General features: G+C 46.3%; 1 pseudogene; it reads left to right on the forward strand.

The window, feature by feature from the left end:
* The first annotated feature begins 4,747 nt into the window (after positions 1-4,747).
* Positions 4,748-27,731, forward strand: LOC132581954 (uncharacterized protein K02A2.6-like; annotated as a pseudogene).
* Positions 27,732-72,089: the final 44,358 nt, after the last annotated feature.

The following is a 72,089-nucleotide window of genomic DNA, read 5'->3' on the forward strand; positions in this document are numbered from 1 at the left end:
CAGGCCCACCATATCCTACTCATTGAGGGCCTCCCCAACTGGCTCTTGCAAGCTGCTGACATTGCTCACCACACGGGTAAGGATCGCATCTTATCCCATGTCCTCAACTGGGTGGAGAGGGGGTGGCCTACCGGCTGGGTAGGCCCAGAATTTACAGCCTTTTCCTCGCGCTGGAATGAACTTTCTTTCCACAAGGGATACCTACTCTGAGGCAGTCAGGTGGTAGTTCCTGCTTCTTTGAGCCAGCGAGTTCTGGAAGACCTGCATGAGACACACCCAGGCATCATTAAAATGAAAGCACTCACCCACAGCTATGTGTGGTGGCCGGGAATGGACAGTGAGATTGAGGCCTGGGTCAAGCAATGCCAGGCCTGCCAGGAAACCCGGCCAGAACCACCCCACGGTCTGGGCAACACTGGGAGTCCACCCGCAACCCATGGTATTCTTTATTTTGGTGGACTCATACACCAAGTGGTTGGAGGTAGTCCCAGTCACTTCCACCTCCTCCCAAGTGGCAATCCTAGCGCTCCATAGGATTTTCTGCACACATGGCATCCTGGACACGGTGGTCACAGACAACAGAACAGCTTTTACTTCAGAAGAGTTCCAAGAGTTCCTGGACTGCTACCTCATCAGGCACATCCGCTCTGCCCCGTTTCACTCAGCCACCAACGGACAGATGGAAAGAATGGTGCACACCATGAAAGAGTCTCTCCGGCGACTAATTCAAGGGGATTGGGACCACCGCTTAGCTGAGTTCCTTTTTGGCCATCAAGTGACCCCCAGTGCTACCACAGGTTGCAGCCCAGCAGAGCTCCTCATGGGCTGCTGCCTGACAACCAGACTGAACCATCTCCACCCAGATAGAGCCCTCAACCTTGGCCATCACCAGAGTGCCAGGAGGCACCTCGAGGATTTTTTCCAGGAGACTCCGTGTATGCCCAGAACTTTGGCAGCAGCCCCGCCTGGATCCTTGCTTGAGTCATCCGAGTCACGGGCCCAGTTTTGTACGAAGTATCTACCAAATGGGGGCCAAGTCCTGCGCAGACATGTGGATCAACTTCACTGCTGCACGCGCCCTCCTAAGCCAGACATTACGCTGGACACCATGGAGCAACACCAGTCGGCACCGCTGCAGGAGCCAGCGAGAGTTAGCCGCCAGCCAGACTGCTAGGAATCGGAGGGAACCCCACCAAGCACCTCCAACATTCAACCGCTCCACTGCCACAGCCTTCCACTAGCATGGCATCAGCAACCCCGACAAGGGAACCCGACTCATTGGCTGCCTCCGTTGTGCTTCGCAGGTCCAACCGGGAGTGGCGGAAACTAGTACATCTCAAAGACTATGTTTGTTAAGTGTTGGGAAACTTTGGGGAGAGGAGTGTTATGTATTGGGACTGGAGTTTGACCTTAGGGCCGGCAGAGACTTGGCTGAGCTTGAGACCCCAGAACAATAGCCACCTGAATGCAGGAAGGAGGACTATCAGGGATCATTGAGCCAGCTGTTAGCCTATAGTTGTTTGTAATGGGTTTTGTAGTGTATGGCGTTCGCAGAACGCAACCAGTTCATAAGGGCCACAACAGCAGAATGACATCAGCCGCGGAGGCAACTGAGAAACATCCAGGTGCCTCCGCGCTGGGCGCAACGATCCGCCAATCACAGCTCGTGGCGGGAAATACGGCTGGCCGGCATTGGACCGGCCAGCAGGGAGAATAGTCCGGCAACTGTATATATGCGGGATCCGGCCCGCGTGCTCGCTCTCTCCATCTTGTATAGCACCATGGAATAAACTATGTTGCCCTACGCTCGTCTCCAAGTCTGGTACTTTACAGTGGCGACGAGGATGGGATCCTAGCCTCATCGGCTACGACGGAGATCTTGGGCAACGAACGACCGGACACGACCGCCGCCGCCACCATGGCCAACCAGGGCGGGATCACCGGCTACCTCGAGCCCTTCGACCCCGCAAATCCAGAGGGCTGGGAGTCCTACTCGGAACGGGTCGAGTTCTACCTCCGGGCCAACAAGATCACCGACGCCGGAGCAAAGAGGGATGTTCTCCTGAGCGTTTGCGGGCCAGCCACGTTCGAGATCGCGAAGGGTCTCTCGGCGCCCGCCCGCCTGGCGGAGAAATCCTACGAGGAGATCATCCGGCTCCTCACGGGCCATTTCTTGCCGCAGCCCTCATGGGTGGCTCGCAGATTCCTGTTCCACAGAAGGGACCAGACCGCAGGAGAGTCAGCAGCGGACTACTTGGCGGCCCTCCGCAAACTCGCCGGGAACTGCAACTTTCCCCAGCTGGAGGAAACCCTGGCCGACCGATTCACGTGGGGCCTCCGCGATGAAAGGCTCCAGCAGAAGCTCTTCGCCAAAGAAGAGCTCACCCTTCAGGGCGCCTTCAGCGAGGCGGTAGCGTGGGAGAGGACCGCCAGGACGTTTCCCCGGGCCAAGACCGAGACCGCTCACCACGAGGAGCTGGACCCCGAGCACCAGGATGAGGGAGAAGCCTTCCAGACGCGACGCGACGCAGGACCCGCCGCCCGAGCTCCACAGCGCCCCCGAGCCCACGAACGGCAGAGTCAGCGCACCAGCGAAAGGGCTAAATGCGCCAGCTGCGGCGACCCCCACGATCGGCGGGACTGCCAGTACCGGACCTGGGACTGCAGGAGCTGCGGGAAGACCGGCCATATCGCGCGAGCTTGCCGAGCCAAGCCCAACCGCCCGCGGCCGACCGCGCACCACGAGGCCGCCGAGTCCCACTCCACAGCCTCCACCTCACTTCAGGTACTGAATTTACCCCTGACCACCCCCAACAAGATAACGATGGCGGTCCTCATAGACGGGCCCCCCTGCACCATGGAAGTGGACTCAGGCTCCTCCATCTCCATAATTGCGGAGGAGACCCTGAGAAGGCTACGCCCCGGCCAGGGGCTGCAGCTGCGACCGGCAAATTTCATATTGCGGGACTTCCAGCAAAACCCGGTCCAAATAGCGGGGTGGGCACGGGTGCTGGTGGAGCGGGGGTCCTTCAGAGGGCCCCTAGACATCCTGGTAGTCAAGCGGCCGCTTACCACCCTGTTGGGTCTTGCATGGTTTGGCCCCTTGGGAATCCGAGTAGAGGTGGCGCGCACAGCCACAGCAGGAGGGTTCGGGGAGGTGTGCGGAGAGTTCCCCGACGTATTCGATGGGTCGCTGGGTAGTTACAAGGGCCCGGCCATCTCCCTACCGCTCGACCCGACGGTCAGACCGATCCGGCTCAAGGCAAGGAGGGTCCCCTTCGCCTTGAAGCCCAAGATCGAGGCAGAGTTGGACCGCCTAGTAGCCCAAGGGGTCCTGGAGCCAGTTGATTACGCCATGTGGGAGACCCCCATAGTGACCCCGGTCAAACCAAATGGGGACGTGCGGATATGTGCCGATTACAAGTGCACAATTAACAAAGCGCTCCAAGACAACCCATACCCGGTGCCAGTAGTCAGCCACGTCCTGGCAGCCCTGGCGGGGTCAAAGATTTTTGGGAAGCTGGACCTGGCACAAGCCTACCAGCAGCTCCCAGTGGACGCTAAAACGGCCGAGGCGCAGACGATAGTTACCCACAGGGGGGCGTTCAGGGTTAACCGGTTGCAGTTTGGGGTCAGCGTGGCTCCGGGGATCTTCCAGAGTATAATGGATGCTCTCCTTAAAGGGATCCCCGGAGTCCAGCCGTTTTTCGACGATGTTTTAATCGCCGCCCCGGACCCTGAGGAATTCCGCAACCGCCTGCGAGAGGTGCTCCGCCGTTTCCAAGCCGCTGGACTAAAAGTTAAGAGGGAGAAGTGTATGCTGGGGGTGCCACGGGTGGAGTTCCTGGGTTTTGCAGTGGACGCGGAGGGAATCCACCCGACCGAGGAAAAGACCAGGGCCATTGTTCAAGCCCCAGCCGCCACGTGTAAAGCGGAGCTACAGAGCTTCCTGGGGGTCCTCAATTTCTACCACACGTTCATACCCCACAAGGCGGCTCTCGCCGAACCCTTACACCGATTACTGGACAAAAAAGCTCCATGGGTGTGGGGGAAGAAGCAAGCCGCCGCCTTCCAGGCAGTTAAAGACGTTCTGGTTTCCAACGGGGTGCTGCACCACTTCGACGAGCGCCTTCCGGTCATCTTGGCTTGCGATGCATCGCCGTACGGGGTGGGCGCAGTCCTGGGGCACCAGTTACCAGATGGCCGGGAGGTTCCGGTCGCATACTACTCACGCACCCTGACCTCGACAGAACGGAACTACGCACAAATCGACAAGGAGGCCCTGGCCATAGTAGCGGGGGTCCATAAATTCAACGATTATTTGTATGGGTGCCGGTTCACGATAGCGACGGACCATAAGCCGCTTTTGGGTCTGTTGGCCCCAGACCGACAAACTCCCCAAATCCTGTCCCAGAGGGTGTTGAGGTGGAATCAATTCCTCAACTCGTACACCTACACGCTGGTACACAGGGCGGGCAAGGCAATGGGTCACGCGGACGCTCTCAGCCGGTTGCCGCTCCCTGACACAGGCCCCGATCCAGCCCCAGCACACCAGGTCATGTCGATCGAGTCGCTTCCGGAGCAGCCCCTCCACGCGGCGGAGGTGGCTAGAGCCACCGGGAAAAACAAAACCCTAGCACGGGTGCTCGACTGGGTGGTGAGGGGGTGGCCAGAGGGGAACATGGGGGAAGAGTTCAAACCCTACAAAATGCGAAGGGAGGAACTCACAGCCCACAAGGGGTGCCTACTATGGGGGAGCAGGGTAGTGGTCCCCCCCCTCTACAGAAACGGGTCTTAGAATCACTCCACGAAACACACCCAGGCATAGTGAGAATGAAGGCCCTGGCCAGGAGCTACGTATGGTGGCCGGGGATGGACGGGGAGATAGAGAACTGGGTCCGGAGATGCAGCACATGCCAGGAGTCGCGGCCGGACCCACCCAGCGCCCCGGCTACACGGTGGGAGACCACAAGGAAACCGTGGTCCCGGCTCCACATTGATTTTGCCGGGCCGTTCCAGGGACAGATCTTCCTAATCATTGTGGATGCATACACAAAATGGTTAGAGGTCGTTCCCGTAGGGTCTACCTCATCATCAGCAGCCATTAGAGCATTACGCAGGGTCCTGTGCACCCACGGTATTCCGGACACCATAGTCTCGGACAACGGGGCAGCGTTCACCTCGGGGGACTTCCAGGCGTTCCTCCAGAGGTACCTCATTAGACACATCCGGTCAGCCCCCTTCCACCCGGCCACCAACGGCCAGGCCGAGCGGATGGTCCGAACAACAAAAGAGGCCCTGGGAAGGATAGTGCAAGGCGATTGGGACCACCGGCTAGCCGCGTTCCTCTTCGACAACCGGGTCATCCCAAACCCAGTCACCGGGGTCAGCCCAGCCGAGCTCCTCATGGGGCGCAAGCTCACCACAAGACTAGATCGGCTAAACCCCGACAGAGCCCCCGACGTGCGAGGGTCACCGGAGGTCAGAGAAGCGGCTAGGGGGTTCTTCGCAGGGGACCCAGTGTATGCCCGCAACTACGCTTCAGGCCCCGAGTGGGTAGCCGGGCGGGTACTACGGGTCGTGGGTTCCCGCCACTATGAGGTATCCACCGAGGGGGGCCAGATCCTACACCGGCACATCGACCAGTTACGCCACCGGACTCTCCCAGAGGTACCCACGGAAACGAGGGAGGGGACAGGGTCCGAGGGGCACCCAATGACACCTGCACCGACACCACGGCCACACACACCAGCAGAGGCGGACCAACCCTCGGACCCCGACCCACAACCCAACAACGCTCAAACCCCCGGGGAAACCCCAGAGGTGGAAGTAGCCCCGGCACCACAAGCCACTCCCAGGCGTTCAACACGGGAGCGCCGACCTCCCGCCTACCTCCAGGACTATGTCACTAACTAAGGGGGGAGGAGTGTAGTGTATGGCGTTCGCAGAACGCAACCAGTTCATAAGGGCCACAACAGCAGAATGACATCAGCTGCGGAGGCAACTGAGAAACATCCAGGTGCCTCCGCGCTGGGCGCAACGATCCGCCAATCACAGCTCGTGGCGGGAAATACGGCTGGCCGGCATTGGACCGGCCAGCAGGGAGAATAGTCCGGCAACTGTATATATGCGGGATCCGGCCCGCGTGCTCGCTCTCTCCATCTTGTATAGTACCATGGAATAAACTATGTTGCCCTACGCTCGTCTCCAAGTCTGGTACTTTACAGGTTTCTGGGTGGGGTCATTTGCATGCATATAAGGAGGGCCGTTGGCCCTGCGAGCCAGTTCTGCTTTTACCTTACTATGCGGAATCACTGAATAAAGAGCTGAATTCACTATCTCCTGGCATCTTCATGCTTCGAACTCAGTACATTTTATCAATCAAGGACAGAGTGAGAGGAGGCAACACAATCCGTCCAGGAGAAAAAAACAACAACCCTGTTGGCTACTCAGCCAACAAACACCGCCAGACCAGGTCAGTCATAGCTTCCAACCCCTGCCATTATATCAGCAGCCTTGTGAGGCCTGGGAGGCACACCAGTGACAGCCACCCCACCACTGACCACCACAGCCCTAAACTATGGGCAGCATGGGGCAAAAAGGCAGCAGCAGCTGTATCCACTGGCCTCTGGGCATCACATGGCCACTTGCAATGCAAGAATGGCCAGAGAAGAAGGTCCCACTGGCAGGCTCCTTTGAATGAACAGGCAGGCATGGGGGGTCCAGGCAGATGTTGGCTACTGTAAACTGACCTCCTGACATTCAGCCACTCACCTGCTATTCCTTCACCACTCCATTTTAAACAAAACATTGCAAGAGTTTTAAGTATGTTTGTATTTTAAGTAAAAAATAATATATTTAATTGTGTTTCTCTGTATCCTTTGTAAAGTTTATGTCTCTACTACCTGGTATTACGTTTTATGACACACATGGCCTGGCTGCACAAAGTCCCATTTATTTCAGATCTGGCCCGCATAATAAATGAGTTTAATGCCCGTGATATAGAAGGGAAATTTATTAAATTTGCAGATTATACAAAATTGGAAGGGTAGCAAATGCAGCTGCAGACAGAGTCCAGATACAGGATGATCTCTATAGGTTAGGAGGAGGAAGAGGAGGAGGAGATTGTTTTTATACCCTGCCTGTCAATCAGAGTCTCAGAGCAGCTTACAATCTCCTTCCCTTACTCTCCCTAAAACAGATACCCTGTGATGAAGAGAAGGTTGAGAGAACTGCTCTTGAGAGAACAACTCTGCAAGAACAGTAGCTGACCCAAGGTCACCCAGCAGGTGCATGTGGTGAAGTAGGGAGTCAAACCCAGCTCTCGCAGATTAGAGTCTGCGCACTTACCCACTACACCAAACTGGCTAAAACAAATAAAATGAATTTCAATTGAGATAAATGTAAAGATCTACATTTAGGCAGGCAGGATCAAATGCATAATTATATAATGTCTTTGCAGTAGTATGTGCCAAAAGGATCTAGTGGTCTTAGTAGACAGTACACTGAACATGCAGTAGCTAAAAAGGCAAATACAATTTTGGACTGTATCAACAGAAGTCTAGTGTCCAGATCACGTAAAATGATGGTATCACTTTACTCTGCTCTGGTATCACAGATCCTTCTCCAGAAGCACTCTGGGAACACCTAAAAACTACCATCCTGTTGACCTCTGAAGAAGTCCTAGGGTTCTCCACAAGGAAGAACAAGGACTGGTTTGACGAGAACAATCAAGAGATCCAAGAATTACTGGCGAAAAAGAGATCTGCCTACCAAACACATCTTGCTCAGCCCTCCTGTCCCGGGAAAAAAGAAACCTTTCGCGCTGTATGTAGCAACCTCCAGCGCAAGCTTCGAGACATTCAGAACGAGTGGTGGACCAAGCTTGCAGAGAGAACCCAGCTGTGTGCAGACACTGGTGATTTAAGAGGGTTCTACGAAGCCCTGAAGGTAGTATATGGTCCATCATATCAGGCTCAGAGTCCCTTGCATAGTGCAGACGGCCAAGTGCTCCTCACAGACAAAGCATCCATATTGAACCCGTGGTCAGAGTATTTTCAGGTTCTCTTCAGTGCCAATCGCGTAGTTCAAGATTCAGCAATCCACCTCACCCCACTTCAACCAGTGAAAACAGAGTTGGATGAGATCCCCACCCTAGAAGAGACTGTTAAAGCCATCAAGCAACTGAAAAGTGGCAAGGCAGCGGGAGTTGATGGAATCCCACCAGAGATCTGGAAGTATGGGGGCATAGTACTACATAGCATACTTCACAAAGTACTTGTCACCTGCTGGGAACAAGGCAAACTACCACGGGACTTTCGCGATGCAATAATCATTACTCTACATAAGAACAAAGGGGAAAAGTCAGACTGCTCCAACTACCGGGGGATAACCCTGCTCTCCATCGCAGGCAAAATCCTTGCTAGAATACTCCTGAACAGACTGGTGCCCACCATTGCAGAAGAACTCCTCCCAGAGAGCCAGTGTGGCTTCAGAGCTAACAGGAGCACTACCGACATGGTATTTGTTCTCAGGCAGCTCCAAGAGAAATACAGGGAACAGAACAAGGGTCTATATGTGACTTTTGTCGACCTTACCAAAGCTTTTGATACCGTTAGCAGGAAAGGCCTGTGGCAAATCTTGGAATGTTTAGGATGTCCCCCAAGGTTCCTCAGTATGGTCATCCAGCTACATGAAGACCAGCGAGGCCAAGTCAGACACTGCAACGATCTCTTGGAGCCCTTCCCAATAGGCGCAGGCGTAAAGCAAGGCTGTGTTCTCGCGCCAACTCTCTTTACGATCTTTTTTAGCATGATGCTTCAAAGATCCGCAGTAGATTTAGATGATGACGATGGTGTCTACATCTGCTATTGCACCGATGGCAGCCTGTTCAACCTGAGGCGACTAAAGGCCCACTCCAAGACAATGGAAAAACTTATCCGAGAGCTACTGTTTGCTGATGATGCTGCACTTGTCTCCCACTCGGTATCAGCTCTGCAGCATATGACGTCCTGCTTTGCAGAGGCTGCCAAGCTATTCGGCCTAGAAGTTAGTCTTAAGAAGACAGAAGTTCTCCACCAGCCTGCACCCCAGGAAGATTATCACCCTCCTTGCATCACTGTGGGTGAATCAGTTTTGAAGACAGTCCAGCAGTTCAGCTACCTGGGGTGCATCATCTCCTCAGACGCCAAGATCGACAAGGAGATTGACAATAGACTGACAAAGGCAAACCGTGCATTTGGCCGACTGCATAAAAGAGTGTGGAGCAACAAGCATCTGAAAAAAGGCACAAAGATCAATGTTTACAAAGCAGTTGTGATGACAACCCTCATCTACGGCTCCGAATCGTGGGTATTATACCGTAATCATCTGCGACTCCTTGAGCGCTTTCATCAGCGCTGCCTTTGCACCATCCTCAACATCCACTGGAGTGACTTTGTGACCAACACTGAAGTCCTCAAGCGGGCGGAGGTTACAAGCATCGAGGCATTGCTGTTGAAGACACAGCTGCGCTGGGCAGGGCATATCTCCAGGATGGAAAATCACCGCCTTCTTAAGATTGCCTTGTATGGCGAACTTTCCACCGGCCATCGAAATAGAGGGGCACCAAAGAAGAGGTTCAAGGACTCCTTGAAGAAATCCCTTGGTACCTGTTGCATTAACCATCACCAGTGGTCTGACCTAGCCTCAGATCGCAAAGCATGGAGGCACACCATCCACCAGGCTGTCTCTTCCTTTGAGAACGCACGCATAGCTGGTCTTGAGGACAAAAGGAGATTGAGGAAGAATCGTCCTGCTACAGCACCAACCCCAAATCAGACATTTCCCTGCAGCCACTGTGGCCGGACCTGCCTGTCCCGCATTGGCCTTGTCAGCCACCAGCGAGCCTGCAGCAGACATGGACTACTGCACCTTTCTTAAATCTTCGTTCGCGAAGTCAAGCCGAGAGAGAGAGAGAGATAGGGTATTGTGTTCAGTTTTGGGCACCACAATTTAAGAAGGATATAGAATATAGATAATCTGGAACATGTCCAGAGGAGGGCAACAAAGATGGTGAGGGGTCTGGAGACCAAGTCCAACAAGGAAAGGCTGAAGGAGATGGGTAAGTTTAGCCTGAAGAGGAGACAACTGAGAGGTGATATGATCACCATCTTCAAGTAATCCTCGCCATCATATAGAAGATGGTATGGAGTTGTTTTCTGTTGCCCCAGAAAGTTGGACCAGAACCAACGAGTTGAAATTAAATATAATTAAAACTTAGAGTTTTTGACTAAATATTAGGAAGAACTTCCTGACAGAGTGACTGCTCAGTGGAACAGGCTCAGCTACTGCAAGTTTGAAATTGTGGAGTGGAACCTCAATAAGTAATTAAATTATTTTTGAAATTGATCTAAAGAGTTTTCTGAAGAAGGAATCTGAAACACTATACTTAAGAACTGCGTCCTTGAACTGATGATTCTTAACTGACTTCAGTGATTCTCAGCTTCAGTGACTTGTGATTGGGACTGTTCCTCCTTTGAATTCTACTGTTTAGGAGTGTCAGATTTTTTCTGGTGGTACAGTTTGGAAGTTTTATCTATACCTCTTTGGTTACCTCTATTAGACTTTAGCCTGGGAATGTGAGAATACTAAAGAATGTTTCTAGAGACTTATTTTGTTGTATTTTTCTATTTTTGGAAGCTGCACTTACAATTATTTTAAGAAGATACACATTTATTGTTGTAAATTGTTTATTTAATGGAATAACATTGTAGTTACAGATTTGTTCTATTCTATTGTCTCACTGACCAACTGGCATGTAAGATATAATCAAAACTGGACAGTAAAGTGAATGAGCAATCTCCAAAGAATGGGGGAAGAAGAATATGTAGAGGTTGAGGAAGTATGGTTGCCAGCGCTGGGATGAGAAATTCCTGGATTTTGGGGGGTGGAGTTTGAGGAAGGTGTTGTTTGGGAGGGGAGGGACTTCAATGGGCTATAAAGTGGTCATATTCTCCAGGTGAACTGATCTCTGCCACTTGGAGAACAGTTGTAACCCCAGGAGACCTCCATTTTTATCCAGGTGGGCAGCCATGTTGGTCTGAAGCAGTAGAACAAAATAGGAGTCAAGTAGCACCTTTAAGATCAACAAAGTTTTATTCACAATGTAAATTTTCGTATGCATGCATACTTCTTAAGACTAGGGATTGGGGTACAGTGAGCAGAATTTACGTATAGCTGGTGGGTAGTGGTTAAGAATCTAAAGTGATACAAAGTTAGGATCAAATGGCAAAATAGTGTAATAAACAAATTGAAAGATTATTTGGTCTGGATAGCATTTGCATAGGAAACCAATAAAAGGTAATAAAAGTTGTCTGTTAATTGCTCTTGCTACAAGTTTAGGTAAAACAAAAGCACATGTATTTCCTAGTGATATTCTTGTCCACCTAATTTACTTTTTAACATGTAACATACATTATAAACATCATTCTATACATTATAAACATCATTATAGTTTTGCCATTAGAAAAAAAGAATACATTAAAATATTGTGAAAATGTATATGTGATATAAACAGCCAATATCCCTTATTTGAGTATGTCAATACAAAAACATTCTGATACACTATTCTAAAAGAGAAGTACATTGGAATACTGTGGATATATGGCTATATTCAGTGAGAGTTGGTTTAACATATTAGTGAGATAAAAAACCCAATATCCCTGTTCAGTCCTGGGGAGGTGTTTGTTCCAAGTTTCATAATAATTTGTAATTCAGCAGTTTCTCTCTCCATTCTGTTCCTGAAGTTCCTTTGCAGTAAAACAGCTACTTTGAGGTCACCCATTGAATGCTCTGGAAGGTTAAAGTGTTCTCTCACAGGCTTCTCAGTTTTGTAATTCCTGATTTCAGATTTGTGTCCATTTATCCTTTGGCATAGGGTTTGTCCAGTTTGCCCTATGTAGAGAACTGAAGGGCATTGTTGGCATTTAATGGCATATATAATGTTGGAAGATGAACAAGTGAATGAGCCTGAGATGGTGTAGATAATGTTGTTAGGTCCAGTGATTGTGTTGCCTGGGTGTATGTAACAGCAAAGTTGGCACTTGGGTTTATAGCAAGCTCTAGTACCAGTGTCCATGCTCAGATGAGATGTTGTATTGTTGTGGAGGCTCCCTGCCACTCCTTTTCTGGCCGGCTCACTTCTGGGGTGGCTTGATGCTGTTCTGAGCCGGCTGTCTGTTCTCAGTCATTATTTCCCTCTCTTCCAGTCTATCCTCACAACTCCATGAGGTGAATTAGGTTTAGAGTGTGTGATTGGCCCAAAGTCACCCCTCAGGCTTCCATGGCACAGTGTGGATTTTCACCTGGGTCTCCCAAATCCTAGTCCAACACTCTAACCACTACCACACTGCCTCTCTCTATTATTCCATTTTTATAGATACAGCCTTACATTTTCACTCTTAGTGAAGATTTGTAGAAACTACCCATCATTCAGCTACCATTCGTTGATCTAAAAAATTGAATCAACAGACTTTCAGAGCTAACAATTACTTGGTGGTAATGACAATCAACACTTAGAGATTTTGTGCCATAATTATTCTCACTCAGGGCCTCAAAAGCCCAGCAGGAACTCATTTACATACCCCTTGACAATAAGCCAGCCAGAACTGCATTCCTGTGTGTTCCTGCTCAAAAAAAAAGCCCTGTCTCTTGCTTGCTAATCTTGCTTGCTACACTTAGTTTTTTCCCTTCTAATTTTACACATTCATGCTTCTAATTATGCCACATGTTAGTAAGCTTTCCCCTGCTCTCAGGGCTTTTTTGGAGAAAAAGACCAGCAGGAACTAATTTGCATATCAGGCCACACACCTCTGACATCACCATTGTTTCACATAGGGCTTGTTTGCAGAAAAAAGCCAGCAGGAAGTCATTTGCATATCAGGCAACACCCCCTGACACCAAGCCAGCTGGAACTGTGTTTCTGTGCATTCCTGCTAAAAAAAAAAGCCCTGCTTGCCTTAAACTTTCTGAAAGAATTTAGGATGAGGTACATGACAGTTAATTATCAGCTTCCAAGAAGCTGTAAATTGCATTCACTGGGACATGTTTTGACTCCTTTTGAATTGTTTTACTATTAATAGGTTCATCAACAGCAGGCATGACATGCTGAACTAGCTAGAGGAAGTATCATTATTCGTATTGCTAAGTGGACATTATAATATGGCACAGAGTTTAGAGGGCTGTGTGTTAAACTATCTGCTCTTAACAAATGGTTGGAACAACCTAAGGCCAAGTTCTAGGAATACTCCAGCTGTCAAAGAGGGGAGGAGAGACAAGGCCTCCCATGAAATCTGGAATATGTTTCTACTTACCATCTATCCAAATAAAATAAAATGATTTCTCCTGCAACCATATGGTTCTCCTTAGATATGAAACTGTATATATCGGTCTAAATCCACAGTATTCCTGCTGACATATTATTCAGTATATTAGAAAATCACTACAACCTGTGCTTACTGTACAGTTCCTAAAATAAAGCACAACAAATCTGGTGGAAGAGAAGAGAGACTTTTTCCAAAGCAAGCCCTGAGGGAAAGGAGTCTCTGAGGGAGCAGGTTCCTTGAGGCAGGTGTTAAGAAGGAAAAGCCTTTCTGCAGGTCTTGAGAGTTGTGTTGATGGGCTACATTCAGCTTGGACCACAAGGTAAACAGTCCTACATTAACTCTAGCCCTGAAGAAGGGGAAGACCCTGTGAGAAAATGGTTTTTAAACACTAAGAATTCCTGAGGCCATGGTATGAGGGATTGGAGACTGTTAAGCAAATATGTATTTCATGTGCAGGTTTATTCACCCTTTACTGGGAAAAATGTTCAGACATATTTAAAATCAGCCACAAAATAGCTCCAGGACAGAAATGGTTTCGGGCAATGGTAAATGGGCAGTAATGGCTTCAGCATTTTCATAGTTGCTAACTAATGGTCATCCATATCAGTTCTACATATCAGCCAGCCTTCATCTTCCTCTTTAAGAGGATAAACCATGCTGAAAACCTGCAGTTTAAATTGAATCCAATATGGTGGTGGTCTGTATTTCATGGTCTCTTGTTATCTAGGGTTGTTGGTTCCCTGATGAGGAAAGGAGATATAAGCACAAGGCTTCCGTGATTACCAGCCTCAAATAATTGAACTAAGGATAGTATCAAAGTCCTTTTAGTAAACAATGTAAAACATCAAAAGTGAAATTAATCAGTCTCTTATACAGAACAATCATAGAACATTTCAAACACCACCAGCGAAAGTCCCAATGTCCTTTTAACGCAATTCAATGCCGTCTCCTATCAGGGAGTCTGGTGGTGAGATACAAAGAATAAAGAAGAACCGGTGATGTCAACACTGTACAATTCCTCTTCTTCGGAGTGCAGCCAGCAGTCCAGTAAATTGCAATATTGTATCCTTGCTTCATGTATTGCATCTTTGAGCATCACAGAAAATTCTTTTAGAACTGGGTAAGAACTCCAACAAACTACACTTCACTTGCATACACCGTAACAACAAACATTCTCTGTTGTGTTGCTCAGTTTCCTGACGAGGGCAGGGGATCCCCCATCTCTTGTTTCTCACCACCACTTGGAGTGGCAGCTGGGAAACATTTTAAATATGGACTCCAGGGGTCATTTTGTAGAAAAAGGTGTGCTGGAACTCATTAGCACAACTAATTTGCATATGCACACACCCCTGACATCACTCTGTCTGGCAGTGATGCTCTGTATTCTTGGTGCTTGGAGGGGCACAGTGGGAGGGCTTCTAGTGTCCTGGCCCCACTGAGGGACCTCCTGATAGCGCCTGGTTTTTTTTTTGCCACTGTGTGACATTGGGGCCTGTTCAGATGCACAATTCAATCAATTGTCGCTGCTGTTTTCTACCGGATTAAAAGTGGCTGATCAGACAGCAACATATGCCTCCCAGTAGTCAATCATTGTGGCCCCCCCAAAAAACCTTCTCTGATCTGGATTATTTTGTTACCTGCTCCTTTGCGGTGTTTTTTGAGTTGTCTGGTTTCAACTTGTAGTTTTCTCTATCTGGATAATTCTCAAAACTTCCAGATGGGTGAAGGCTGTCCTGGAGCAAAAGGAGCCTCAGACATCCAGTTTACGGTCAACATTTTTTTTTACTACTTAACGATATGTGCATAACCGCCCTGAGCCTGCCCTTGCGGGGAGGGCGGGATACAAATAAAAAGTATTATTATTATAATTATTATAATAAAATGTTTTCTGATCTATGCGCCTATGCGCATAATAGTGGGAGAAACAAAAAAAGAACTGCATGGTGCCATCATGTGGATGGCGGAGGACAATTTCACCATGGAATGATTCAAACTGCAGTTATGGCAGTCTGATCAAAAATATCCGGAACAAAGATATTTGGGACAAAACCGGGTCAGTTTAACACAGACTCAACACGCTGTGAGACTAAGCCAGTGTTGGACTGGATGAGCCTATGGCCTGGTCCAACATGGCTCCTCTCATGTTCATATGTTCTTAAGATGTACTAAATTATATCAGCTCAGCATCTACCCTAAAATGCTTCTTGAATTACAATTGTCATAACACCTTACTCCTATCAAACTTTTCCTCCTATCAAATTTCTTTTCCTATGTGGCCATAGTGATGTGGCTTGATGAATATTTCCATCAGTCTGCCTTATATGTTTTGGTTATCTTCCCATTTTGGGGGGGGAGAAAAATATTAGAAAGTTTGTTAAATCTTAGAGTTCAGAAAAATTCTCACAGGGGGCTGTAAACAATGGAGCCCAGATATGAACTCACGGCTCTCTAAGAATAGCCAGAAATTCTATGGTAAAATCAGTGTTTTCAAAAATCTGTAGAGGATTTACCTCATGTTGGGAGTCTTCCCAGAAATGATTTCACACCATTGCTCACATTATGTTTCTTCCCCTCCCTTTGGTCTCCTACTGGTTGCCAGGCAAGGCTATGCCTGGCAATCCTCCTCTTATCTCAGCGCATAAACAGCTTTTGAAATGTTATATCTGCCTCTAAGTGTAAAGGTTACCAACACATGGGGTGATGTCACATCATGAAGTTTTCTTGGCAGACATTTTACGGGGTGGTGTGCCATTTTCTTCTCCAGTCATCTACACTTTACCCCCAGCAAACTGGGTACTCATTTTACTGATCTTGGAAAGATGGAAGGCTAAGTTAACCTTGAGCCAGCTACCTGAACCCAGCTTCCACCAGGTTGTGAGCAGAGCTTGGACTGCAGTACTGCAGCTTACCACTCTGAATCACTGGGTTCTTTTATGTCTGCCTCTTTTCCCACTACTATTCAAGAAATGAAAGGGATGTAGCAAAATTTCAACAAAGTGACTTTTAAATATGGAAATGCGGAGGTTGATAATATTAAACTGTCAAGGAATGCTGGAGATATATTTGGACAGCAAGTAGCTGATGCCAGTTCCTAGATCTGGTTAGGGGGTCCAAGAAGGATCTAAACAAAGGCTTGCCTTGAAACACTGCAGAATGCAGGCTGCACTGTGAGGAGGGTGAAAAATGCTGATTCAAGGTAGATTTTATGGTTATCTTGGGACTCAGAATATTGATACTTGCCAGATACTTCCTAAAGCTCCTTCCAGTGTCCATGAAAACCTGATATTTCAGATAGCAAGATTTGGGTAACCTGTAAAGAACTGCTTCATAACACTATAAATTATGTTGGGAATCTTTCCCAGAAACTATACCTCATTTATCAAACCAGTGATGAGGTAACAGTCCCCCTCCTGTCCAAGCGAAAGCTTGATATATCAAATGATACAGACTACTCTCTTCAGGATCAGATATCTTCATAAGACCATCAGAACATCTGTGTTTTGCACAGATCAGGTAGATTCATCTCTCAAAGGCCAAGATAATTATCTCTTTGAGGAACTGGACAGCCTATTCATTCTGATGCTGAGTTAAAACATCTAGATAACCCTGGATGTTGCTTCCAACTCTATGATTCTATGATGTCATGCCTGAAGTCCAAGAGGTGATTTGCCACTTGGAATTTGGGCAAGCGCAGTCCTGCTTGCAGAAAGCATTTAAAGAGTGCAAGTAGGGCTGGCCTCACATGCCTGGATTCCAAGCAAACATTGCTGCTTGAATTTCACTTGTGCAAACCTCGGTTCACACTGGAAAATCAAGTTGGAAAGTGCATTGAAAGTGGATTGAAAGTGATTTATTTAGTGTGTGTGATCGCAACCTTTAAGTGCTTTATCTGAGTGGGGTTTCTTGTGCCTGAATTCCAAGTGACAATGCCACTTGAATTTCAGGCGCACCTGCTGGCAAAAAGTACTTAAAGGGACGATCCTTTAAGTGCTTTTTGCAAGTACGGCCATGCTTACCCAAATTCCAAGCGAAAAATCACCACTTGGAGCTCAGGTGTGTGACCAGCAGCTGCCCCTCTCCCTCCCTTCCTGTGAGATCTAAAGGGCCTTTCATCTGATTGGTGAGCCACGTGCTCATCTGATTCACTGTTGGACTCTTTAAATCTAGCAGGACAGGGAGGCAGAGGGGTGGTTGTTGGTGGGGTAGGGCTGCGTCCTTAATGTGACATCATAACATTGGGGACAACACCCCCCATAGTCTCCCACCTGGTATCCCAATACCTACTACTGTTTTTTTCCTGGTTTCTAACAACCACATGTCCCTTAATGGTGCTCATGCATCATTTTGGGTTACTCTAGAAACCTAAACTGCCCCTCCCCCCCACTTCAGCAGGTGGGTGTTTGCAACTTTGGCACATGCCCAGACCTTTCTATTAATTGGAGAGTGGGTAAATTAGGGCTTTGTGGTGGGGTCAGATTTTCTGCAAATTGTTGAATCTTAAACATATTTTTAAAAAAACCCCAAAGCTGGCTGTTTCCCTCCTCCCTCCCCTCTGCTGCTGCTGCTGCTGCTAGTGGTGGTGCTGCTGGGACACATCGTGAGTCAAATGAGGGCTGTGAGTTCCTTTCTACCTTGGCAAGGATTCCATATGGCTGTTCTATAGTAAGTTGCCCGTTCTATACTAAGTTGCCCGTTGTATACCCAGTCATTATCTGAATATTTCAATTGATCCATCCAATTACTAGCTACAGGTGATTATATACCATAACTGAAACACATTTTTTGCAACCCCCCCAAAAAACCATTTATATAATCTATAGCTCCAACAATAATAGAAGATCCACAGCTTCTACTTAAAGGAAATAACAAAAGACCTTTAACAAATAGTTTAATTTGTCCAGTTCCAGTGCAGAATTTATTTTTATCATCCATTTCACGAGTTGCAATGGACCTAGACTTCTAGGTTTCTAGATTTCTAGACTTCCAAGGTAACTTTGCAGCAGCAAAGTTTTCATGTTTAGTCACATCAGAGTGCTTTAGCAAACTCAGCAAAGTTATCAAGGTATCAAGTCTCAACTGATTCCCATTATTGCCAAAATAATATTTATATACTTTCCCCAGAATTATTAACCAAAGGTTTCTTCCACCATATGTGAAGAAAAATATACATCATCATCTTCTGAAATTTAAACTGACCAGTTTCATATACCTTGTTAACCTCCTGCTCCAGCAGGCACTTACACAAAATCCTATATTCTGCCCATCAATTTCAATGAGAAATACCCACTAAAATCAACAACGGTGCAAGGGATCTAATATATCTACATACATATTCCCAGTTCTCATCTCCAACAGTTCCATCCAGCTCTTATTTATTTTTACTCACCTATTGACTAAATAGTTCTCAGGGTACCTGAACAGTCTATTTTTTAAAAAAACATATTTTCAAAAGATTGTATCCAAAATTGCTCCATACATTTCAAAGTATAATTTTTTACTATATTGAACTTTCCTTTCCCCCCTAACCTAGTCCACACTCTCCAGCGCAAAGGACATCTGTGTAAGAAAATATTGACTATATAGGTATTGTTCAAAAAAGATGCCAAAGGCAAGATGTCTGGTCATAAAGCCTTCCTTTAATTGTTCCATGTTGCAAGAATTTCTATGTCAGAACCTATTTCTTAGATACTAATCTGGATTATTCTTTCTCCAAAATACCTCCAGTAGTAATAGAATCAGTTCTTGTCCCCAAACCATATCATGGGTTAGCATTCTTTGGCTAGGACCATTGGACAAACCATCCAGTCTTAGAAGCCACACAATATAATTTTATTTACTAATAGCCTGCCTTCTACAAAGCACACTTGCAATACACTGGATCCAGCCTGTGCCTTCTTACTGCTCACATAACCATCAGTAGCACTTTCATAATGATGGGAAAAAAGAGCTTCACTCAACAACGAAGGCTAAAAGTGGATGAATGTATGTGCTCCGAGTTTAAGGAGTCCAATTAACAGTGGCAGTCTTATATGACTGAAGGGAATCTATATGTTTTGGCTGAATCTCTATGAAAGAAGTGGAGAGGGAAACAAGAATAATCATTCATCAGGACCTCGTTGGAGTAATTTGGTTGCCATGGAATGTCCAGGCACCAATTAAAATTCTTCAGAGCCAAGCTTGGACTGAAAATAATGACAGTTATCAGTCCTTTAAATCTGCAGGACTGAATACATATTTTTTTCAACAGTAAGTTCCTTTTTAAGGACATTTCAGGACTGTTGGATGTTATTTATAGAGATCAAAAGTTGTACAGGAATTTTGTAGATACTCTTTATAAAATATTGTTATGCATTGTAGACTAGAGATAAATAGTCACATTGTTATGTTTGATAAATATAATTTATTATCACTTTAAAAACCATTGTACAGTTATCCAACATAACATTAAGGTGTAGTGGTTAGAGTGCAAGATTAGATCTGGGAGACCCAGATTCCAATCCCCACTTGTACCATGGAAGCCTTAGGCCAGTTGTACACTCTCAGCCTAATTCCCATGGCAACACCTATTGTTTAGTCTTCTACTGCACAGTAATAAACTATGTATCCAAAGTTGCAACCTTGAATAGAAAGTTCTATTCAATGAATACTTTGGAAAATAAGTTGTTGTATCTCAATCATGCTGGGGAAAGGGGGGCCTATTGCTTAGTAGTTTACCCTATATTTCTGAAAGAATACCTGGGTCACCCCAGATCTGATTCAGATCTGTCTGTACCTATTAACCTGGATCTTATAATAAAAGGAACTTTATAAAGAATAAAAGACTTTTTATTATTGGGGAACCAGGGGAGGGATTTGACACTGAGGTGCTCTTGTTGTCACCACCATTCCTGCTATTTGCATTTTTTCCCTGGTTCTGGGATTGCTCAGCTGGACTTTTCTCCAGTATATGTCCTTGGAAGTAAGTGTCCAGAAGTTTGTAGAGCTGTGTGTGAAAGTAACTGAGTTCTAAAAGATGCATGTGAAAGCAGTTGACTTCCTAGCTCTTGGCACCAACTGAAGTGCTTTGGGATAGCACTGGTTTGCTGAGGGAAGTAATTAATGGTTTATACTTGGTTGAAGAACATACTGCTTCTCTGAACTTTTTTTCTCTACTAGTACATGGAGTGCATGGGAAGAGGGGGGAGAGACAGAGAGAGGGAAGCGTAGGCTTCCCAACCCTCCCGCCCTGGCAGGGGACCCCAGAATTTCCACCCTCTTCCCCCGCTCCCCAAAAAAATGGAAGTGGGGGGAGGGGGAAATGGCGCTGGGGAGCATGGCGAGCCGCCTGATCCTGGAGCGGGCGAGGCCGCCGCGCCGCTGCCGCCCCCTCCCCGCCCACCGCAGCTGCTCCTCCGAGATGGGCCCAGGCTGAGCCCATCTCGGAGGAGCAGCCAAGAGGCGGCAGCAGCGCAGGGGAGGGTGAGGCAGGCCAGGAGCATGGCGAGCCATGAATCTGGGCCCTTCTAGGACCCGGACTTGGGGCTCGCCACGCCCCTGGCCCGCCTCCACTTCCCCCTCCGCTTCCACCCCAGAGGTGGAGCGGGCGAGGCCGCCACGCCGCTTCCGCCTCTTCTCTGCTCGCCATGGCTGCTCCTCCGAGATGGGCTCAGCCTGAGCCCATCTCGGAGGAGCAGCCACGGCGAGCGGAGAAGAGGCGGCAGCTGTGGGGCGGCTCGCCACGCTCACCGGCGCCGTTTCCCCCTCCCCCTAGCTCCATCCCAGTGTCTCCTGGCTCCACCCCCAAAGTCTCCTGGCTCCACCCCCAAAGTCCCCAGATATTTCTGGGGTTGGACTTGGCAACCCTAGGGAAGTGGGAGGAAATATCGTGGCAGCTGTAGGCTCACTTGTCCACCCACTGGAGAGCTGCTTGGAAAGTAGCACCATAGGGTGCAAAGGGCTTCAGCTGAAGTTCTCCACTACCCCACTGCCATGGCCCCTGCTTCACCATCAAAACATTTCTGTATATGGGCCTGCATTCAAGTACTAACCAGGGCCAACCCTGCTCCCAAGATTTGTCAAGATCAGGCTAGCCTGGGGCATCCAAGTCAATGCATAGACTCTTACAGCTTCAAATTTGTTTTGCATGTACATCTACTGCAGCTATCTGTAGAACATCAGCTATTATTTGAGGGAATGGACTTAGCAAGAAACCTAATTCTTGCATCCTACTCTGAACCTACAACCATACTTGAAATCAAGGGTCATTTTGTAGGAAAAAAAGGTGCAGGAGCTCAGTTGCATATTTTATTTGCATATACCCTGGGATCTGTGTGCAGCAGGGAGAGAACTCCCCATTGCATGCAGACCCTGGCTGGAGGTTCAGGGGCTGCGCTCCTGTGAGCTTCTGCTGAATTCAAGCTCTGCTTGAAATAGCAGAATGCTCTAGGTTGTGGGATCTTGAGCTCTATGGAAATCATCTGTTCAGACCAGGTCTTTGTAACAGAGCTTTGACATGCACTTAGTTTTCTTAAAAGATCAGGAAGTATGACCATGATAATACTGTTCTTTTGAAAGGTTTTTGAAATCTGCAGTTCAGTTTTGCCTAAAAGCTCCCATTTAGTTACAAACTATGGTGTTTATTGTTGTTGGTTTTTTTAAATAAAGTACAGAATACTATCCTCTCAATTCAATGTGTAATTATGTTATTTGAGTACCTTGTCCAGGAGTGACATATTTTAGTTTGGAGCAGGGGCGGGGAACCTTTTTTCTGTCATGGGCCATTTGGATATTTATAACATAATTCGTGAGCCATACAAAATTATCAACTTAAAAAACAGTGTTTTGCTGAGGAAGAATGATTCAGGCCAGCAAAATTAATGTAAATAATTGTTTTTCTATTTGAATTCATGTGGGGAGAGCCTAATTTGGCACACACACAACCCCCCAACCCACTGCCCTAGGCAAATGCCTAGGTCCAGGGCTTTTTTTTGTAGAAAAAGCCCAGTAGGAACTCATTAGCATATTAGACCGCATCCTCTAATATTAGCATCCCCTAATATTAGAAATGGAAATAAAGGGAAATAAAGAAATGGGGAGAAGAAAGGGAAATGAAGAAATGTGGGGAAGAAATGGAAAGAAAGAAATGGGGGGGGAGGGTAATAAAGGAAAATAAAGAAATGGGGGGGGGAGGGAAAGAAAGGGAAATAAAGAAGGGGGGAAGAAAGGGGTATTAAGGAAAACAAAGAAAATGGGGGGAAGAAACAGAAAGGGAAATAAAGAAATAAGGGGGAAACTTACTTGAACTGTGACAGTGACTTTTCCAGGCCCTGCAGTCATCTTGGCTGGCTAGCCAGACCCCAGGGAGGCTGCCACGATCCCTGCTGGCCAGCCAGGTCCCGGGGAGGCTGCTACACAGCGTGGCTGGACCCCACAATCCTCACTGGCCAGCCAGGCTGCAGGGAGCTGCCACATGGCTCAGCTCAGCCCAGCAATCCCCAAGGGTCAGACCAAGTGATCTCAAGGGCCAAAAATGGCCCTTGAGCCAGACGTTTCCCACCCCTGTTTTGGAGGCAAGAAGCTTTTATGAATAAATGGTGAGGATACCCCTGCTGAACTGAGGTGATTTCCCATCCCTGCCATAAATGCTTGAGTTGGTGCAGGTTCCATGAGTGCTATGAACACTCTGGAGGGTCTTAGTCCAACATGTATTTCCACCACAGTTAAATATTCCAAAAAATTAATCCTATATGTTCTTTCAGTTCAACAAAATATCAACAGACATTACCTGTGCATTTTTATGTTATTGTTGATAAAATCACACAACCATAATATCAAGATTTTTGCCCAGATTTTATGAAAGGGCACATTTATTTATTTTTGTTGATTTATATTCCGCCCTCCCTGCAAGCAGGCTCAGGGCAGATTACATTAAATAAAATACAATACATAGTGAATTAAAACAGTTAAAACAAATTTAAAGCAGACAACCAGCTAGAAATACAATGAAACCAGAACTGTAGCCACCAGGCAACAAGGGCTTCAGAAGACTGGGCCAAGTAAAGAAAACAGCTGCAGCAAGGGAGGCACCCATCACCTCAACCAAAGGCCTGGTGGAACAGCTCCATTTTGCAGGTTCTGCAAAATGGTAAGAGATCTGGCAGGACCCTGATCCCGAGGGGAGCATATTCCTCCAGGCAGGGGCCAGGGTCAAAAATGCCTTTGGCCCTGGTTAAGACTAATTGAGCCTGTAGATGCTGGTTGGCTGAGTGTAAAGATCTTCAGGGCACATATGGGGAGAGGTGGTCCCCATAGGGAAAAGTAGGGGAAAGTATGCTGTTTGGATTTCATATCTTAAAGGGAGTCGGCCACAGTGGCAGTTTGACAAAAATGTTCTTTGAAAACTGATTATTTGACTGAGGCTCTGGAATCCCCAAAAATGCATCACCTAAAGATTCCCCTATAATAAACACCCACCCACAAGAATGTACCATGTTATGTCCGGACTGAGTTTCCTAGGTATTCTGTGAGCTTCAACTCTGACGACAATAGAGCACTAGGATTGAAGCAGCCATGGTCTGGTTCAGGGGTGGGGAACAGTGGCTCTCCAGATGTTTTTGGCTACAACTCCCATCAGCCCCAGCCATTGGCCATGCTGGCTGGGGCTGGTGGGAGTTGTAGGCAAAAAACATCTGGAGAGCCACTGTTCCCCACCCCTGGTCTGGTTGGACAGGTTGCCCTAGTTGCATTATAGGGGGCTAGAGGGGCAGTTTGATTGCACCTATGGGCCTGGAGCAGTGCGGAGTTTTACAGTATTTAACCAGGCCAAGGTCTGGGGTTTGCATGCTGTATACAGTTGCTTGAAATCACTAGTAAAGATGCTGATCACTATTCTTGGAGTCCTTGTTCTTGCCATCAAACCCAGTATTTAACACACCAGTTATTCTTTCACAAAATTGGGATCTAGTGACCCTTTATATATTTTGTAGTGGTTCCATCACTGATGTAACACTTTTAATTTGTCTTCATTTCAGTTAGCTAGAATGAGTGCTTTCTTCTCATTCTTTAAACAGCTGGAAATAAAAGATAAACTATCTCTTCCATCAACCAGACAAAATTATTTTAATTATTATCTGCTAAACCTCTATGCTGGAAAAGAGACTAAATGATAAGGACCTACCTACATGATCCCTCTGAAAATGCTTCCTCTTTATGAGTATGTAAAACTCATAGGCTGATAACAGATGGGCAGTTGGGAGCAGATGAGAGTAGTCCCAAATCGGGCTGGCTCAGAAAGAAACGTCCTGAACTGTCCACACTCTCCAGTGAGGGGCCCTTATCCCACCAATGGGGTGCCTTGGCACGGTCAGACAGCTGCAGCACATCATTCCCTTGGCATGCGCTCTGGGTAGTTTGTTTTTAAAAAGCCAGAATTGGCTTGGGGTGGCTTGGTGGGTTCACACCACCGAGGCATCTCACTTCCATGCTTCCACATCCAGACACCAAAGAGGCGACTGGTGTGTGCTTCAAACATTCACTACCACTTTGAAAGCGGTAGCTTTTTGAGCAGCTCTGAGGATGCCAGAGGACGGGGTGAGTACGGGTGGGGACAGGCAACAGATGTTAGCGTTTGGAGGGATTTTTCATGTTGGTTTTCATGTTAGTCTCTGAGTCAGCCCAAACTGCCTGTCTGTTATCAGTCATAAAGTCAGCATTCTGGAGATGATAGAAGGCAGACCCAGCAATAATGGTCACCTTGGCTCCATAGAAAGTACTATTTTAGTGGGCCAGTAGGAAGCCTAATCTATGCACAAGGTATGCAAAATTTCCCTTCAATGCCAAAACCAAATAACCTGCACTTTCCTGGACCCAATGATTATTTCTAAGTTGTTCTAGAAAATCTGGCCAAGAACAACTGTGCTGGATCAAACTAATGGTTCATCTACTTCACCATTTGTCTCAGACTCTGAACTAACTGGTGCCACTGGTTAGAGGGCTCCTGAGTGCCATTTGAGGTCTGGACAGATCACAAGAACTTGGAGGCTTTACAATCCCCCCAGCACCTTGGGGCCAAACAGATGAGCAGAGTTCTCCTCAAAATTTAATTTTACTCTCAAGCATTTACCTGGGGAGGTCTAACTTCCTAGTGGACACACTGTCTTGCCTCCCACAACATGAGAATCAGAGGAAAGAAGTAATAGATACTATGTTCACTCCTGCCAGTTAGGAGGAGTGGTAACTACATGCAGTCAGGCACAGGAAGCCACCAAGACCCAATCCAGCTCCTGGGTGGAGAAAGTCAAAGAAGCACTACTAAAAGAAGCAGGGTGGGATCACGTTGCACTGTACAAAGGAGAAAAGCTGTATGTTCCAGAATCTTTGAACGCTAAGATTTTACAACATTGTCATGATAATAAGCTAGCTTGACATTTTGGGTTTATCAAAACGTTGAATTTAACAGGGAGACAATTCTGGTGGCTGAGCATGTGCAAGGACATATCCCAATTTGTATCCTCATGCTCCACTTGTTTAATAGGAAAGAAAAGAGGGAGGAAGCCCCCAGGTCTCTTGCAATCTTTAGAAACCCTCTTGTACCCTTGGTCGATAATTTCCATGGACTTTATCACAGACTTATCCCCCAGTAAGGGGAAGACCATCATCTGAGTTGTAATGGACACATTTTCCATATAAGTCCACTTTGTGCTGTGTGCAAAGCTCCGAAGGACTAGGAAACTACCTAAGCTGTTCCTGCAACGTATTGTGCAATTGTATTTTTTCCCAGACAAGGTAATTTCCGACAGATGCTCTCAGTTTGTAGCCAAGTTCTGGAAGGAATTCCTTAGCTTAATGACATTCCTCATTTGTGTAACTACCAGGCCCATAGCCAGAAAATTTGGGGTGGAGGGGCCCCTGAGGTAATAAATTTGGTGGGGGGAGGGGCACAGGGCCAGATGACCCTTCGTGCAAACTCCACAAGTTTCTCTCCCTTCCCTCCCACTGCAACACTTGCCCACTGCATCCTTCGCCGGCTTGCCGCTACCGCCGCCCACCCATCCTTTCCCTTCCCTTTGCCCCCCCTCCCCCAGCGCACTGCCCACCTGCCCGCCGTCACAGCCTGTGCCTCCTTCGCCGGCTCGCCATCGCTACCGCTGCCCGCCGCTCCTTTCCCATCCCTTCCCTTTGCCTCCCCCCACTGCGCAATGACAGCGCGCAGCGCTTGAGCCCTGCCGTGATCGCTCGGGGGGGGGGGGGGGAGGCAAAGTGAAGGGATGGGAAAGGAGCGGTGGGCAGCGGTAATGGCGAACCAGTGAAGGAGGCACAGCCAGAGCGGGGCAGTAAAAAGAGGGGCCTTACAGGTGGAAGGTGGGGTTGGGTGGAGCAGCCTGCCCCCCCCCCCCCCGGCCTGAGAAAGGGGCAGTTGGGCTGCTCTGCCTTGTCTCCCCTCAAGAAGCCAGTCTCGGAAGAGAGCTCCCATTGGCACACCATCCACACCATCCAGCCATTCTCAGCTTCCCGCATCTGCAACTCGGGAAGCTGAGAGCAGCAGGGCAGGTTGGGGAGTGCCCAGCGGCACCCTGAGGCGCTGGGAGGGGGGGAGAGACAGGAGGCTTGTGGTAATGAAGGACAGTAACACAGGCGAGAAGGGGGGAAGCTCCCATCTCTCTGCTCTTTCTTCTTCCCACACTCTCTGCAAGAGAAACCTTCTCCCCCCACTCTTTTTAGCATAATGTTCAATGGAGAGCAGACTTTATTATCTTCTATTTCTACAAGTGGTCTGTTTGCTGTTTGCTGGCACGCTGCAGTAGCAAGTTTGGGGCAAATGGCGATTCTCAAAACTTATTCAAAACAAAGTGTTTCAAGCACTGGAGGCAACACAGGCAGCCAATCAGCATGCTGGTTTAAAGCAAGCACATAAAACAATGCAGCCTGTAAGGTTGTTGACAATTGGTCACATTGTATCAAAACCACGCCCCCAATGGGAAAAAAACCAGGAGGTGGAGATTTCAGTGAGGAAACACTGAAGAGCGACAGGAAGAGCGACAAGGAATGCTCCGGGATAATGGTAGTGCAGAAATCAATCCCAGGGATGTACTGGGTGGGGAGGCTGTGGTGCAGAAATAAATAATCTGAGTCGGGGGAAACAGACCCATCTGAACACTGACGCAAATGTGTAGTGCAGTTTCTCCTCCTGCTCAATTGAGCGAGAGAGGGGGAAGTGGGAAGCTGCAGATCTCTGTGCTTTATGCATCCCACTTTCCCCTTTCTTGCTTGATTCAGAAGAAGGGGAAACATGTGGAGCCGGCAGGCCAGCTTTCCATGCTTCTAGCAGCCAGCCAGCTGCAAGAAGCACAGAGAACAGTGGCTTCCCTCTTCCCCTTCTTGCTTGATTGAGCAGGAGGGGAAAGAGGCAGAGTCGGCAGGCCAGCTCTCCATGCTTCTGGCAGCCAGCTGGCTACAATAAGCACAGAGAACCATAGCTTCCCTCTTTCCCTTCTTGCTCAATTGAGCATGAGGGGAAAGAGGTGGAGCTGGCAGGCCCAGTCTCCCTGCTTTTCATAGCCAGTGGGCTGTAAGAAGAAAGGAGACCTGCCACTTCTCACATCCTGCTTGAGCAAGCAGGAGGTGAGGGAGAGACTTGGGGGTCAGTTCAGGGGCCCTGAGTCGGGGGGCCTCCTTATAAGTCTGGGGCAGGGGCCCCAAAGGCCCCCTTGTAGCTACAGGCCTGCAGGCAGCTGTAGACAGGTGCCTGGTCTTCCAAAGGGGCTGTGACTGCCTCCTACCCACCCACCTTACTCATGTGAGTTTAGACAGGTTACTGGAAGAAGCCTGGACTGAGGGACTGCTTCACATCCTCCCAGATGCCAGAAACTTATCTGTTGTGTCTCTAGATCTAACACTTCTGCTGTTGCCTGAGGCAACAGTTAGGATGCAGGTTCTCAGTTTTAGCCCCTGCCTCACCTGGTAGTCCTTTTGTCACACTGATTAATCAGAAAGAGGCTAATGAGCCTGTGTAGTGTTGACTCATGCTGGAGGTGGCTTTCTGCTGGGACTGGCTGTATGTCTCTAACTGAGCTGGCTAGGATTTGTTTTCACTTACTGTGAAGCATCCTTCTCAGTGGTCTGGAGTGGGTGAGGTCAGTCCTTCACTGATGGGGAATAGGTTCCTCCTCCAGAACAGGGTCAATTTATTTAAAGATACAGGAGAAGTGGCCTATCCCCTGGGAAAAGCCCAGTCATCTCCAAGCTGTGAATCTCCCTAATTAGACACTTTAGAAAAAACAAACAAACCACAAGCTCTCCAAAACTTAATGAAGTAAAATATGTTTACTATCAGAAAAACACACCAAAACCCACACCAACACAATCCATCGGTATGCAACAACAATAACAGTGCTGACTTCAATGCTTTTTTAAAAAAATAAGACTTCAACCATCCCTCAAGACTCAGGAAGCTGCCCAACAAAACACTGGGTGGGTGGGTAGGATGGACCTACTCAGGACTACTGAGAAGCTTCAGAGTATATGGATACAAATCTTCCTTTCTCCAGTGGTTCTGGAGTGGGTCAATCCTGCACTGATGGGACATTAAAGAGCATTATGCCCCCAGGAGGGAGTTGGCTTCCTCATCTAGAGGGTATGCTGAAGCACTCTGAGACCAAAGGTGGCCTCCACTGAGGCCCACTTGTCTACTTCATAGTGCTTAGTAAAAGAATGCATTGACTTCCGTGTGGCCGCCTTACAAATAGTTTCTAAACATGGAAAGGAACAGCATGCTGCTGAAGTAGCTGACCTCTTCAAAAAATGAGCTGTCACCCTCTTGGGAGGATCTAAGCCTTTTTCTTTATATGCCACCCAAATGTATCCCTTGATCCACCTACTCGAGGTAGAGACTGACATCTGTTGACCTAGAGAGGTCTTTCAGAAAGAAACAAAAAACATCACATTTTCTCAACTGTTTGGTCCTGTCCATGTAAAAACTGAGTGTTCTCCTGACATGTCACTGATGCCACTCCTTTTTCTTATGGGATTAGCACAAAATGAAGGGACAATATCCTCTAACCGGTGACAAACTGAATTTACCTTACGGATGAATATAGGATCAGGTCCGTCATTATGGAAAATGCAAAGTTCCTTATCTACTGATAGAGTCCATCGGTCAGACACTCAGCTTACTGAGGTAATTTTTCCCACTGTCTTCACTTTAAGGAATATTTCCAACATACACAAGAACATGCAACATCTACACAATATACCATCATACAATCTACTGGAGAACATTTATCAACCCTCCAACAGAATACTCACCAACACATACCATCAAAATGAGTCTACAAGAAAAACAACTCCACATGGATTCCTCCAGAGGGTCACAGTACCACACTAAATCACTAATTAGAATGTTTCCGCCATAGAGTTCAAACCAATGTGATCAATAAACATGCACAGCAGAATCTCAACCAGGTTGAAAGGAAATCTCAACCAGGTTGAAAGATTGAGGTGGCCAAACTTGCTTAACATCCAATCCAATCATACCTTTATTGACATAACAAAAGAGATATACAGAGACTTGTCAACCAAACAACAATCAGATATTTCTGTTCAAAGCATAAAAGGCTAAACTATGATTAAGATCACAATAAAACCTGCTTAGAATAATTTTTAACAATTCCAGCCAAGAATTTGGCAACAGCTTTTGTGATATCGATTATGTTGTCATTTAATAGGAAACGGCAATCAATCCTATTTTCTTGAATGTAGGACAGTAAGGAAAGACTATCTAACAGAAGCTTCCGGAGATTAGGATACAGTTGCCAGTTCAATAAGATATGCTGGATGGAATCCAGCAAGCTTGACCCGCATAGACAATGTCTCTTGCTAAAGGGGACTTGAAGAAATCTCCCATAGAGAACATTGCAGGGAAATGCATTCATCCTAGCCAACATAAAATCTCTCTGATGTTGTGGATTATCTAGTTTAGATAAGTATTTGGCCATTTTCCTGGCCGTCTGATCAAACCCAAGTGAGGCAGGAGAGCAGGTATAAATTGGACAGAACACAGTTATGAGATTCTAGATCTAAGATTCTCTGTTTGATAAATCTAAAATTATAAGATTCATCAGATAAAAATAGATCGTCAATTGTAATTCCCATGTGTTTGAACTTCAACATGATTCTTTCTTGCCAAGCAGCATTATAAGGGTCTCTTTTTAGGTAGTTGAGCAAGCTAGCTGGTTCAGCCCTATAAAATATCCATAACCAATATTTAAAAGTTAAGAGTCCAATTTTTTGTTTCAATCAGAGATTGGCCTGTTTCTGAACAGATTACAAAATAAAACCACAACCTTAGATTTGGAATAGTTTATAGCAAGTGATATAAGCTGGCAGTAGTTGTTAAAAGCTTTCAGGTATCGTTGCAGGCCGACTCTTGTGCATGAAAGTATAGTTGTATCATCAGCATACAATAATATTGGGACTGAGAGATCATTTAACTTAGGTGGGTGCCCATTTATGGAACTAAGATATTGTGCCATATCATTTAAGAAAAGATTAAAAAGATGTGAGGCTAACACACACCCTTGTTTAACTCCTTTACAAACTAGTATTTTTTCAGTTAGGTGTCCTATAGATGTGAATTTTACCTGGCAAGTTGTATTTGTATGTAAATTCTTTAATAGATTTAACAGACGGGGATCTATATTAAGATCCTTTGGTTTATTCCATAGTTTGTTTCTGTCCACAGAGTCGAACGCACTATAAAAGCTACATAGGGCTTCCCCTTTCTTGTATTCATGTATTTTTCGACCAGAAAAGCCAATGTGACGCAATGATCAATAGTAGATTTTTTTTTTTAAAAAACCTATTTGCTCTAGGCCAACATAAGCCACATAGAATAGATATTAGATGATTGAGAGAAGGAAGGAAGATAGATGGGGAGGGAGAGGTGGAAAGAAAGCAACTTTAAATGCATTCACCAAGCTGCTAGCTGGCTTGGCTTGGTGAAGAGAGAAATGCCTTCTCCAGCTGATGGAGTGGGGCGTGGGCTTAAAGCCACATAATATGTGTGAAAGAGCCACAAGTGGCTCCCAAGCCACAGTTTGGCCATCCCAGCCACAGTTTCAGAAACAATATTATAATCAAAGAAGCAGACAAAGGTGTAGCCGTTGTCACCATTAATCTGTTTCAGACTATATCCAGAAGACTCAAAGACAACTCTCAAATACTGCTTTTTACAAACAACTGGACTCAGACTTCACACAGACTTCACAAAAAATAATTAAACAAGATCATAATGGAATTACCACTGTATATTCAGGAACAAATCATTTCAAATACACCACAGGAACCTCGACCAGGTACCTTTTATCTTCTACTCAAAATACACAAACCTGGAAACCTAGGACATCCCATTGTCTCAGGCACAGGCACTATCACTAAGGGGGTCTATTATAAGACCCTATGCCATCAATGGATGTGGGATCTCTGTATACCAACATCCCACACTGGGATAGATTATAAACCATAAGGAATATCGTTTCTGAAACTACACAGCTGATTCTGCCACCAAACTGTGTCATTTGTTCTCACCCACAACCACTTCAGATTTGGCAACGAACTGTTTCTCCAGATCAATTGTACAACTATAGGCACAAGCATGGCCCCATAATATGATAACATCTTTATGGCTGACTTGGAGCAATGCTTCCTAGGTTCCCACCCATTTATATCTTTGTAACTTTGATGGAATTTTAATTGCTTGGATACATGTTAAAGAAGCCCTGGATATATTCCACCAGGCATTCAGTGACTTTCACCCCATCATCAACTTGACAATGAACCAACCTATACAAGAAATATATTTTCTGGACATTTCTGTAAAAATACAGAATGAATGCATAGGGTGAGATCACATGAGAGATTTGACCTAACCCAGTCATGCCTCCTCTACAGATTTAATGTGCGCAATCACACAGAGACATCTGCCCCCTGAATCCCACCCATTCTTACCTCATTTAAGGATGGGCTGGGAGCAGGAGGAGAAACTGCACTACACATTTGCATCAGTGTTCAGATGGGTCTGTTTCCCCCAACACAGATTATTTATTTCTGCACCACGGCCTCCCCACCCAGTACATCCCTGGGATTGATTTCTGCACTAACATTATCCCGGAGCATTCCCTGTAACTCTTCCTGTCGCTCTTCAGTGTTTCTTCACTGAAATCTCCACCTCCTGGTTTTTTTCCCATTGGGGGTGTGGTTTTGATACAACGTGACCAATTGTCAACAACCTTACAGGCTGCATTGTTTTATGTGCTTGCTTTAAACCAACATGCTGATTGGCTGCCTGTGTTGCCGCCAGTGCTTGAAACACTTTGTTTTGAATAAGTTTTGAGAATCGCCATTTGCCCCAAACTTGCTACTGCAGCATGCCAGCAAACAGCAGTGTGGCAGTAAACTGACGTCAGAGACCACTTGTAGAAATAAAAGATAATAAAGTCCATGGGGAATGCTGCTCTCCATTGAACATTATGCTAAAAGAGTGGGGGCAGAAGGTTTCTCTTGCAGAGAGCAGAGAGATGGGAGCTTCCCCCCTTCTCGCCTGTGTTACTGTCCTTCATCACCACAAGCCTCCTGTCTCTCCCCACCTTCCAGCGCCTACAGGGTGCCACTGAGCACTCCCCAACCTGCCCTGCTGCTCTCAGCTTCCTGAGTTGCAGATGCGGGAAGCTGAGAATGGCTGGATGGTGTGCCAATGTGAGCTCTCTTCTGAGACTGGCTTCTTGCAGAGAAGACAGCCTTGGAGCGAGGCAGAGCAGCCCAGCTGCCCCTTTCTCAGGCGGGGGAGGGGCAGCCTGCTCCACCCAAACCCCCCTTCCACCTGTATGGCCCCTCTTTTTACTGCCCTGCTTTGGTTGTGCCTCTTTCGCTGGCTTGCCACCGCTGCCATTACCGCTGCCCACTCCTCTTTTCCCATCCCTTCACTTTGCCACCCGCCAAGCGATCACGGCAGGGCTCAAGCGCCGCACACTATCAGGCTCTGTTCATTTATGATATTGTTAAAAGCTGTTACTAATCATACTGTATAATGCATAGAAATGCCTACTAACATAGAAGCGGGATTAGCAAGGAGGGAGGGGGGAAGAGTGGAGGACAACTTCCCATGAATATCAAAGGTTGCCAAGGTCTCTTTGAAGTAGACAGTATGTGCCAGATTCTCACCTCCTCTCCGGAGGCCCCAAGGACATTGCCTCCGGGAAAAGCAACCACCAACTGAAAAGATAAGGGGGGGAGCGTTGGGAAAAGTCTCACATGCAAAAGCAACCTTTTGTTTTGGGAATTGAGGGGTAGAAACGATTGCTTTGATGCAGAAGAATAAATGACAATGGTTCGAGCTGATTTCTATCACTTCCAATGCCTGCCTTGTTGGAGTAACTCTGAAGTATCCAATAAATGCAACTTTGTTTCAAAATACCAAGTCTGCTTACTTGTGAGCTTCAATGAACCCACGCCTGACATTTTGGAACTGATCCCCTTGAAGGTTTATCAGCGCGGGTAACTTTGTGGCGGATGGCTGAAAAGGCACCCGGCGACCGAGAACCTTCAGAACTGATTGACATCCCGGGATCCCCGGTGCGGCACGTTACCGAGAAGAGGGCGGTCAAACTAGGGGGGACGCGGCACGTACAAGAGCTCTTTATCACCCTGAAAGCCTGGTACCCCCACACCTCGACAACCCTGATGGACGAGGCCCCGATTTGGCACAAGGCCATCCTCAACCGACCCATACCGAAGGGGAACCCGGGGAGTGGCAGCAACTCACCATCGGGCACGTACCAGGGGAGCAATCCTTCACCCCGGAGGATCGGCAGCGGGGGTCGGAGTTGGAAGACAAGGAAGAAGGACCCTCCCCCCAGGGCCTGGAGCCCGTGGAGACGTTACGGGGGGAGATGTCCGCCCTAGCCCGAGACCTGAGACGGGAGATGAGGGAGAACATGGCCCTGATGCTACAAGAGGTCCAGAAGCAGATCGACCGAACCTTGACGGAGGGTATCGGGAGACTGACCAGACCGCTGCCAGCAGCCCCTCCGGCAGCTCCGGCAGCGCTGGCTGCCTTGGCAGCCCCAGCGGCACCAGCTGCCCCAGCCGTGCCGGCAGCCCCAGCCGGGGCAGGGAGGCGAGCGAAGTCCCGCGAACTGGATGCCACGTTCGATGGGAACCCTGAGGGAGTGGAATACTTCATAATCCAGGCCACTAGCTACATGCGCTATTGGGGGGATACTTTCCCCGACGAGTTCAGCTGAGTGGACTACTTGGGGTCGAAGATGAAAGGAGCCGCCCAGAGATGGTATTTGAGCCTATACGAGACCAGAGGGCCCGAGCTCGACAACGTGGGGGGCTTCTTCCAAGCACTGTTAGCGCAGTACGAAGATCCTGTACAAGAGACGAGGGCCATCGCCGCGCTCCAAAGCCTGCAGCAAGGGACGATGTCTATCCGGGACTACACTGCCGAGTTCCGGACCCACTGCGCTAAGATCCGGGGATGGGGCGTACCAATGGGGCCTGAACGCCAACCTGCTGGATCGGGCCCTGGGGCAAGCAAGACCCACCATGCTGATCGGGTGGATACAACTGGTGGGCGAGGTCGACACCATCATGAAGATGGTGGCCCTCCAACGCCAGCAGCAACAGGGGGGCAAAACCACGCGAGAGTCCAGACCAAGTGCAAAGCCCAAGGCCAAAAAGGCCCCAGGGTGGGGGGCCGGCAAACCCCCCCTCGACCCGCAAGTGGGTACCTGGGCCACTTGGCAGCCAACTGCCCGGAGCCCCCTCTCCGCGGCCCCCCCGGGACCCCCAACCCGAGACCGGCGGGGGCCAAGAAGCCAACCAGACCTAAGGAGCAGAGCCGGAGCAGCACCGCCCTGTCGATGGTGCTAGATGAGGATTCTATAATGTTGGAAGACCTGGGAGAAGATCCCTGAGAGGCCGAGCCGGCGGGAAACAGGGGCGACCTGCGCTGATGGGTGCCAGGAGGCAGGTCATTGAAGTCATGGCACCACTGAGGGTGAGCATATCTGGCTCCCTTTTGTTTGTCCCATTGACTTTATTGAATGTGAAACTGAAGAGGTTCATGCATGCCAGAGCCCTTATAGATTCAGGGTGTACGAGAGAAATCATCACCCCTGACTGGTAGAGATGCTAGAGCTGCCCCGAGAACCCCTCCCCCGCCCGATCCAATTTGAACAGATGGACGAGACAGTGATGAAGGGCAAGCCCTGTGTGGAGGAGACCCAGAGGATCCCGGTGGGGGTTGACGATCACTGGGACTTGGAAATATTTGTGATCGCCCCCTCCTCGTACTTTGACCTAGTGCTTGGAGTGGGGTGGCTAGCCCGACACCAACCGGACATCCAGTGGGGGGAACAGACCATAGACTTCACCGACAGGCACTGCAAGTCTCACCTCTGGTGGGAGCAATGGGGCCCCAAAGCCCCGCCGAAGAACGAGAGGCTGTGCGTGTCAGTCGAAGAAGTACAGAGCATCCCTCGTGAGTACCGGGACCTGTGGGGGGCATTTAGCAAGGTTGAGGCTGACGAGCTACCCCCCCACAGAGACACGGATTGCGCCATCGAACTAATCCCGGGCCAATCCTTTCCCAAAGCTAAGCTGTATTCCATGGGGTGGGTGGAGAAAGCGGAACTAAGGAAGTTCTTGGAAAAGAACCTCAAGCAGGGTTTCATCCGCCCCACCACGGCGCCCCACGCCGCCCCGGTCCTCTTCAGGAAGAAGAAGGATGGGAGCCTTAGACTTTGCACTCACTTTCGTGGGATAAACGGTATCTCGTGGGATAAACGGTATGTCCAACGCCTACCTGATCCCCCTAATTAAAGACTTGCTAAGTACCGTCTCAGAGGGGTCCATCTTTACCAAGCTGGACTTACGAGATGCCTATTTCTGAGTAAGGATCAAAGAGGGAGACGAGTGGAAGACCGCATTTAACACCCCCATGGGCCAGTTCGAGTACCTAGTGATGCTGTTTGGACTGCAAGGAGCCCTCGAGGTGTTCATGAACTTCATTAACCAAGTGCTAAGGGAGTACTTGTACAAGGGGGCGGTGGTGTACCTGGATGACATCATTATTTATTCTAAGGACCTCCCCTCACATGTAAAGCTGGTGATGAAGGCCCTGACCACCCTATATCAAAACAAACTGTACGCTAAGCTGTCTAAGTGCGAGTTCCACAGAGAGGAACCTGACTACCTGGGATTCAGGGTGTTCGGGAAAGGCTTGGCCATGGACCCAGCTAAAATACAAGCCGTACTAGACTGGGAACCTTCGAGGACACATAGACAGCTACAATCTTTTCTCGGGTTCGCAAATTTCTATACGTCGTTCATTCAGGGGTCCGCCAAAGTGGCCCTGCCCCTCACCGACCTTCTAAAGTCAAAGGGGAAAGGGCTGGACGCTAAAAACCAGGCACCAAACTAGCATGGACCCGGGAATGCCAGAAGGTGTTCGACACCCTTAAGAGACTATTCACGAGCGAGCCGGTGCTAGTGCACCCTGACGAACTTAAGCCCTTCGTGGTTCAACGTGACGCTTCCGACGTGGCCGTAGGAGCCATACTAATGCAGAAAGACGAGGGGGGCCAACTACGGCCATGCGCATACATCTCTAAAAAATTCTCACAGGAGCAGCGCAACTGGTCGGTGTGGGACAAGGAAGCGTTTGCAGTGACTTTTGCATTAAAAATTTGGAGATCCTGGTTGGAGGGGGCGCGAGTACCTTTTGAGATTTGGACAGACCTCAAAAATTTGGAAGCGCTCACAGGGTGCTGTAAACTAACGGGAAATCAAATCAGGTGGGCGGGCTTCTTCGCCAAGTTTGACTTCACCCTACGACACATCCCTGGGGTGAAGAATTTCCTGGCTGACGCCCTCTTGAGGCTCCCGCAGCATGAAAGCCAACGAGAGGAAATAATAGACTCGCTAATACCCCCAGGAGCGGTAGCGGGGGTGGTGCAAACCCGGTCAAAAGCGAAACCCAAGGAACCAAGTCCCTGGGGGGGAAACAGACTGATAGTGGAAAGCGAGAAGGAGGGAGAGGGATGGCCAGATGGACTGTTGAAAGGTGAAGGGGGGTTCTGGTACTACGAGGGGAAACTGTATGTTCCCAAGAGCTTGCAGCTGGAGGTTTTACAACACTGCCACACTAACAAGCTCTCCGGTCACTTTGCCTACGTAAAAACCCTCCACCTAGTGAACCGGCAGTTCTGGTGGCCTCAGATGAAAAAGGATATCTCTGACTTGGTGCAAACCTACCCAACCTGCCTCATGGCTAAAAGAAGGGGGGGTAAAGTGCCCGGGCAACTGCAGCCCCTCCCCACGGCGGAGAGGCCCTGGTCCGTGGTGTCAATGGACTTTATTGTAGAATTGCCCCCTTCTCAAGGGCGGACGGTGATCCTTGTCCTAGTGGATACGTTCTCTAAGCAAGCTCACTTCGTCCCGTGCCGCAAACTACCCACGGCTAAGGAATTAGCGTACCTATTCTTCCTGCACGTGGTTCGGGTCCACTCATTCCCTGATAAGGTCATTAGTGACCACGGGCCGCAGATTGTTGCCAACTTCTGGCGGGAGTTTTGCAAGTTGGCAGGAATGGAGCAAGGACTAAGCTCAGCCTACCACCCGCAAACTGACGGACAAAGTGAGCGGGTGAATGGACTTTTAGAACAGTACTTAAGGTGCTACATAAACTTCCAACAGTCCAATTGGGTGGAGCTGCTACCATTTGCCGAGTATGGATATAACAATAGCCTCCACAGCTCAACCAAAATGATTCCATTCCAGGCGGTTAATGGCTATGAGGGGAAGCCGTTCCCTTCGTTGCCAGGAGGGGCGAGCGACTCCAAGCCCACGGACTGTCAGCAGTGGTGGGGCCGCCTGGAAAAAACCTGGAAAGTGATCCAGGAGAACCTGGAAATAGCAAAAAAGGATTATAAAGCCCAGTTTGACAAAAAGCACAGTCCCGGCTGGGATTTCAAAGTGGGGGAGACGGTGTTTCTTTCAACTAAGAACTTACCGCTGCCGCAGGCTTCCAGGAAGCTGGCTTACAAATTTCTGGGACCCTTTAAAATAAAGAGAGTGATCAACCAAGTAACTGTAGAGCTGGACTTGCCCAAACTGTTTAATAAAGTGCACCCTGTTTTCCATTGCAGCTTTCTGCGTCGAGATCCGGGTGGGTCAAGGTGGCACACTCGTGGCCCGGAGCCCAAGCCCATCTTGGTGAAGGGGCAGAAGCACCACGAAGTCAAGGAGATCCTGGACTCTAAGATCCAGAAGGGGGTGCTTTACTATTTAGTGCGCTGGCACTATTTCCCGCCCAGCTGCTATGAATGGGTTAAAGCCTCCGACTTAAATGCTCCGCAACTGCTCAAGCAATTTTACCTACTGCACCCAGACAAACCCCGAGCAAGAGCTTAGGGGGGGCAGTATGTCAGGCTCTGTTCATTTATGATATTGCTAAAAGCTGTTACTAATCATACTGTATAATGCATAGAAATGCCTACTAACATAGAAGCGGGATTAGCAAGGAGGGAGGGGGGAAGAGTAGAGGACAACTTCCTATGAATATCAAAGGTTGCCAAGGTCTCTTTGAAGTAGACAGTATGTGCCAGATTCTCACCTCCTCTCCGGAGGCCCCAAGGACATTGCCTCCGGGAAAAGTAACCACCAACTGAAAAGATAAGGGGGGGAGCGTTGGGAAAAGTCTCACATGCAAAAGCAACCTTTTGTTTTGGGAATTGAGGGGTAGAAACGATTGCTTTGATGCAGAAGAATAAATGACAATGGTTCGAGCTGATTTCCATCACTTCCAATGCCTGCCTTGTTGGAGTAACTCTGAAGTATCCAATAAATGCAACTTTGTTTCAAAATACCAAGTCTGCTTACTTGTGAGCTTCAATGAACCCACGCCTGACACACGCTGTCATTGCATGGTGGGGGGAGGCGAAGGAGAGGGATGGGAAAGGAGCGACAGGCAGCGGTAGCAACGGCGAACCGGTGAAGGAGGCACAGGCTGCGATGGCAGGCAGGTGGGCAGTGCACTGGGGGGTGCAAAGGGAAGGGAAAGGAGGGGTGTGCGGCAGTAGTAGCAAGCCAGTGAAGGAGGCATCAGGCAAGTGGTGCAGTGGGAGGGAAGGAAGGAAAAGGAGAGAAACTCAAGGAGTTTGCGCGAAGGGCTCCTTTGTTCAAACAGGGCCACCTGGCCCTGTGGCCACCCCACCAAATTTATTACCTTGGGGCTCCTCCACCCAAAATTTTCTGGCTATGGGCCTGGTAGTTACACAAATGAGGAATGGCTTTTTAAAAAAAGGGTTGTCGGATCACAATAGGCATGTCAGAAAAGTAGGAGGGATGGAGGGCGTGATCACCAGGACAGAGATGGGAAAAATAGACCCCAATGGAGTTCTGCGCACACTAACAACACCCAGATCAAAATGGAAACACCTGTAAAAAGAGGAGTTCAGAAAACCCGCAATAAGCTTTGCAGAAGCCGTATCAAACCCCTGTTCTGGATCAACATGCGCAGAACTCTTTCCAAACTCCGAAATACTTTGTCAGCATGCTCCGGGGCAAGAGACTGTGTAGAATCAGCCCATGACTGTCTGTGCTTCTTGTAGCCGGCTTGCTGCTAGAAGCGCAGAGAGGAGTGCAGAAGCGCAGAGAGGCAGCCTGCCAGCTCCACCTCTCTTTCCCCCTCTGCTCAGGAGCAGGAGAGGAGGGGAGACAAAAACTGCATTAGTCTCTCTGCTTTTTGCAACTGGGGCCGATTCTGCACTGGGCAAAAGAGCCAGTAATACTACCCTCTCAGATGGTTCAATCCACACTGAAAACTGGCCTCACTCCTGTCTAGCTCCTGCTTTTTCGGTACGATCTACACTTGAAATCCTGGAACAGGAGTGAAGCTGCATTAGCCTCGGTGTTGCTGCTTACTTTCCAAGAGCTGTTTTCCAGCGGACTTTTAGTGGGTTTTATTGGCCGTTTTCGCACTCACGTTTTACTGGCGCCACGACCCTCCTGACGCCGGCGAATCTGCATGGATTTCGCACCAGAAGCGCCGGCGCACCCAGAAGCGCCGGCTACTTCCGTCGCTAAGCCAGCGCAAACGCAAATCGCAAAGATGCAGGAAAACGTTTGCGCTGGCTTAGCAACGGAAGTAGCCGGCGCTTCTGGGTGCGCCGGCGCTTCTGGTGCGAAATCCATGCAGATTCGCCAGCGTCAGGAGGGTCGTGGCGCCAGTAAAACGTGAGTGCGAAAACACCCAATCTTTCTGTAGCTTTTCTTCATTACCACCAGCAGGTGGCGCTTCCTGCAGCAATCCTCATTGGTCGGTCCTATGTGACGTCCTATGTTATCTGATCGGACTACCAGGTAACAAAAGGAGAGGAAAACTCCTGCTGTGAGAGCTGTTAAACGTATCAATGGATGGCCAAATTGACACCTAGGCGACAGGTCTACACAAAAAAGCTACTTGGCTTTCATGTGAAGATGCATTTTTTCTTCTGGCACCATCCGAGGGACAAAGGTTTAGGCAGTTTAACCAGGGCAAATGGTTAGGAAATGACCATTTCAACTTTCAAATTGGCTTAATGTAAATCTTTGAAACTCCCAAGCTCATCTTTCTCTGCCACTTATAAAATCAGAAAATATTCATTGCCTCAGCTCTATGAATTTTACAGTGGTATAGCCTCTGAGCTTGTATGGAGTGCCTAAAGACTAGCCCAAATAGAGCTGGCTAAAGTATTGCAAATGCTCAGCACTCGTGCTCCTCCTCCATCAGGAAGAAATGCTAATCATCCCCCCTCTTGCTCACAAAAGCCCACAGTCGATCTCAGTAGGCTAGATATATGTTTTATTTAAGGGCCAAGTATTAACCTGGGTGCACCTCCTAATTTAAGGTTTGAACAGCTAAGCTAATAGTACTGGGCCAAAGGCTACTTTCTTCAGCACGACCGATGTGAAGGTGACTGACATATTTGTTCATCATGCAGTGTCCCTGAAGGGTCTGGGTAAAAGTCGGATCTACATGGATCTTCATGAATTCATATGATTTCTACATTGAAATGAAATCAAACCACTTTAATTCTATACATCCTGTCTTAGACTATAGGCAGGACCACAGAAATCATGCCTCCACGAATTCGTGGCGCCTCAGCAGTGCAAAAACTGAGTTGCAAAGCATGAATCCTCATGAATTCATATGATTTTTATAGTGAAATGAAATCAAACCACCATCATGTTGTAGATCCTCTCTTAGACTATAGGCAGCACCAGAAAAATCATGCCTCCACGAATTTGTGGCACCACAGCACTGAAAAAACATGTTTCCAAACCACGGATCCTCATGGATCCTCATGTTTTTTGCTTTGGGCCACTCCAAGATTACCAGCCAATCACATATCCTGTCCATGGGAAGAGTTTGCACCACAGAAATCATGGATCCACGGCTTCATGGCAGTGCCGGGGACCAAAAACTTGATTTTGGACCATGGATCCTCATGGATCCACATGATTTCTGCTTCGGATCCCCCCAAGCCCTCCATCCAGTCACTTATTACGTCCATGGGCAGAATTTGCACCACAGAATTCATGGATCCTGGGCATCGTGGCAACATCATGGAGCGAAAACATGGCTTTGAAGCACATATCCTCATGGATCCTCATGATATCTGCATTGGATCATCCCAAGCTCACCATCCAATCTCATGTTGCATCCATGGAAAGAGCTTTCCCCACAGATATAACGGATCCATGGCTTCGTGGCAGCACCATGGATCCAAAACATGTTTTTGAGGCACGGATCCTCATGGTTCCTCTTATGAGAAGATAGGAGTCTTGGAAAACAATTTCACAGTAGACCTTTATTCCTGGTTTAGCGGTGTCCCCAAACTGACATTCTACACCAGGGGTGGCCAACGGTAGCTCTCCAGATGTTTTTTGCCTACAACTCCCTTCAGCCCCAGCCAGCATGGCTGATGGCTGGGGCTGATGGGAGTTGTAGGCAAAAAAACTTCTGGAGAGCTACCGTTGGCCACCCCTGTTCTACACTAAAATCATAAAATTGTATAGAATCATAGAGTTGGAAGGGACCTCCAGGGTCATCTAGTCCAACTCCCTGCACAATGCAGGAAACTCACAAACACCTCCCCCAAAATTCACAGGATCTTCATTGCTGTCAGATGCTCATTTAGCCTCTGTTTAAAAACCTCCAGGGAAGGAGATCCCACCACCTCCCGAGGAAGCCTGTTCCACTGAGGAACCGCTCTAACGGTCAGGAAGTTCTTCCTAATGTTGAGCCGGAAACTCTTTTCATTTAATATCAACCCATTGGTTCTGATCCCACCTTCTGGGGCCACAAAAAACAATTCCACACCATCCGCTATATGACAGCCCTTCTAGTATTGAGGATGGTGATCATATCACCTCTCAGCCGCCTCCTCTCCAGGCTAAACATCCCCAGCTCCTTCAACCTTTCCTCATAGGACTTCGTCTCCATATCCCTCTGGGCATATCCTCTGGGCATGTTTCCTTATTAACCTGTGGTGCCCCAAACTAAACGCAGCAGTCTAGGAGGGTCCTAACCACAGCAGAGTAAAATGACACAATCACTGAACATGATGTGGACACTTGGTTTTTGGTGATACAGCCCAAAATTGTGTTTGCCTTTTGGGCCGCCACATCACACAGCTGACTCATGCTCAGCGTGTGGTCCACGAAGCCCCCTAGATTAGTTTCATACATAGTGCTGCAAAGATAAGTCTCCCCCATGCTATAATGAATATGCAACTAGGTTCAGAAAAAAAATCCTGCAGTTGTTTGAGACTTCGAAAATAAAACCCGGAACTATAAATAGGCCAGCAGTCCACAAAACTGCTTTTATGTAAAACTGTAGCATGATCCTTATATTCTGCCCCCACTTACATCCAGAGAGCTCACGCAAGAGCAGCTGTCATTTCTGTACACTAAAAGCACCAAATCAAAGAATAGGTAGCTGTACTCCAGTCTGAATATCTGTAAGGAAAAGTATGGTCATTCGGTAACATCATCCAATCCTGGTTCAGCTAATGGGAGAGAGATGGATTCATCAGAATATCACACAACAGAGCAGGCCTTGAAATTCCTAGTCTCATTTCAGAAACCGACCTATGAAGCTCTTTTGCCCTCAAGCATAGAAGGCGGAGTGCACAGCTTGCTCTCTCATGGGAAAACCACAGATTATGCAAAATCACTATGTTTTTATTGTAATTAAAAGAAGACTCAATAAGTTTTAATTCTAAGCAGATAAGTGATGTATGGAAAAAAGTCACCCCTTTGCCACTGACCCTGTTTCATTCTCAAGGTGTCCCATCAAGACACATATCACATATGTATGACAACACTTCTGTCCTCAGTCATATTTGATGAGGGAAAAGGCCCAGCCACACCCCACATTCCACATGTATATGGGAGGACTCGAGGATGGGTTCTCCTTTTGCATCTCATTCCATTAGTCTCCAAAACTACCTTTGTTTGCTGGCTTCGTGCATGTATCACTTTTCTCCCCAATGAAAGCAAAGGGGCTGACATCATTCTCCTGTCCTCCACTTTTATGCTCACAAAAACCCTGCAAGGTGGGTTAGGCAGAGAGTGCATGACTGTCCTGAGGTCACACAGCAAGCTTCCATGGCAGTCAGGATTTGAACCTAGGTTTACTAGATCCTAATGTAATATTCCAACCACTACAACATACTGGCTTAGCATGACCTGGTGAGCCAAGAGTACAGCATGTAGAACAAGGGTGTATGACTTCCCTAAGCCTTTCTGCATCTTTGGAATCATGACACAGCATGGTGGCTGCATAAGGATCTGTGGTCCAAGAGCAATGCCGCCACCTTGTGGATAAGTGAATCAATACAGCCCTCAGGATCATCACACCCAGACAGTGTGGATTGTTCGAGGATACTCCGGATTTATATAAGCCAGCTTCAGTCCACAGAAAAGCTGGCTTAAACATCAATGCAGAATGCAGATACATAAAAGTGCCACTACGTCTGGCGTCTGTGTGTGCTTCTGGATTTGCTATTTGTTATGTATTGACTTTAAAGTGTACCGCATGGCGGGCTCTACAGAAGGCGACCCCAGGGTCCCCGGATGTAGCTCGCCATTCACCCCGCCCACCAAGACCTGTGGCGGGAAGTTTGGATGGACCAGGATTGGCCTGGTCAATTCCAGGGGGCAGTAACTTCCAGACAATGTATATAAGCGGGGCCCGGCCCGCGTGTTTCCTCTCTTGTAATGTGCTCACAATAAAGAATGTTGCCTTCAAACCGTCTCGGTTCTCAGTACATTACACTATTTGTCTCATCTGTATGCATGACTGCAAGGGTTCTGGCTTGGCAATAGTTGCCAAGCCTTGAGCTCTCGCCATGACAGTGAGTTAGGGCCTCCATCTCCTGTCAGTGGCCCATGGGTAGTTGACATGAATGGCTCTCAGTCATCTACAGGGACATAGTGGCACTTCAAAGGGCCCTTCACAGTCAGGGCCAGCAATTGTGTGGCTCAGCCATGAGAACTGAGTTACAATGCCCCAAGAGTGGGCTTCCTTACTGAGTGGTGGTTCCACCTCTGCCTGGTCTATCTCCTCCCCACTGGCATGCTCTGCAGTCTCTAAATGGAGATGACAAGGGAGAAATTTAGGCAGAGTATGCATGACTGCAAGGGTTCTGGCTTGGCAATAGTTGCCAAGCCTTGAGCTCTCACCATGACAGCCAAATATTCCATCTGTGTCACAGGGAGCAGTGGGGCACCACTTCAGGCCACTGCATCCAACCTTGTAGTGGGATGAACTGCCAGAGCTCTCTGGGATCACAGGTAGCTCATGTCCCCACCCATGGATGGCATGTCACTGGTTGGGGGGACCCCCTAATGGTGGGGATGACCCACATGTGGGGTGCATGCCTTGGATGCATTGTTATCAGGGTCCTCACTCTATGTGGGGGCACTCCAACTTGGTGGGGATGGGAAAATGGAGTGCATTCTGCAGCTTGTTCCCATGTCTGGTGGATGTTGGGTGCTGGTTGTGGAAGTGTGGGAAGTGCACTGCAGGGAACCCCCTGAACCACCTCACCTCCTGATGACATCTTGGGCATTCCCAGAAATGGTTTCTGGAATGTTGGGGAAAGCTGGGGTGGCACTCAGTGGGGTGCAGGAAGTGAGGCTGAATAGACAGTGTGGGGTGAAGACCTATTTCTGGCTAGGGTCTCTCATCAGCAGACTCCAGAGTCAGTAGGAAAGGTTTTTGGCTGAGTCTAGCACCTGTGCTGGTCGAAGGTAGGGTCCAGATGGGGAAGCCATTGCTCACCCTTCATGGCCTCATGCTGGCCTTTCCCTGAAGGATTCTGTCCAGCTTGTTATGTGCCACTGTCCACATGTATTACAGCCCCAGTACTGCTTTTGTGCAGCACTTAGGCCCTGAGCAATAATGGCCTCTGGCTGCCATGCCTCTGGCAATTTCATTGTATATGTCCCTTTTGTTGTAGCTCTGGTGAAAGGTCATCTGGACCCTTTGTTCCCCCCACAATGCCAGGAGGTCCAGAGTATCCTCTTTTTTCCACAAAGAACCTTTGACTGCAGCTATTTCCCATGTTTCTCTCCCAGGTGGCTGGTCTGGGTCCAGAAGTTTGCCAGAAGTTGGCGTGGACATTGGCATCAGCTGGATCCCCCCTCCCCAACTGACAGGGGTTTCACTGCAGTAGTCTTGGTGGTTAATGTGCATGAGCAGGCTTGCTGCCAATGGAAGAGCCTGGGTGTTTATGTGCTCCATGGCAGTGATTTTTTAAAAACAAGAATGCCTGGTATAGATTGGCAGATTTACACCACCAATCTGTTTGTTGCACTCCCCCAAGGGCAGATGTCCAGAATGCAGGAGGACTCTGTCACCAGTTTCCACCTGATGGCTATTTACTGTGTCTTGGAGTCATCAGAGAGCAGGGTGAGTGTGAGAGGGGAATGACTGACAGCTGTGCCTATCTGACCATGCCCTTTAAAAACATTTGGGACTAGTAGCTATTGGGTCAAAATGCCTACATGAATGCAACTCAGCTGTAGTTTTGGCTCCACTAGTGGCACATTCCCAAAATATTTCAAATACAGTACCTCAGACAATATAGAGACTGCTGAACCAGTATCTAACATCTGCTCAATTTCCTGCCCCTCCCCCAAGGAATTAACAGACGTTGTAACAGTGCAGTGTAATTTTTTTTTTTTTGCTTCCAACACAGACCTATTCCCATCCACTTTCAAAACCTTTACTTGACTTGCATACACCTGGTAATTATTCTGGCAATTATAACAAGCCTTAACAACATGTCCAATCTTTTTACAATGATTGCATTGAAACTCTGTGCAGGGCACTTAGGGTCATTTGCCAGATGTTGTGTGGAGCCACAATGAAAACACATTTTTGTTGACATTCTATTTCTCTGGCTTCCTGACTTTTCAGTATGTTCCTTTGGCTCCTTTACAGCATCTTGATTCTGTATTGGCACTTTCTGTAGCTATTCCACCTGTTGTACTCCATCTCCAGTGCCCAAGCTTATCGTCACTGGTTAGGGGGACCCCCTAATGGTGGGGAAGACCCACATTCAAAACTGCCTCAGGTTCATTCTGCATACACAGCTTACTTCAGATTTGCACTGAAGTCGAACTTGGTTGGGGTTTATTTTGAATGTTATGCCTGCATTCTGCATTTCTCTTCGATTTCTATTGAGAATTGCAGTGTATGTATTCTATATACCAATGAGAAAACCTGGGTAGTGTTCAGGATTGGTTTCTTGATTGATTAGTTTCACACTGGACATGTCTTTTGAAATAGGAGATTCTTCCAGCTGAATTTACTGTGGAGTTGCTATTAGTGCCCCCCCCCTGCTGGAGGAAAAAAAACCACCGGCAGGTACTGCTTTAAAAATTTAGTGAGAGTCAATGCTGACCACTTGGCTGGAGAGGAGGCAGTTTATGAAGGGGGAGATGTCAGTGCTTTACAGCCTGAGTTCCCCCCATTGTTATTTAGAAATTAGATGACAAAAGGGAAAGATTAAGATGTTGAGATGGACCAGACATTTAAAAAAAAAAAAAAATGGGGAAGCTTTTCACTTCCATTACAATGCAGAATTAAGGTTCCTGGGCTGGTTGCTGAGGGAAGGAATTGCTCAGCTTTGGATTTTATTGTTTGGCATATGAAACAGCCTTACTCTTGCATGTGAACTTTTAAGTTTGGGGGGGGGGGCGCGGCGACGCGGAAGATGGCGGACGCTTGAAGCGGCAGCTCCCGGATCACAGTCCCTTCCCGCTTCTCCCGCTCCCATTCCCAACTATTTCTTTCACTTGGCATGGGCAAACGAACTGCAGGGAACACCAAGGCAGCCAAGAAAACTCCTGCGAAAGCCACACCGACGCAGCAGGTACTAAACTTTCTTCCAACGAGCCCCGGGCCCTTACCTCACTCTGAAATGGCGTCCAGCCCTTCCCCCGGCCCTGCTCAGGAAGAGGGCTCTTTATTAACAACTCAAACATTTCAAGCGGCGATTTCACGCTTGGAGGACTCAATAGGGTCACAATGGGGGAGAAGATCAGCAAAGCTATTACCCCCTTACAATTAGAACTAAAAAAAATTAATGAAACGCTTTCAGCAGTCACTCAAACTGCAGACTCAGCGCTGGAAATGGCTACGGTGGCCCACGAGGCTGTACAAGCCCTGCAAAGCTCAGGCCTATGGCTCCATGAGAAGGTGCTTTACCTGGATAACAGATTAAGGGCTGCTAACCTGAAATTTAGAGGCCTGCCAGAACAGGCGGAAGAGAACCAGGAGGTAAAAATCTTCATTGCCTCATGGCTTGCTTCAGCCCTCCACCTCCAAGATGGAGTCGCCCCTCTTATTGATTCTGCCTACCGTCTGGGGGCATTACAGCCCAAGTCAAAAGACTTTTCAAGAGACATACTCGCCACGGTTCCAGACTCCAGGACCAGAACCCTGATTTTACAGAGAGCCCGATCTGAAGAGGGTCTGCTCTACAAGGGAAAAAAGATCCTGGTTCTAGCTGATCTTTCACAGGAAACCCTGCAGCATAGAAAAGAAATGAAGCCGATTCTAAACTCACTATTTGAACACAAAATGCGCTTCCGCTGGGCTTCTCCTATCCAGATACTGGTTGTTCACCAGGGCCTTCGGCTAACAGCTTCTGATTTCACCTCCGGCTGTGATCTTCTTAAACAACTAAACATTGACTCTCCTTCATCTCCTGACTCAAGTAGGGCTACTTCATCTCGTTCAACCAACCCACCGTTTTCTTTCAAGCCAAGAAGACGACGCTGACTTCTCCACGGACATTCAGTTCACCTCCTGCTACTTCCATCTCCTGCTTCTGAACAGTTGTATTTGCACTACCCATGCCATCTTGTTCTGGTTTAAGGGAGCGGGGTCTTTCTTTCCTCTTATTATGTCACATTGTTAAGGGAACAGCCGGGATGTTCCTTCTTTTTGCTCCCTCCATATTAGATTGTATATTTCTTATATACTGAGTAAAGTTGCATTGTTTCCTGGTTGGAAACAATGAACAGTTTAGTAAGATTTATGTTGTTAATATTGTTGATTTGTTTTTTTAAGGGGAAAAGGTACCTTTTACTGGTGTTTATTTATGGCCCTTTTCAGACGGTGCTTTTTGACCAGCACTGGTATGTTCTGGTATACTCTGGCCATGACCCACGAACTCAGTGGATCCCTTTAGCGGTGTTTGGGTTTTTGGAAATTTTTACATTTATACTGAAAAGTGGTTTGTGTTTGTTCAATTTGGTTCGGACAGATATGGTTGTCATTGGGAACCTAGATTTTTGCAGTCAGGTCACCAATCCTGGTACTCCCACCCCAATGTTCTCTCTTTGTTTATTCTGTGTTGTGAGAACAAGGGAAATCTGGTCATTGCTACTTGTTTTTTCTACTTCTTCTCATCATTGTTATACAGAGCCCCAGTCCGGGTTCTACAGGCGTTATATGGATCTTAACAATGTTTTTTTTTACTTTAATGTATCTAAATTATGTCTGACTTAAAGTTAATTTCTCTCAACTGCGGAGGCCTTAACAACATTATTAAAGCCAAGCGGCTTTCTTCCGCTTTGACCAAATTACAACCTGATCTTCTTTTTCTACAAGAAACCCACATTAAGTCGGCAAGCTCCACCATACTTCGATCTAAGTGGTTCCATACACAGTATGTAGCTCCTGGTTCTTCTAAATCACGCGGAGTCACCATTCTACTTTCAAAAAATACCCGGTTTGTTTTGTTGGCTCAAGAAGTCGATCCCCAAGGACGTTATATCTTTATAAAAGGTACACTTAATGACTCTCCTTTCACTCTGGTTTCTCTATATGCTCCCAACTCCTCACAAATTACCTTTATAAAAGACACGCTTTCTAAACTTGCCCTTTTCCAAGAAGGGGCAGTCATTATAGGGGGGGACTTTAACCAAATCATAGACCCCAGGTGGGACAGATCCTTTAAGCCACACTCTCCCCCGACTTCTTCCCCAGCACCTATGCAATCTGTCCTTCATAATTTTAACCTATGTGACGTTTGGAGACTGCATAACCCGGGGGTTAAGGACTACACCTACTTTTCGGCATTACACAATACCTTTACAAGGATTGATTATTTTCTTATTTCTCCCTCCTTATTGAACCAGGTTTCTTACACCAATATTGGCCTCAGGACACTTTCCGACCACGCCTGGTTGGAGTGCACACTGCATGTTGGTTCTCAGGACAGGCCTTCATTTAATTGGACATTAAATAAATCACTCCTTCTGAACCAAGAATTTTGTACACAATTAGAGCAAGAGATTAATCTTTATTTCAAAAACAATTTGGATTGTGGGGTTTCCAAAGAAATTGTGTGGGACGCAATGAAAGCTGTTCTGCGAGGCAAGTGTATCTCCCTGCATTCGGCCTACAAAAAAAGAAAATTAGAACTGAAACAACTTATTTTAGACAATATTAAACACTTGGAACAAAAACACAAGCAAACCTGCTCTAATAAAATTTACCAAAAACTTGTTCTCGAAAGACAGAAACTAGACTTATTGGAAACATCTAATATTCAAAAAAATCTACTATTCGTGAAATAAAAATACTGGTATAACCACCCCCGTTCGTTGAAGCTACTCTCGTGGAAACTCAGGAAAGAGTTAGGTGAGAGACAGATTAAATGTCTTAGAGGCAACTCTGGCAAAATACACTCATCAAATAAAAAAATCTTGGACACCTTCCATCAGTTTTTCCAACAGCTATATACCTCGTCCAATCCTCCTTCTCACCTAATAGACCACTTTTTTCAAAACCAGAAGATCCTTACCCAACTCTCCCACGAACACCAAGCCTTTTTAGATTCTCCGATTTCTTCCCTTGAAGTCGTTGACGCCATTAAGGCCTCCAAAATCAATAAAACCCCAGGTAGAGATGGGCTACCTTCAGAATTTTATAAAAAATTCAATCTTTCCCTGGTACCTCACCTTACCACTGTTTGCAATCTTGTTCTGGACTCCGGCTGTATGCCTCCCTCCTGGTCCCAGGCGAAAATAGTTATGATTCCCAAAAAAGACAAAGACCCATTAAATGTTAAATCTTACCGCCCCATTTCTTTACTAAATAACGATTATAAAATATTTACTTCCATTTTGACTGCTAGATTGAACACAATCATAGGGCTCTATATTCACACCAACCAATCAGGATTTATTCCGAATCGCGATATCACGGACAATACTAGACAAACAATTAACTTAATTCAATATTGCACTTTTCAGCCATACGACTCCTGCATTCTTGCCTTAGATATAGAGAAGGCCTTCGATAGTGTAGAACCTCTCTTCCTTAAAAAAGTCTTACATCATATGGGTTTCGGACCTAGGTTCAGAACGGTTATAGATTCTTTGTATTCCTGTCCATCCGCGTTTATACAAATCAATGGTCAAAAGTCCCCTTCACTTATCCTAGAAAGAGGGACTCATCAAGGGTGCCCCCTATCACCACTGCTATTCGCCATTGTCATAGAGCCCTTTGCAAATTTGATACGGCTTTCTTCAGAGATCTCTGGTATCTCTGTCCAAAATTCTACTTTTAAAATAAGTTTATTTGCCGACGATATAGTCTTATATATTACAAATCCACTACAGTCTATTAAAGCCGTTTCCTCTCTCCTGTCTGATAATAGTAAACTTTCAGGTCTTTCAGTTAACCACTCGAAATCAATTCTCTACCCAATTAAAATTTCCGATACTTCTAAAAAAGACATAGTTGCAAACTACCCCTTTCATTGGGTCTCTGATTCCTGGTCCTATTTGGGGCTGAAAATCCCCTTAAATATAGCTGGCCTATTAAAAACTAACTACACGGCCACGGCTTCTGAGATTACTACCACGCTCAAGCAATGGGATAAGTTGCAACTATCCTGGATGGAAAGAATCCATGTAATTAAATCCTTTATTTTTCCCAAGTTTTTATATCTTTTTCGGGCTCTTCCTATTGAGATCTCTCAGCCTACCTTAAAATTCTGGCAACAAATACTGACCTCCTTTATCTGGAAATATAAAAAGCCTAGAATCAAAGTTTCAACTTTATGTCGATCAAGACAAAAAGGTGGCCTAGCAGTTCCCGACATTGCAAAGTATTATAAAGCTACTATTTTATCCCAGATGACCAAAATATTGTACCAACATCCCCCGCCGCCGTGGATGCCCATAGAGGAAGCTCACTTTACCCCACTGAAATACTACGAACTATTATGGCTCAAGAAAAATGAACGCCCACCGTGGCAATTCATGAACCCATTCTTCAGGGCGCTCTTGTCAGTATGGGATTCGGAGCGTCATTTTCTGGCTCCAGGACTCTCTACTATCTCATCTTTTATAGGACAAAAATATTTCCTCCCTGCCCAACTACCCTTTTCTTTCAAGGTCTGGAGAGACTCCTCAAAAGTTTTTTTCTTTAATCTTCTTTCATCTTCTAAACAACTTCTACCTAAAAATGATCTAGACCAAGTTTTGACTAAGCCAGCACCTTGGTTTGAATACTTTCAAATCAGGCACTTTCTTCAGGACCCTAAAGTGATCTCTTCATTTTCTCGCCCTTCATCTGACTACGAACATCTGGTTCTTCATTTTCACGAAGAGAGAACACCTAAAAGTCTCATTTCACGGCTGTATTGAATCCTATTGTCTAAACTCGAAGCAACCTTACCCTCTTACACCACCCAATGGCATAAAGACTGTGGCATCATCCTTTCTCCCGACCAATGGGACTCTATATGGGCTAGTGATGCCCTACAATCTACCATTATAAATATATCTCAACAAAACTTTAAATTGATAGCACGTTGGTACCTTACTCCTAACCAGTTCTCCCATATGACCCAGTTAGGCTCTTCAGACTGCTGGAGAAACTGTGGGCTCAAAGCCTCTTATTTTCACTGCTGGTTGGACTGCCCCAAAACCAGACCATTCTGGACCTCAATTTGTGCCCATCTCTCCTCCCTAACTGGGGTCTTGATCCCAGATGAACCAACAAGGATACTTCTCAATCATTGGTCCGATACCCGTCTTTCATCTTCTAAAAAATCCTTGATAGTTAAACTCCTGACAGCTGCTAAAACCATGATTGCGCAGTCCTGGAAAAACTCATTGAATTTGACACTTGACAACTGGCTACTTAAAGTCTGGGAACACATTGTAATGGATAAAATTCAGGCAGCCATAGACCACAAAGACCCATACCAAGCCTACGCTAAATATCTGGCAACTTGGCTTCCCATTCTAGAAAAGCTTGACACGGATCCATTTTATGCTAACTCTTATTCTAAAAATAAAATGTATAAGGATTTCCTTTTGCTATAAAATTCTCTTAACAAGTTAATTTCAAGTTATTTAAAGTGTATTATATCTTCCTTTTTCCTTTCCCTGATCTTATTTTATTTTCAAATACTGTGTTATTATAATTATAATTACTATTACCTTCAGTTTGTATTTTGTTTTTAAAGGTTGTTTTTGCTCTGTATTCTGTCTATTAAGCTTACGATGTTATTTCTGTTAATCTTGACGGTAAACTTCTTGCGCTATGGATTGTAAGCTACTTTTATGCCTTAATAAAATGTTTAAAGTTAAAAAAAAAATGGCTGCTGCTGCCACAAAGTAGATTCCACACCATTATTCTCACATTTGAAATGTTTGTGGTCAGAATCAATTTAAAAGGAAAACTTTCCCCCCCAGATACAAAATAGCCCAGCATCTTAACCAAGCAAGCTAAGGATGTTCCTGCAAATGCGTCAGACAAAGGCTTTCCTAATCTCCTACATACATACATAGTGTGAAACTGACCAATAAGAACAGACCAATTAGCCTGCCAGGGAAGTGGAGGGGGAAAGTCTGATGAAATGTTTCTGCTTTTAAAGGCTTAGAAGCAAATTTAAAGGAGGAGGGGGAGATACTCTTCTGAAAAACTAGAAACTATGGAAATACAGTGGCGTGACAGCAGAATGCTGGGAAGAGGATGTGGAAGGTATTAAAAAATCAGATGTGAGAGTGAGGTGAGTGTGCATGTGAATATGGAAGCAGGTTTTTGAAGCAACAGAGGTGGGAAGCGAGAGCCATAGTAAACACAAAAACATAAAGGGTCTCTATTTGAGTTGCTATTATGGCTTTAGACAATGAGAGTTCTAGCTCCAAAAGCAGCCATTTTCTTATGCGAGGAAAAATTGTGTTTTCAACCAACTGCTCTCTAATAATCTAATCAGCCAACACTTCAAACTCCAGGAGCTGATCCCGAGGGGGATCCCGACTGAAGAAGAGAGCCCAGACCCCGGGATGAGAGTGAAGCTCCAGTCCCAGATGAAAGCCCAGACAACCATGAAACCATGGCAACCACAATGGGACTCATCTAGATGGAGATGCATGACCTGGCCCTCCACTTAAGAGATGAGATGTGGGCAATGACCAACCTGATGTTCCAGGAAATCATGCAACAGGTTGCCACAGTGGTCACCAACCAACCTTGGCAGGGGCTCCTGTGGGAGGAGGACAACCACCTCGGGATCAGCCTCTCCCCAGACCCCAAGAAGCCCTGGGGACTAGGAGCCTAGATGTCAAGTTTGACGGGGACCTGGAGAAGCTGTAATATTTCATGATCCAGCTACCTGCAAGATAACAGCTACCTGCAAGAATAGGGAAATACATTCCTATCTGAGGCCAGCCAAGTGAACTTTCAGGGCTTGAAGTTGGAAGGGGCAGCCACCAACAGGTATCTCACCCTTCACAAAATGCACACTTTGGAGTTACACTGGGTGTGCAGTTTTCTTCATGCTTTGCTAGTCCAGTTTGAAGACCCACTGAAGGAAATGCGGGCCTGCACCTGTCAGGCGATGGAGACTCAAGGCTGTATTCATTTGAGACAATGTTTTATTGGAAACTCATAGCTTGAAACAGAAATTGAGACTAATACCTTGACAGGGGTGTTTTTGGGTCTTATGGAATCTACATCAAAGTAACTTCTAAACAAAGCCATTATTCTCAAAACAACAGGGAGTAAAGGTGCAAACTTTCACACGAGAGCCTTTGCTTATCTTCTAGCCTCTGGGAAAATGCTGGCCAGCGGCGGTATCTATTAACGGTCACATTCCTTTGCTCTCTTCACAACCTAAACTAAGTTAGCACTTCAAACGTTCCCTTGATATGCATGGTAACTACAATCTCACAAAGGCTGGGGTTAGTATAGAAAAGTCCATTTGGTTAGTATTTTATAATCTCAGCATGATAGAGTTACAGAGCCTGACAGCACCATGCTTAAGAATCTACAAGACTCCAGGTTGGTACAGGAGTATGCTGTGGAGTTTCGGACCAACATCACATGCGTGAGAGGCTGGGACAAGTGTATGAAAATGGCCCAGTTCCAGAAAAGTCTGAACGTGGCTTTGTTAGATCAGGCCCTGATGCAAGCCGACCTGGACACTCTACTGGGATGGATCCAATTCGCTCGAATGCAGCAAGTTCTGCTCCAAAAGCTACAGCAAGGGGGTAAAGGGGGGCATGAAACTTGGTCCAATGGGAAAGGAGCAGCCAAGAAGCCACCACATCCGGAGGAACCGGAGAAGGAGGGAAGCCAACAGCTGTGCTACCGATGTGATTTGCCTGGTCATTTGGCAAATGAATGCCCTGCTGGGCCTTGAGCCCACCCTTGGCTCAAATACCGGCAGAAAAGTGAAGACCAAGAAAGGAAAAAAGAAAGGGCCTTGCACCAGGGGAGATGGAGCAGTAGCATCGTATGACCCAGATTTGACCCTGGTTGTCTCTGAATCAAGATTGGCATCCCCAGCTGTGAGTGAGGGAAACAAAAGTGACCAGCTGATGGGAAACGACCATGACCTGCTGTTAGTGGCATAATCCAGCAGGTCAAGGAGACGTCAGTGCCACTGGAACTTTATTTTTTTGTACTCCTAACTCTGCTGAACCCTAAGATGAAACAGTTTATGCATGTTCAGACTTGGGGTGTACTAAAGACAATTACGCCCCCCCCCCCCCACACACACACCATAGAGGCAATAGGGCTGCAAACTGTGCCTTTGTCTAACCCTACACAGTTTAAGCAGATGGATGAAGGAGGATCTCTGTACACATGAGTCTGAAATGGTACCTGTGGGACTGGGGCCCCACTGGAAAGAAAAGACTTTAATAATTGCACCTTTGGCCTCTCTTGAAGTAGTTTTGGAAGTTTTCTGGCTGGCTGAGTATGAAAGATGGAGTGGTCGTGTCATTAGCTTCCCTGACAGATGGTGTGAGTGGTACCTGTGGAACCCAGATTGGGACCCAGCCCACAGCCCATAAATGAGAAACTGTGCCTATCAAGGAGGTTTATAGCATCCCACTGGAATATGGAGACTTAAAAGCAGTGTTTGAGGAGGACAAATTACCTCCACACTGAGAAACAGACTGTACCATAGAGCTGATACTGGAGAATCCACTTCCCAAAGCTAAAGTATATTCGATGGGGTGGAAAGAGAGGGAAGAACTGCATAAATTTCTTGACAAAAACCTCGCCCAAGTGTTCATACAGCCCACCATTTCCCCCCATGCAGCCCCCAGTGCTATTCAAAAAGAAGAAGGATGGGGGCTAAGACTATGTACTGACTATAAGGCATCAATGCGGTCTTCTGGGCTATGTCATCTTGCTAGCAGGTGGATTCGTGAGCGCTCTTGCTTGTGATTCCCCCTGACTGAGCAGGGGGAGGGGTGTCACTGATCTGACACCCCCAAAGAGATCTCTTTGGCATGGGATCTCTTAAGCAAGGGGCTTTCACATGGGAATGGGGGTGCAACAGCTGTTGCTCCTGTTTCTTTTGTGTGCTCTGAAGCTCTCTCCGTTGCGATTGCTAATACAGCAACAAGAGATGAACGCTCGACAGTTTGCTATTCTTTTCTCTAACAAGCTTTTCATCTATCACCCCTCTATCTCAAGCATGACAAATCTGCAATGCAAGTAAATTTTGTTTTTAACTGCCAAGATCAAGGGTCTTTTTCAGATGCTAACGATTTTACAGTTCAAAAAGAAGGGGACGAGATCGTTATCTCTAATCTCCCTGTGAATGAGGCCATGAAAAGTCAAAGAAAGTCTTTTTATATATAAATGTATATTTTTATTATTATTCATTATCCATTTCTCTACATGCTTTCTGGTATCCATTTTACATTTCCCCCCCCAACCCACCCCCCTTAGTCTATACTCTTCTTCTTCCAGCCAGGGACAAAGGACTTGAAGCTTCCACTGAATGTCCACTCTCCTTTCTTCCTTCGCCCATTTCAGGTAGGTCCGCCACTTTTTTTTGATCTTGATCTTCTTTCCTCCCATGATTCTTCTTGCGACATTATAGCAGCTATATCTGACTGGATAAAATCAAAGAGATAGTTATCCCAAGTTCTTTCTTTCCATTTACTTTTATCCTTCCATCCTGCTGCTATTACCGCTTTACCCGCTGATATCATTGCTTTTAGTAAATCTTGATTATTCTTCCCTATTATCTCATTCCCTAATATACTCATCTGCATTAATTCAAAGTTAATTCTCGGCTCTACCTGAAAGAATTTCTTTATCATTCCCACTACCATTTCCCATAATTTCTTGGCCTCAGGGCACTCCCACCACATGTGGGTGTACCATCCCTTCTCTTTCTTACAGTGCCAACACTTAGGGCTCAACCCAGGAAACATATTGGCTAAAGTAGCCGGAGTTCTATACCATTTGGTGAAAAATTTCAGTTCCATTTCTCTAACCTTATGGATCTTAACTTTTTTTAAACCTTCCATTATCTTCTCCCCTGTTCGTTTCGTTATTTGGCCTTCTGAACTCCATGTCCGTTGAAGGTAGCTTATTGCTCCTTCGTTGCCTAAACTTTCTATCATGGGAGTATGTGGGGGTTTCCAATTTTTAGCAATCGCCAACATTGTTGAGATTAAAGATTTCTGATCTTTGCTCATCAATTTATCAGGCCAGATATCAAATAAAAGAAGTTTAAAATCCACTGGAATGGTTAGATCGAATATAAGTTTTATTTGCTCTACCACTTTATTCCAAAAGATTGACACTGTGGGACATTCCCACCACATATGGTACGGGGAGCTTTAGTTTTACAATATCTCCAAGAATCTGGACTTGAGACCTTAGAGATTTTACTCATCATGACAGGGTGTAAATACCAAAGTGAATACATTTTTAAAAAATGGAGATGAATACCAATGCTTTTAGCCCTAGTGGAAGGGGAGTTCCAGATTTTTCCCCAATTGTTTTCCTCTAGCCTTTGAGGTAGCATTAAGTTTCAACGTTTAATATAAGAGGGTGGATGAAGAGAATCAATTAAATAACTATATATATTATAGAAAGCAAACCTTTTTTTTTACTAATGCCCTCATCTTTAAGCAAAACTTAAATCCTAGGCCTAGAATTATTCCAAATAAAATGTTTTAAGGTTTGTTGCCATTTATTCAGTTTTTTTCTGAAATTTCTATTGGAATAGTCCGGAAAAAATATAAAAATTTAGGAAGAATAACACATCTGATACTCATGATTTTTTCATGCCAAGAAAGGCTGATTTTGTTCCATTTAACTAATAATGCTTGAACTTCCTTTAGCAACTCATCATAGTTGAATTTCATTAAAGCCTTAATTTCCTTTGGGATATTTATCCCTAAATATGACCACTTCTTATCCACCCATGAATAGGGGACTAGAGTTCTTAGTTTTGCTTCGGTATCAACTGACAGATTAATCAGATGCAGAATTGTTTTTTCCAGGTTGATTTTTAACCCAGACACAAGACTAAATTGTTGTAAAATCTGATTGATAGTCTGTACCGATTTTATTGTGGAAGAGGTTCCAGTCCAATCTTCTGGGGCAACAGAAAACAATTCCACACCATCCTCCTTTGGGATGACAGTCCTTCAAGTACTTGAAGATGGTAATCATATCACCTCTCAGCCGCCTCCTCTCTAGGCTAAACATGCCTAGCCCCTTCAACCCCTTTCTTCAAAGGACTTGGTCTCCAGATCCCTCACCATCTTCGTTGCCCTCCTCTGGACCCGTTCCAGCTTGTCTATATCCTCCTTAAAATGTGGTGCCCAAAACTGAACACAATACTACTAGAACAGAGTAAAGCGATACCATCCATTCATGTGAGCTGGACACTATACTTCTGTTGATACGGCCCCAAATTGCATTTGCCTTTTTAGCTACCACATCACACTGCCCGTGGCGCAGAGAGGTAAAACAGCAGTACTGCAGTACTGTGGTCTGAACTCTCTGCTCACGACCTGAGTTCGATTCCGGTAGAAGCTGGATTGAGGTAGCCGGCCCAAGGTTGACTCAGGTAAAGGAAAGCAACGTCACCCCAGAGTCAGAAACGACTGGTGCTTGCACAGGGGACCTTTCCTTTCACACTGTTGACTCATGTTCAGTGTATGGTCCTCTAAGACCCCTAGATCCTTTTTACTAAGGATACTTCTGCTAAGACAAGTCTCCCCCATTCTATAACCATGCATTGAATTTTTCCTACCTTAATGCATGACTTTACATTTATCCCTGTTAAAATTCATTTTATTGATTTTAGCCCAGTTTTCTTGTATAAACAATTTTATTAATTTGCAATATATTGTTATAATATTCTTAAAAGAATAAAAGAATCAATACAAGTTAATACCAATACATTACATTTCCCCCCCTCCTCCTCTCCCCCCTTTTCATGACCCATGCTGGTGTTTACTTAAATTGGAAAAAATACAAGATAATTTTATCAAACCAAGAATCTCCATATTAAAACCTTATAACAATAAAAAAAAAATGAGTATAAAAAGTCAAATCCTTTATGTCCATCTTCATTCTTATCCTTTCATCTTAAACAAAAGGAAATTATTTCTTTATAAGTTTTAGTCCATTATTCCACCAAACTTCAACTATTTTCAAAAATCACTAAATGTCCCTGTACCTTCCAATGTTTTTCAACATATTTTTGAAATTTCTCCCATTCCTTTCTAAACTTCTCCAAATCATAGTCTTTTAAGATTCTTGTAAATTTGTCCATTTCACTCCAAGACATAACTTTTAAAATCCAATCCCATTTCGCTGGTATTTTATCCTGCTTCCATAACCCATATAATGTCCTTACAGCTGAAAGCAGATACCACACCATCATTCTATCTTGTTTCAGAAAACTTTCCATTTGTAATCCCAACAAAAAAAAAATCTGGAGACCTCTTAATGTCATAACCTATTTTTTTTGACATTTCTTTCTGAATCATTTGCCAAAATTGTCTTGCCTTTTCACAAGTCCACCACATATGATAGAAAGATCCTTCATGTTTTTTACATTTCCAACATCTATCTGACATCTGATTGTTCATTTTTGCCAATTTCTTAGGTGTCATATACCATCTGTATAGCATTTTAAAGCAATTTTCTTTGATATTGTAACAATTCGATATCTTCATAGAGTTCTTCCATAAATACTCCCATGATTCCATTTGTATTTCTTTGTTAAAATTAATTGCCCATTTAATCATTTGAAATTTGCCCATTTAATCATCTTCCATAGACCACTTCAATAGTAGTTTGTAAATTCTTGAAATCAATTTTTCATTATCGCCCAACAGCATTCTTTCCAATTCTGTTTGCTCCTCTTATACCTTCATTTTTAATGTCCTGTTCCACCAAACTCTTAATTTGTTGCAATTGAAACCAATTATATTTGTACTGTAATTCTTCAGCCGATTTTAGTTTCACCTTTCCTCCTTGTATTTTTCATAGTTGATTAAACGTTAACCACATCCCTTCATCTGTTTCTGAGGATAGTTTTATTACTTCCGTTGGCACAATCCATAGCGGCTTTCTCTCATCACCATATTTTTTGTATTTTAACCAGGTACTTAACAGATTTCGTCTTATATAATGATGTGAGAAAAAACCATCCATCTTATTTTTCCCATAATACATATATGCATGCCAGCCAAAAATATTTCCATGACCTAAAACCAACAATTTCTTATTTAATAACGTCATCCATTCCTTAATCCATACCAAGCACACTGCATTGTGGTACAATTTTAAATCTGGCAATTGGAAACCTGCCCTTTCTTTTGCATCAGTTAAAATTTTCATTTTGATTCTTGGTTTTTTCCCAACCCATACAAATTCTGAAACTTTTCTTTGTCATTTGCTGAATTGCTTATTATCCTTCACAATTGGAATTGTTTGAAATAGGAATATAATTCTTGGTAGAACATTCATTTTAATTGCAGCAATTCTGCCCAGTATAGACAAGTTCAATTTATTCCATTTTATCAGATCTCCATCAATTTTACGCCAGAGCTTCTCATAATTATTTTTATATTTTTCATAGTAATTTCCACACCTAGATATTTTACTTTTGAAGTAACCTCACATTCTGTTGCACTTTGCAGTTCTTCCTGTTGACTCTTTGTCATATTTTTACACAAAATTTTCTATTTTTCTTTATTTACATAGAAGCCTGCCAGTTCTCCATACTCTTATATCTTACGAAGCAGCAGTGGTGTTACACATATGGGATTTTCATTAATGAACAGTACATCATCAGCAAATGCTCTGTATTTATAAGAAAAGCCTTTCAATTTCAACCCCTCTATTTCCATATTTTCTTTTATTTGCACAAGCAAAAACTCTAGTGTCATTATAGATATCAATTGAAATAGAGGGCAGCCTTATCTTGTTCCTTTACTAATTATCATTTTTTCCATCAAATCTGCATTTATACAAAGTCTTGCTTGTTGTTCAGTATATATCGCCTTGACCATTCTTATAAATTCATCTCTTAGTTCCAATTTCTCCATCACTGAAAACATAAAATCCCAATTCACATTATCAAAGGCCTTCTCTGCATCTGCAAAGAATAATGCCACTTCTTTTTCAGGATGCTTCTCATAGTATTCAACAATAACAGTTCTGATATTATCTCTGATTTGTCTCCTGGGAAGAAATCCTGCTTGCTCATCTTTAATAAAACTATTCAAATGCTGTTTGAGTTGTTCTGCTAGTATCCTAGCATATATTTTATAGTCATTATTAAGTATTGAAATTGGTCTATAATTTTTTACATTTGTGTTGTCTCTATCTTCTTTCGGTATCAATGAAATTACTGCTTCCTTCCATGTATTTTGTCAAGTCTGCTGTATTGTTGTTAACATGTTATCCAACTCTGGTTCAGAAGCAAAGGATTCTGGACTCTTACTGAACACCGAATGCTGCTAGCTACCTCTCCTCCCCCCTCCCCTCTTAGCTATGTCTTTGTTGTGTAGCCTGCTTTGAAATGCTGATATGGTAACAAGATTTCGGAGCCTTCTCAAGCTGGGTGTCTGTGGGAGTGTTAAGCGCCAAGGCCTTTTGCTTGGGAACGAAGGAGTAACATCCTAGTGTGAAACTATACTGCATAGAGTGCCCCTCCCGTAGGAATCCTTTGATCTTTACCTTAAAATGCTTGGTTAATTTCTGTGTACCCCAGTCCTTCAATCTCTATCATGGTCTTCAGCTCTGTTTTCAATAAACTAGTAAACTTTGATACCAAAGACTCGTTATTGAATCCAGCCAACTTGACATTTTGAAGGACTCCCTATCTTGGAGTTCAACCTTTTCGGCAACTGAAAAGGCAATGTCCGACCAGACGCCGGACGACGGAGAACTCCCAACAAGAGCGGAGGAGGCTGAGACACGCTGGCACATCCACACTGCCAGAAGGACCGCGGCTTCCCCTCCCCAGTTTCAGCTGGTGGTCACTCCCCGGCAATACCAGCCGAGGACATCGACCACACTTATGGACCAGGCCCCGATCCGCCGGGAGGCGATCATGACCCGCCACACCAAGTGGGTGCAACTGGCCGAAGCCGCGGCTACCAACCTGGGCGAACCGGAGGAAGGAGCCGAGGTGCCCGTGACCCAAGCCCCGGGCAGTGGGAGCGAAGGCACGGAGTGTGAAGAGGAGGGTGGGGGGCCGAGACCCAAGGACCCGCATGACGAAGACTACCAGATGTTCCGGTCGATGGTCCGCCGCGAGGTCGACGGGGCAGTAAGGGACCTCAAGGACCAACTGCAGACCCTAACCGCCCAGCTGGGGAGAGCGTTGGGGGTAACCGGGACCCGCCAGCAACAACCGGTGCCAGCGGGGCTGCGAGGGCGGCCGAGCCAACCTCCACCCGCCGCCCCAGCGGCCCCCCCAGCGCTGGCGGCGCCCCAAGCGCCGGTGGCCCCCGCCCCGGCCCGGCAGCGAGACCTGGGGGGGGGGGTCGAGAGCTGGATGCAACTTTTGACGGGGATCCGGAAGAAGTGAACTATTTTGCAATCCAAGCGAATAGCTACATGTACTACTGGGGAGACCTATTCCCTGATGAGGTGAGCCGAGTGGACTACTTGGGGTCGAAGCTGCGGGGTCCTGCTAAGAAGTGGTATGTGAGCCTGTGTGAAACCAACAGCCCGCTCCTGCACTTTGTGAACACGTTCGTGCAAGCCCTACTGACCCAATACGAGGACCCCCTGCAAGAGGCCAGAGCGCTTTCAGCACTGCGGAACATGAAGCAGGGGGCCCAAACCATCCGAGAATATGCGGCAGACTTCCAGGCGAACGCCGCCCGAGCCCGGAACTGGAACGAAGTGATGAAAATCGAGCACTTCACTAACGGGCTGAACCCCAGCATTCTGGATCGGGCTCTCACCCAAGCCCAACCAGACACGCTCGTGGGGTGGATCCAGCTCGCGGGAGAGGTGGAAACCAATCTGAAGAGAGTGGCCATGCTGCGCCAGGTGCTGGCGGCGGGCAAGGGGGGACCCAAAGCCACCCCGGGGAAGAGCGAGCCCCCTAAAGCCAAGAAACCACCGGCGGTCGCTCCGGTGGGACCCCGCTGTTGCTTCCGGTGCGGCGACCCAAATCACCTCGCTTCCAACTGCCCTCAGCCTCCCTCTGGGGCCGCCCCGGCGCCGGGGTCGATCCGGCAGAGCACCCCGGGCCCCAAGAAAGCACCTGGCCGCCCTAAGGATGCGGCGAAAAGCAGCGCGTTGATGGTGCAGGAGGAGCTGCAGGAAGAAGAGGTCCGCCTGTCCGCGGAACTGGCCGACCTCGCGTGGGAAGAGGAGCCGGCGGGAAACGACACCGACCTGCTTTGAACGGTGCCAACCAGCAGGTCGATCGGGAAAAGGCACCACTAACGGTAAAAACCACGGGAAAGCTGTACTTTGCGATGGTAAAGCTGTTGAACCCAAAATTGAAAAGATTCCTGCAGATTTGAGCCCTCATAGACTCAGGGTGCAACCGGGAACTAATCTCCCCCAAGGTGGTGGAGGCCCTGGGGCTAGAGCACGTACAACTGCCCCACCCCATGCTGTTTGAGCAGATGGACGAGTCAGTGATGGGGGGGCCGTGCACGCAGGAAACAGAGCCATGCCCCTTGGGGATTGAGGGGCATTGGGACCTGGAGACGTTTGTCATTGCTCAAGCGTGCGGCTATCCAGTGGTGTTGGGAGTGGGGTGGCTGGAGAAACACGAGCCCCTTATCCGCTGGAAGGCACAAACCATCAGGTTCCCCGACCCAGACTGTAGCGAGCACCTATGGGACCCAGCATGGGGGCCGCGAGCGCCCGCCGCCCGAGAAAGGGCGTGTGTCCTAGTAGAGGAGGTGCCCCAGGTCCCGAGCGCCTACCGCAACCTGATGGAGGTTTTCAGCGAGCGGGAAGCCAATCAATTACCCCCCCCCCCCATCGGAACACAGACTGTGCCATAGAGCTAATCCCCGGGGAAAGTCTACCCCGGGCCAAACTCTACCAGATGGGGTGGGCGGAGAAAAAGGAACTGCGCAAGTTCTTAGACTTGAACTTGAAGAGAGGCTTCATCAGACCCGCAACCGCCCCCCACGCGGCCCCAGTGTTGTTTAGAAAGAAGAAGGATAATACGCTTAGACTTTGCACTGACTTTCGCGGGATAAACGCGATATCAATGTCCAATGCCTACCCCATCCCCCTCATCAAAGACTTATTGAACACAGTGGCGGGGGGAAAAATCTTCACAAAGCTCGACTTGAAAGACGCGTACTTCCGAGTGCGCATCAAGGAGGGGGATGAGTGGAAGACGGCGTTCAACACCCCAATGGGACAATTTGAGTATCTTGTTATGCCGTTTGGGTTGCAGGGGGCGCCGGGGGTATTCATGAACTTTATAAATGATGTGTTGAGAAAATTTCTGTACAAGGGGGTGGTGGTGTACCTGGATGACATCATTATTTATTCGCAGGACGAACAGTCCCATGTAAAATTGGTGAGGGAGGTGCTGACCACCCTGCTAGAGCACCAGCTGTATGCCAAACTGTCTAAATGTGAGTTTCACCGCACTGAACTGGACTACCTAGGATTCCGAGTGTCTAGGGACGGGCTAGCCATGGACCCTGCGAAAGTCCAGGCGGTCTTAGAATGGGCTCCCCCGAGGACACGTAGACAGCTCCAATCATTTCTCGGATTCTCCAATTTTTATAGAGGATTCATTGAGGGGTTCGCTCAGATCGCCCTACCCCTGACTGACCTCCTCAAGACAAAGGGAAGGGGGAGGACGCGAAACGCCCCGGGGCCAAGCTAAACTGGACGCCCGCTTGCCAGGTGGCTTTCGACAGGCTCAAGCAACTGTTCACTAGCGAGCCAGTCCTGAGCCACCTGGATGAGCAAAAGAGCTTCGTGGTTCAATGCGATGCCTCCGATGTTGCCGTAGGAGCCATTCTCATGCAGAGGTATGGGGAGGGGAAGCTACGGCCCTGTGCCTACATCTCGCGGAAGTTCTCTGACGAGCAGAGAAATTGGTCAGTGTGGGACAAGGAGGCTTTCGCAGTCATGTTTGCACTAAAAACCTGGAGATCGTGGTTGGAGGGAGCTAAAGTGCCGTTCGAGATCTGGACTGATCACAAAAATCTCGAGGCCCTCACCGGAAAGAGGAAATTAAGTGAAAAGCAAATCCGGTGGGCAGGATTCTTTTCAAAATTCGATTTCACCCTAAAACACATCCCGGGGACCCGGAATTTCTTGGCCGACGCCCTGTCCAGGCTCCCGCAACATAAAAGTCAGAGGGAAGAGGTGGTTGACTCACTAATTCCCCCCACGCAAGTGGCGGCCATGGTCACCACCCGCTCACAGAAACGGAGGGAGCTAGACGGGCTCAGCCGCGAGCGCATCGCCTTGGAGACCGAAAGGGAGGGAGGTGGGCGGCCCGAGGGGGTGCAGAAGGGAAAGGACGGGTTGTGGTACAAGGGGGAGAAGCTCTACATACCGATGTCACTGAGAAGGGAAATTTTGCAATTGTGCCATTCGTCCAAGCTGGCCGGTCACTTTGGCTATGTAAAAACCTTGCACTTAGTGAACCGACAGTTTTGGTGGCCGTCCCTGCGAAAGGACGTGTCAGAGTTTGTGACCGGTTGCCCGGTGTGCATAATGGCTAAGAAGAGGGGAGGGAAGCCCCCGGGTCTGTTGCTGCCACTAGAAACAGCCAAACACCCCTGGTCCATTGTGTCCATGGATTTTATAGTAGAACTCCCTTCGTCAAGGGGAAAAACAGTCATTTTGGTGGTGGTGGACACGTTTTCCAAACAAGCACATTTCATCCCCTGTGCCCAGCTACCCACAGCCAAGAAACTGGCGACGTTATTTTTTGACCATGTGGCAAAACACCACTCAATCCCCGACAAAGTCATTAGTGACTGTGGACCTCAGTTCGTTGCCACCTTCTGGCGGGAGTTCTGCAAATTGTTAGGGATGGAGCAGGGACTGAGCTCAGCGTACCACCCCCAGACGGACGGACAGACAGAGAGAGTGAACGGGGTGCTGGAACAATATTTGCGGTGCTTTGTGAGCCAACGCCAGTCCGACTGGGTAGACCTCCTCCCCTTTGCAGAGTATGTTTATAACAACAGTGCCCACAGCTCCACCAAGGCTTCCCCCTTTTCCACAGTGTTTGGGTATGGGGGAAAACCGATCCCGATGCTGCCAGGGGGGGGGGGAGATCCGGGTACAAACTCTGCCTTCGAGCAATGGTGGCAGGGACCCAGCCAATGCTGGCCGTCCATCCAGGAAAACTTAAAAACAGCCAAAGAGGCTTATAAGAGGCAATATGACAAGTCTCATGTGCCGGTCTGGGAACTAAAAGTGGGGGACTCAGTATACCTGTCAACGAAAAATCTACCCCTCTCCCAACCATCCAGGAAACTAGCTTTTAAGTTCGTGGGGCCCTTTAAGATCAAACGGGTAATTAATCCAGTAACGGTGGAGTTAGATTTGCCCCCGGCACTTGGTAAAATCCACCCTGTATTTCATTGCAGCTTGCTTCGTTGGAGCCCGCACCCGACCGACTGGCACCAATCAGAGTCAACGAAACACAGTTCTGAAACGCAAAGCCATAATCAGGAGCCACCTCGAGCCCGCGCTGCAGGGGGGGCTTAGGGGGGGCAGTATGTCAAGTCTGCTGTATTGTTGTTAACATGTTATCCAACTCTGGTTCAGAAGCAAAGGATTCTGGACTCTTACTGAACACCGAATGCTGCTAGCTACCTCTCCTCCCCCCTCCCCTCTTAGCTATGTCTTTGTTGTGTAGCCTGCTTTGAAATGCTGATATGGTAACAAGATTTCGGAGCCTTCTCAAGCTGGGTGTCTGTGGGAGTGTTAAGCGCCAAGGCCTTTTGCTTGGGAACGAAGGAGTAACATCCTAGTGTGAAACTATACTGCATAGAGTGCCCCTCCCGTAGGAATCCTTTGATCTTTACCTTAAAATGCTTGGTTAATTTCTGTGTACCCCAGTCCTTCAATCTCTATCATGGTCTTCAGCTCTGTTTTCAATAAACTAGTAAACTTTGATACCAAAGACTCGTTATTGAATCCAGCCGACTTGACAGTATTTGGTATTTTCCCATCAATCCTTATGATATTCATCAATTTCTGAAGTTTTGGTACTAATGTCTCTGCAAGGACTTCGTAAAATTTTGCTGTAAAACCGTCTGGACCCGGTGCCTTTCCCAATTTCATTGAATTTATTGCTGCTCCAATTTCTGTTTTTTCAATTGGTTCATTTAAAACCTTTTTCATATTTTCTGTCAAAGGATTTACCTGAATTTTCTGTAAATATGCATCTATTTTTCTTTTCTCCACCTTTTGGCCTTGAAATAACTTAGCATAATACTTATAGAATTCTCTTTTGATTCCTGCTTGGCCTACAATTTCTTTACCTCCTAGTACAATTTTATTAATAATTTTGTTCTCCCTTTTCTTTTTCATTTGCCAAGCCAGTTATTTTCCAGGCTTATTTGCTCCTTCAAAGGATTTCTGTTGCAGTTTTTTGAGGTTCCATTCAACCTCTTTGTTTAACAAATGTCTCAATTGATTCTGTAATATTGTAATCTGCCTCATAAATTTCTTTTTTCCTGGTCTCTTTTTGAGTTTGTTTTCTCTCTTTGCAATCTCTTTTTGTATGTCCAGCATTTGTTATTCTTTAGGTCTTTTATCTCTATTGTTCATTGTAATTAAAATACTTCTCATTACAGCTTTGTAGGCATCCCACACTGAAATTGAATGTCCTCATTTTCATTTATTTGAAAGAAAGCTTTAGTTTCTTTTTCTAGACTCCACTATATCCATTTTCTGTAGTAAATCTTCATTTTTCCTCCACCTCCTTGTCTTTTTCACACATTTTGCCATCCACATTAATGGATTGTGATCTGCCCCCACTTTAGGAAGAATCTCTATTTTTTTTTTTTGTCATAAATCCAATGTCTTTTGTAGTCCATAGCAAATCAATTCTTGAAAAAGAGTTGTGCTTTGCTGAGTAAAAAGTATAATTATGCACTTTAGGATTAAATTTCCTCCTTATATCTTCCAAACTTTCTTGTTTCACTAATTCAAAGAATGATTTTAGTAATTTCCCTTCATTGTTTTTTCCCCCAGATCTGTCCAAAATATTTTTAATTGTGCCATTAATGTCTCCCATTACCGTTATTTGTTCATATGTCACTTTGTCTAATTGTTGCACAATGTCTTTAAAGAAGGCATCTTTCGCCCCATTTGTGGCATACAGTCCCTAAAACAATGTCTTTTTGTCATTCAAAACCACTTCCACTGCTAAATATTGTCCTTAAAAATCAACTTTGGTTCCAATTCTTGTTTAATATAAAAAAACACTCCCCTTTCTTTCTCTTTAGCCAATGAATAAAATTCCATTCCCAATTGTTTATTCCATAAAAATTTATAATCCATTTGTTTAATATGTACTTCTTGTAGGCAAATTATACTACATTTTTGCTTCTTAATCCAGTGAAATGTAGCCTTTCTTTTTTGCGGTGAGTTTAGTCCGTTTACATTCCAAGATATTAATTTGTAATCCATAGTGATTCTTCTTTTATTCTGTATCCTCAAATTCCCTATGTTCTTCAAGAAACCTCCTCAGTTCTTGAACATCTGTAATTGTAATCCTCTTTCCTCCATGTTCAAGGCTTAGACCCTCTGGCAATATCCATTTGTATCTCACTTCATTCTCCTGTAGTTTGTCTGTTAGTTTTTTATACAGTCTTCTGTCATTTATGACTTTTCTTGGCAACTCTTTCATAATTCTTACTCTGCTCTCATCTACTTCCAATGTTTTTTCAAATTGTTTACTTAACATCTTTCCCACCATATCTCTTGATACAAATCTTATTACCACGTCTCTTGGCAACTTGTTTTTCTTGGCATACACTGAATTGATTCTATATATATAGTCAAAAAGATAGCTAGATTCATCAGCCTCCACAACCAAGAATTCAGCAATGATTCTTATTATATATGTTCTCAAATCAGACTCTTCATTTTCAGATATTCCTCTCAGACATATCTGGTTTTCCATTAATTTACAGTCTTGTAGAACTACTTTCTCCTGCAATTTATTAATCATGGAATCTTGGTCTTTCACTTTATTTTCAACCACATGTACTTTCTTTAATGTTGCTTGTGTATCATTTCTAAGATCCTCAATTTTTTTTAATCTCCATCTTCACCACCTCTGCACTTGCTTCAATATCTTTTTTAAATTCTTTAATTAATTGTTTCTTATTATCAGTTATTAAATCTTTCATCACTTTAACCAGTCTTGCCTCCATAGCCTCCAATTGCTCTTGTATTTGTACTTTAGCCATTTTTCCTTCCTCCAATGAACTTCCTCCAATGAACCGTATGTGCTGGTTTCGATCCTGGCTTGTGTTCAGACATTACTGTCTTCCCATCACAAAAATAGGCTTTAAAATTGGTCTCACGAAATTAAAATTAAACCACAGGATCTTATAGATTAGAACATGCCCTTTCTAGTGAGCCCAAAATTGCTGTTCTCAGAGTTTCCTAGCTCAAGATATTAATTTTTAAAGTTTGTAATTTACACAAAATGGTGCCCGTGGTTTTTCTGCCCCCTTTTAAAAAAAATTTCCTTTTTCTCTTAAGGTCCACCAAACTTACTTTCACTCATATAGTCCAATATATTTCACCCTGTTATGAAAATATCTGCCGGCTCCACTGGTTTTTAAAGTCCCATTCTTTTTAAAAAAATAAAAATATTTTTTTTTACCTTCCTTTAATGGCCACCAAAGTTTTTCTATGGTTTAGTCCTAGAGAAGGTGAGGAGGCTTTACAATTTCCCTTCTTCCAATGGCACCTTCCTGCTTTTCTTGCCATGAAGTCTCATTTTTGATGGTTGAGAAATCTCGCAATGCTTGTATGACACCACTTCCTGTGACGTCTTCCAGATCAGCAACTTAGTGATGATGGGTTTTTTTTGCAGAAACCGCAAGTATTCCAAACATGTTTTTCAGCTTATAACTTTGTTTCTTAAATTTCAAAAGTCTCGAAATTACCCCCTTCCTTCTTAACTTTAGAATGTTGTAATTAAGTCCAAATTTCAAACCTTATCTCATATAAGGTTTATTTTAGTCCCGGAATGATAGATAAAGATCTTCTTACCTTGAAACCAAATATATCCTCCTTTATACCGTCCTTTCCAAAGATAAATTTTAAGATATTAGAATAGTCCAAAGAAAGCTTGAATCTTGATGAATTTAAGTCAATTTAATGACCACAGAGACCCTCTGTAGACGCTGGAATGCAATTCTTTGCCGGGGACTCTTCAAAGCCTAAAAGGAATCCCACTGTGACTCCTCGTCAGCCAAAGTAAATCCTGTCAGAATTTCGTGAGCATGTCTTGGCCTTTTCCCTAACTGAGAAAAGTAGGCGGCAGGCATTGAAATCACCTTCTCTGCCCAGAACAGAGGCTCCAGTCCACTCCTCTTTGAGAAGTGACTGAACTCTCCATGATCCAACCCCAGAAGTCCCCGGTTTTAGCCCAGTTTTCTGGAGACATTTTCAAAATGAACGCTGGGGATTCAGAGAACTTGATTGACCTCTCATTACAGCAGTATATTGATATATCAGTATTTTAGTGCCTTTAAAAATGCCTTGCTATGGTGAGACTTCTGTGGTTGGAAAATGCTGAGCTGAATTGCTTCTCAGAAGGGGAGCAGGCTGGGGCTTCTGTTCGGGGTAGTGGAGGGCAATTTAATGCCTACTGCCTACTTTTCTCAGTCAGAGATCAGTCCAAGATATGCACAGGAAACTCTGATGAGATTTACCTTGGCTAAAAAGGAGTCCCGGGGGGGGGCTTCTTTGAGGCTTTTAGGGGTCTTCGGAGACAAGTTGCATATTCATCATCTGCAGAAGTTTCCAGAGTCATTTATTTGACATAAGCTCGACAGGATCCTAACCTTCTTTGAGACTGCTAAACATCTAGAGTTATACAAGACTGGATCTGGATAACTGAAGAAAAAGGTACTGATGACTATCTTCATTCTGGGACTATTTAAAGTTAAACAAAATAAAATCAGAAGGTGGGAAATAGAGATTTAGAAAGCTTGGAAGAAGAAGGGGAGAAGGGGCGAAATTTGAACTTTGTAAATTTAAAGGACAGTGCTAAAAAGTGGAAAGGAATTTATTGTTTTGTCTACTTGCGGTTTTGGTGAAAAAGCCCCATCACCACAGATTTGCAGCTCTCACAGTCAACACAAGAAATACGTCAAACATCG

The sequence above is a fragment of the Heteronotia binoei genome, chromosome 1, assembly GCF_032191835.1.
Source record: "Heteronotia binoei isolate CCM8104 ecotype False Entrance Well chromosome 1, APGP_CSIRO_Hbin_v1, whole genome shotgun sequence".
Taxonomy (NCBI): Eukaryota; Metazoa; Chordata; class Lepidosauria; order Squamata; family Gekkonidae; genus Heteronotia; species Heteronotia binoei.